General features: G+C 40.6%; 1 protein-coding gene and 2 pseudogenes across 3 annotated transcripts; all 3 read right to left on the bottom strand.

Annotated features, from left to right (window-relative positions):
• Nucleotides 1-7708: 7708 nt before the first annotated feature.
• Nucleotides 7709-9638, bottom strand: LOC118529882 (spindlin-2). 3 transcript variants are annotated; one of them, XM_036082884.2, is made up of 2 exons: nucleotides 9351-9638; nucleotides 7709-8673 (listed from the first exon to the last, which is right to left on the bottom strand). In XM_036082884.2, the coding sequence occupies exon 2, from the start codon at nucleotides 8649-8651 to the stop codon at nucleotides 7875-7877; it is 777 nt and encodes a 258-aa protein (XP_035938777.1). In that variant the 5' UTR covers nucleotides 8652-8673; nucleotides 9351-9638; the 3' UTR covers nucleotides 7709-7874. The 3 variants fall into 3 exon arrangements, with proteins under 3 accessions (XP_035938777.1, XP_035938779.1, XP_035938778.1); XM_036082886.2 differs by having other exon boundaries at nucleotides 7709-8653; XM_036082885.2 differs by having other exon boundaries at nucleotides 9398-9638.
• Nucleotides 9639-19812: 10174 nt separating this feature from the next.
• LOC118549732 (CCR4-NOT transcription complex subunit 7 pseudogene) lies at nucleotides 19813-20493 on the bottom strand (annotated as a pseudogene).
• Nucleotides 20494-34525: 14032 nt separating this feature from the next.
• Nucleotides 34526-37351, bottom strand: LOC118549735 (transcription factor A, mitochondrial-like; annotated as a pseudogene).
• Between the last annotated feature and the right edge of the window lie 27836 nt (nucleotides 37352-65187).

Raw genomic sequence — 65187 nt, 5'->3', positions numbered from 1 at the left:
TGGCTCAGATGGTTAAGCGTCTGCCTTCGGCTCAGGTCATGATCCCAGGGTCCTGGGATCGAGTCCTGCATCGGGCTCCTTGCTCAGCAGGGAGCCTGCTTCTCCCTCTCCCTCTGCTTGTTCTCTCTCTGTCTCTCTCGCAAATGAATAAATAAATAAAAAAAATCTTTAAAAAAAAAATTTAGTAATGTAACTACGCATCCAGACAGAGATTGCTTACCTTTTTTGGAGGGTCCAATGGATAGTCACTCTCAGATACTTATAGCTCAAAGGGTTCATTACTGCTGTGTGGCTCCAAAATTAGAGAGCATGGCACAGCGTGTGTGGCAGTTTTTATAACAGATGTTTTTGGGGGCCCCATTCAAAAGATGGTGATTTGTAGATATTAGATATAAAGCACAAAGCAGAATACCCCAGCAATCATTAACATTTTCAATGTCCAAAATGTTCACTTAGGTGTTCGGCATCATTTTTCATTATAGAGGGGTTGAAGAAACAAGTTTTCTTTGATTGCCTGAAAGACAAATTGTAACAAGGAAATGCTTAGCATGTCTCACTCCTTGTTGCTTCTATTTCCTTGCTGATGTGACATATAAATTAGAAACTTCTACTTAGTCTTACACATAGGCACGTTACAGCTAAATTTGCAAAAATTGCTCTTTACCCAAAACCTACCTTACCAGAGATAAGAAAGTAGCCACAGCAGTCATCGTTCCAATTTCTGAAGACTGGGAATTGATCATAACTCAGGAGGGAATTGAAACTGTGCCCCATATGGTTAATAAGTTTGAAACTAGCAGAAAGCTTACAGCTTGTTTTTCAGAGAACTATTTCTCTCTAATCAGCCATCATGTCTTTTCAGACCCTACTAACAAATCCACCCCCGTCTCTGCAGAAGCCTGGACTCAAGATCAAATGATATGATTCCAGCCTATGAATAAGCAAGGCCCTGAATTTCTTTCCTTAGATAAGGATCCTAAGACCCAGTCCAGTTTATACAGCTCTCTGAGCATACCCATAGCCCCACCTTCTTGTCTTAAGATAACCTCCTGACTTCAAGGGTGAATTTTGCCTCCTTCTGATAGTAAGTCTCCACCCCAAATTGAACATGTTATATATGTTACATATATGTCTGCTCAATGCACATGCTACATCTTTCCTCATGAATAGTCATAAATTTCCCCACACTTTTCATCAATATGTGTGCAATCTCAATGCCTATGATCATGAAAAAACAAACAAACAAACAAACAAACAAACAAAAACTTGTTCTTTCCCCATTCCAGGAGGCAGATTTAAGGCCTTATTCATTTGGTTTGTCTCAATTAAACTCTTTACTTGCTGCCTACCTGATGTTTCAGTGATTGACTTTGCTGTACATCAGGTAGACAGACTCGAGTTTGGTTATATGAGTATTATAAATATTGCCTACATAGTACTAAGAATCATTACTTGGTAAGTAGGCTCTGGAATTTTGTTGGGGTTTCTTGGCTACCCTTTCTAGGGAATGTGTGATACCATAGCCTGAATTGTTGAGATAGAGGCTTCTGATTGCCAATAATCAGGGCATCATGTATGTAGTGAAAATTTTGGAAATCAAAGTGTAGAAGCACTTGCACTAAATTCTGACCTATCCAATTTTGGCAAATGTCAGTGAGTTTAGGCAACCCCAAAGGAGTATAAGGAACATAATTGGAGACATTTTTACTTGCATGCAAAAAGATCTTGGACTTTTACACATCTTTCAACCTCTTACTTATTACCTGTGCTTCTTTTAAGTCTTTGACCTATAATTTTCATTTTTCCTCCTGGGATTGTATTCACTCAGGAGGAGACATGGAGACTGGTGGGAGAGTGATTTATGTGTTCCACTAACACTTCTCTGCATGTGGCTGAATCTCATTTGGGCCTTATGGGGCAGGGAAATACAAGCATCTGTTCCTGCTATATACTCAGATTTAGAGGTAACACCCAGAGTACACAGAATTTGCCCCCAAAATTTCACTGATTCTGCTTTTTTTGTTTGATTATAGAATCATGTTTTGAGCATCCTTATCTAACAGAGCCATAGAAGTTTGATTTTCTCTGTTTGCCAAAATTTTCCGGCATATTTAGATGGGTGCATATAAAGTTTGATCTTCATTGTGGACAGGGAACCACCAGCTCTCATCTTGCAACTTCTCCAATTCCTCCTCATTTAAAGAGGGAAGAGTATTTATTCATAGCTTGTCTGTAATTCACCACCAATTCACATAAATTACCTTCAAATTCCATTAATTATCTGGTGAGGTCTTCATTCTTCCTCTTGCAGAAAGCCATGCTTCTATCAGCATCCTATCCTCATTGCTACAAGTATCAAGAACTGCGAAGATTATAAAATTATTTGTGAGCTAATGATGTAGTCTGCCACTGTTTCTTGGGTGCCCGAAGAAAACATGAGACTTCTGAGTCAGAGACAAAGGGTAGTTCATTATTTGCAGTAATAGCAATTGTCTGAATATCAGCATTTTTATCCTAGAAAACTGAGTCCCACTTTCCATAGGGTGATGCAAATTTGTCACATGACACTACATATAAGGTAGGTTGCATTACAATGGAGGAAACCTCAGTGTGGAAACTTCAGACTTTTATAATGAGCAGGAAGCATCCTTTCTGTTTGTTCTTGAAGGAGACAATATTTTATTGGAAAAAGCATTCCTGTACTTTGCTCCAGAGGGAATCACTCTCTAACTTCCAAACATTCTAAGCAAACTTGCTCTTTACTTCAGAGAGAGATCCTGTCTTTATCTTCCAAAGCAGTTTCCCATTCAAACATCTTCCAAAAGATAGCTTTAAAAAAAAGAACAGTCAGTGTCTTGCTTGCAAAATGTGCAAAAACATATGAGATACATACAAAATTGCCTTCCATCAATATACAAGAGTGAAATTGCTGGAAATATGCCATCTTGAAAATCACTAGATAATAGCAAATTTCTCTCTGATTAAACACTCACCTACAGCGGATGGAATATGCCACTTGTTTAACTGGTCAATACATATTTTCCAACTTCACATATGCTGTTGATCTGATGTGTGTGAAAACATGTTATTTTAATTACCATTTTTGTATTTGATGATGAGATTCATATAGTCAACAGATATATATTAAGCACCTACTATATTCCAGGTACTCTTATAGGAACTTGAAATACATTGGTGAGTACAAAGCAAGGAAAATCATGCACTTTCAAGGATTACATTCTGGTAGGAAAACAATATATATATTAACTAAGTAAATTATATAGTATGTTAGAAGATGACATATGTTATAGAAAAGATACAATAAGGTAATGGGGAGCAGATTAAGATAATATATGTTTTTGTATTTCTTGAAGCAAACAGCTTCAAGTGATCTCTTTGTGAATTGCCTGTTCATATTTTTTGCCAAATTTCCTATGGACTGTTTGTTTTTTTATCACTGAATGTATTTTTGTTATTTCATTCATTTTAACTATCAAAGTTTGTAACTTAATCTCATTTTATTCCACTTTGCATATGATGGTTTTTGAAATTTTGCATATTTTAAAATATGCAATATGAAAATGAATAAAATGTGTAGGAATATGAAAACATGTCTATTTTAAAATAATCAAATTTATTAGATTTTTCCTTTAATACCTGTGGTGTTTTTTGTCTTGAAATGAAATCTTATGCATTTTCATAGGAAAAAATATAAATATCAACTTCTATTTTGTATTTTATTTTTTTAATTTTTTAAATTTCTTTTTTTTTTTTTTTTTTTTTTTTTAAGATTTTTTTAATTTATTTGCGAGAGAGAGAATGAGAGACAGAGCATGAGAGGGAGGAGGGTCAGAGGGAGAAGCAGACTCCCCGCTGAGCAGGGAGCCCGATGTGGGACTCGATCCCGGGACTCCAGGATCATGACCTGAGCCGAAGGCAGTCGCTTAACCAACTGAGCCACCCAGGCGCCCCAATTTTTTAAATTTCTTAAGAATATTTTATTTATTTATTTGACAGAGAGAGAGAGATAGGGAGAGCAGGAACACAAGCAGGGGGAGTGGGAGAGGGAGAAGCAGGCTTTCTGCTGAGCTGGGAGCCCGATGTGGGGCTTGATCCCAGGACCCTGGGATCATGACCTGAGCTGAGGGGAGAAGCTTAATGACTGAGCCACCCAGGCGCCCCTTCTATTTTATATTTTTAAAGTTTTATAAGTGTTACTTTCCAAATTGAAGTATTACCTTTTTTTCCCACTTGGAATGTATTATCTGTGTTAGGGGTTTATTTTTTGGCATATGACAAAAAAATTGTTGCAGCATCATTTATTGAATAAAATGTCTTTTCATCATTCATGTGAAATGTCATATTTATTATGATTCAAGTTTCCTATATGCAAACTTATTTCTAGGGCTTTCCACTGTTTTGTTAGTATATTTGAACTCCCTTTTTCCATCTTTGAACCCCATACACATTACTTTCCAGAGTTGCCAGAGTGATCCTATTCAAATATGAGACAAATTAAGTCGTGCTTATGCTAAAAATACTCAAATGGCTCCCCATCACATTCAGTGTATAAGCCAAATTTCATTCTAGGACCTTAAAGTCTCTAAGCTATCTGCTTCTCCCAGATCCACATCACTTCTCTGAACTCACTTTCTGATATTCTCTACCTTGCTCAATCAGTTTCAGCAATGCTGGTATCCTCAGTATTCCTTGAACATGCCAAGATTACTCCTGGCTGGAGCCTCAACACTTGCTGTTGTTTTATGTGGAATGTTCCTTACCCAGATAGCCACAGGGCCAGTTCTCTAATTGCTTTCAGGTCTTTACTACAAAGTCATGTTCTCAGTGAGACCTTCTCCGGACTCCCTATTGGTATAATTTCAGCTTTTAACCTGAAGTTCCTATTTTCCATTCCTTGCCTTATTTATTTTTTCTTCTTAACACTTACCACTTTGAAAATACTTTGTATTTTACTTATTGTATCTTGGCTACTATCTGTCTCCCACACTAAAATGTAAGTCTCATGAGGTTAAGATTATTTTATTTATTTCTTTTGTTCATTACTGTATCATCAGTACCTGTCCCTAGAAGACTGCCTGGCAGAGAGCCCACCTAAAATAAGTATTGGAGGACAAAGATAAAACAAATGAATTCAAAGGCAAATGGGGAGAAAGTAAGGCAAAAGGGGCTAGGCAGTTTCCCATGGATCTAGCTCCAAAACTGTAAAGGCAAATGCCTCCAGGGGACAACTGGGATTTTTATTGGAGTGAAGCAGGCCAACTAGACATATGGCCAAGCTGAGAGAGCATTCAGAATCTAAAATGGGCTGAGCCCTTCCTCACACCCACCTGCTTGTATCCTTGTTGGAATATGGGCTCTAATCCTCAGTTTATTGCTTTTTTTTTTTCAGGCAGGCCAGAATTATGGATTTTTTAATGTGAAATCTCCCACATGTCTCAGTAGCTAATTTAAAAATAACAAATGAAAACATCAGGATCAAACAAAACATGATAGCTGGCTGAAATTGGCCAATGGGTGGCCAGCAGGTATTTTGCTAGACTGAATTTTGTGATGTATGAAAGAAAACTAATGCCTGCTATGCTGAGGTGGGCTTGCTTTTTGTATTTCTTGAAGCAAACAGCTTCAGGTTATGTTGGGTGGAAAGAATGAAATGGAATTACCACCTTTTGACTTCTGGAAGCTCTCTGCCTCTCCCTCCCCCTCCTATGCATGGAGTTAGGGAAGGTTGGGCAGTGGGGTCACCTTAAATCTTCTTCGAGGGCAGGGGTATATTTTAGTGAAGTGTGAGGTAGGGAAACCAGAGAGAGGCTTTTGAAGGAAACTTCCACAGCAGGACTGGGGAAAGGCAAGGAGGGAGGAGAAAAAGAGAACACAGACCCAATGTGTCAGGACACAGTATTTCTGAGGGACTTTATTGGGATTATTTCACCCTCTCCCCACAATCCACCACCCCTCTATGTGGCATTATACAGTTGAAGGAGTTAGTTATACAAAGTCACAACTCCCAGCCCAACTGCTCCATGCCATTCATCTCACCTGGAAACAGAACTGCGCAAACTTCCGTGGGCAAGACTTGCCAGGATGTACCTGTGAAGGGTCGGTAGCCACCAGCTTTGTCGGGGTATAGCCTGAATGGGGCTTCTGGAGGCAGCAGACCTCTATTCAATGAAGCATTGGGTGGAGCCACCTGTGGTTTCAGGCAGCTGCTGAGAGAAGCATGGACTGTCAAGTACTCCCCATGTGCTGGAGAGAAACATTAGGCTCAATCCTCTGATGCCCCTCCTCTATAGGGAGGCAAGGCACAGTCCAGTAGGAGAAAGAACAGTGAGGGGACTCCTGTACCTGTGTTCAGCAAGGTTCCTTTTTTTTTTTTGATAAAATACTTTCCAATCCCAAGGTGGCACATCTCTTAAGTCCTGAGCACCCCGCTGAACCATTCCCCACAAGAACAGTTTATCCAGCATAAGGGGAATGAACCAAGAACTTCAGGTCCAAGATTTACTGCACCTGGGTCCTCTGGGAAAAGTGAGGAGGTTGTTCACAGCCCCCTGCTCATGGAGTATCAGGTCAGTGTGTTTAGGCTAAGGCTTGGGGTTCTACTCGGCAGGTGTGGCATGAGCTCCCTGAAGTAAGAAAAGCCTTTTAGGTATAAAGTTGGCTCCTGCTTAACTTTTGAGTCATCCTTGTCAAAATGCCATTTAGGGAACTCAACGTGATACAATACATTAACAAAAGAAAGAACAAGAATCATATGATCCTCTCAATAGATGCAGAAAAAGCATTTGACAAAGTACAGCATCCTTTCTTGATCAAAACTCTTCAGAGTATAGGCATAGAGGGTACATACCTCAATATCATAAAAGCCATCTATGAAAAACCTACAGCGAATATCATTCTCAATGAGGAAAAACTGAGAGCTTTTCCCCTAAGGTCAGTAACGCGGCAGGGATGTCCACTATCACCACTGCTATTCAACATAGTATTGGAAGTCCAATCCATTTGGTTCTTTGACAGCTGTCACATCCTTTCTGCACAGAGCCAGGGAGAACAATGTGGATACTGCCAGAAGTCCAACTTTTTCCTGGGCCTCCCCATCTCTCACGAGCCCCACTCCCCATACCTCCTTTTCTATGTTCTCACTTCCTCTATCAGTCTTTCTCTGTGGAATTCTTTCTTCCTCAGTGTTCCTCCCCTTCTGGCTCCTTACTCATGCATAGACCCTCCTTTTGAGTATCCTTTAGCCCCTCTCCAGATTCCTACCAAATTCTTTCTCCCCCTTGCTCTGGACCTCTTCAAAGCTTCTTTGTCTCCCTTTCTTCTCAAGGTATTGTTTTCCTCTAAGCCCCAAGATCTCACTCTCTCTCTGTTAATTCTCCACCCCCTCCCAGTTGGGTGCCTCTCTCTTAGGTCATCTCTCCTCCAGAGAGCCTCTCCATTTCTGGCTCTGCCCCACCTCTTCCTAAGCAGTCACCTCCCCTTCTCCCTCCCCCCAGAGGCCATCTCTAGTTCCTTCTCCTCCTCCCTCTCTAGACCAGACCAGCTAATTCTTATTCCTTTTTTAGATGACTAATTATGATAGTAGCCTAAGTTTATCCATAGCCTGCATTTACAGCTGTCCCTTCCTTTCATGCTCCATCCACCAAACACACCCAATCTTTTCAACAAGACAAATTCCTTACACAGTATGTCATGTCCATATACAATTGTATTTTTCAGAACAAATAACAGTTATGCTGGTTAAGATTTTGGGTTAAAAGGGATCCTTAAGTTTAAATGCACTGAAAAGTAACATTTTTGTGTGTATCCAAAACATATTTTTGCCTCCACAAATGTGGCAAAGTTTACCCTAACAGTTAGGACTTTTTCACCAAATCATAGACATAGATATGGAAATCATCATCAAACTTGATGAAATACACAGAGGGTTTGGCTTTGACTTGGTGAATGACCTTGCCTGTCCTTTTGGAGCCATCTTCTTTGGTATATTCCACATGTTTACCTATGAGGCCATCTATAACTCCTTCTGGCTCCCTCTCTGCTGGAGGAGACTCACTGGACTCTGGCATGATACGGAGGTCTCCTTCTCTGTAATCATCTAGAAGCTGGTACATGTATAAAACAGGATCCTTCTCATAGGTAATATAAAACCAGGCTTTCATGATAGGTGCTTGGGCTAAGACCATTCCCCTCCATTCATCCTTAGAACCATGCTCACCCTCAAACATATGTTCCACAGCTTTACCAATTATGGTATTTGCAAGGTGCACATCTCTGACTCGAGAAAATGGCACCTTATCAGGAAGGATTTTAAGCTTTAAAATCCTTTCATCTCTGTGAAGTTCCAGTCCATAGACACAGTCAATTCCATCATATTTGACCAGATAAAGAGAGGGATTGATAGGCACCTGATCCAGAACGGTTCCTTTCCACTGGGTGATGGGCTCATCACCTTCCTTCCATCCATGTGAAATTCTGCAGCCCACTATGTTCCTTCGAGGCTGGGATGAAGGTCTGCCCCTCTGTTTCTTTTGACAGGTCTTTTTCTTCCTCATATTTGCAGATCTGATGTGATGATCAACAGTTTCCCTGCTTTGCTGCCCTGCAGCTGCCTTTTTGTGAAGGGTCTTCATACCTGCAGGAGGTGGAAAGAGGCTAGGGAGAAATATTTGGTGTATTATAGTGTGAGCTTTTTTCCCTCTGTATTGCAAATTCCCCGGGCACCACGTACATTCTGCCCAAGTTATTCAGATGTGTCCAGCAGGAATACTGGATATCAAGATGCTATTGCATATTTGCCTTCAGTGCCCTCCCTCCAGGCTTCTTTGGCTGTGCTGCAGGATTAGAGAGGAGGTGGTTGTGGTGGTTATAGTGGTTTGAGGCCCCAGATAGAGGGAGTAGACTCTTTTGCATAATGCCTGATCCTCTGTTGCCATCCTAGAGCCCCCATCCCAAACACAAATATTTACCATTTCTTAGCCCCCACTCCATTACTCCATTTCTACTAATGTTGTCACTCCCCTTGTCTCCTTCCTATTGCCATCTATTCTTCATCCCTTTTGCCTCCCATCCCCATGCCTGGTGTTCATCTCTCCTTCATGTTTCTTCCTGGTCATCCCCATATTCCTGTTGAGCGCCTACAACAAATGTATTTTCATGCCTGGCTACCTTTGTACATCATTCAGGTGCTCTTCAGCTCCCCCCAACACACATACCACAGTTCCCAAATTACCCTTCTTAGTCTCCCTCATCACTCATCGGAGCACCGACCCCAATTTTCCCGCCGGGCACCCACCAACCCCCATCCTCCAGTTTTCTAGTCCAGGGCCCACCTCCCCAAGTCCGGGGATCGCGGCCCTCACGTGCCCAAATGGGACACCTTGCAGCGCTGCCTCCGCTGTGAGCCAGTGGTGAAAGAGGATCAGCAGGCGATGAGCTGAGTGCTTGCACGAGCTGAGACGGGAGGATCCGTAGACGGGAAGCGTGTATTGGAAGGCAGTGAGGAAGGTGAAGCGGATTGATGCGGTGTCCCCAGCACTCGGCTCACGGGCCCTCAGCCTCACTGTTGGCGGCAGCTGCTCTGCCACATCTGGCTCCCACCAGCCTCTGCCGCCGCCGCAGTCTCCTCCCTCTTCCCGTAGCGCAGCTTCCTGCCAGGAGAGAGGCCTCCCCTTCCTGCCAAACACCGCACTCCCCCACCCCATCCCCAAGACTCACACCCACCACTGCCTTGGACCTGGGAGGCTCTCCTTGGCTCCCAGCTCCGCCCCTTTCCAAAGTAGGGAGCCTCTGGGCCCACAATCCCCCGCCCCCGGCGCCCCCTCTTCAGTTCAGGGCCCCCAGTCTTCTCACCACAGCCCCCACCTCAGTGCCCTTGCCCCATCTGCTTTCCATCCTCCAAGAATCTGCCCTTTCTTTTCCCCGTGCCCTTCTGGAGTTATTCTTTATATACCGAAACCTGCCTTTCCTGTCATTAAAAAGGATTTGAAGTAGGACGAGAGAAACGCGCCTCTATCTGTCATCCTGACCCAATATTTATATAATTTTTAGTATCTGGTCATTACCAGACTTTACATCTTGAGGATATTTTTCTTTTTTCCTCTCTTTTTAAATTCTTCCACTGATTACAAAAGAATTGCATGCACAGTGTGGAAATCGTGTAAAATTCAGAGAATTCATTTGAATAAAACAATCCACCTTAAATCCACTTCTCATTCTCCAAGTTTTGCAGCAAAATATTAGCACTCTTTATTTCCTTCATCTTTTTTCTAATCTCTTAGAAATCTGGGGGGCGCCTGGGTGGCTCAGTCGTTAAGCGTCTGCCTTCTGCTCAGGTCATGGTCCCCGGGTCCTGGGATCCAGCCCCGTGTAGGGCTCTCTGCTCAGCAGGAAGCCTGCTTCTCCCTCTCCCACCCCCCCGCTTGTGTTCCCTCTCTTGCTGTGTTTTTCTCTGTCAAATAAATAAATTAAATCTTTAAAAAAAAAAAAACTTTTTTAAAAAAGAAAGAAATCTGGGATCAGTTTGCAAAGTGTACCAGCATGTACAAGAGATTGATTTGCTCTGGATCCTCCTCAGCATTTGGTATTGTCACGATTTTATTTTTTATTAGCCACACTCATTGGTGTACACTAACCAGTTGCATTGTGGTCTTAATTTGTATCTCCTTAATGATTAATGATGCTGAACATCTTTTCATAAACATATTTGTCATCTGTATATTTTCTTTGTTAAAGTGTCTTTTCTGAATATTTGCCTTTAAAAAAAACCTGGGTCCATGTTTTCTTATTCTAGAGTTTTGAGGGTTTCATCTATGTGATTTGTAAATATTTTTCTCCCTTTCTGTGGCTTGTACTTTTAGACCTTTAACTGTATTCTTCACAAAGCAGAAGTTTTTAATTGTGATGAAGTGCCATTATTTTTTTTATTTTATGGATTCTGCTGTGGGTTCTATGTCTAAAGCTCTTTGCCAAACCAATGTAGATTTTCTCTAGTGCTTTCTTCTGTAAATTTTAGAATTTTACACTTTACATTTAGGTCTATGGCCCATTTTGAATTAACTTTTGTTTAAGGTATGAGGTTGTATTGAAATTCGTTTCTCTGCAAATAGTTGTCTAGTTTTCTGATACTATTTGCTAAAAAGTCTATCCTTTCTTCTTTGAATTGCCTTTGCCCTTTTGTCCAAAATCAGTTGACTACATTTGTGTACATCTATTTTGGCCCTTTCTATGTTGTTCCACTGAACAAGTGGTCTATCTTTTCACCAAAACCCTCTTTTTTTCCCCAGCTTTATTGATACATGGTTGACAAAAACATGATACATATTTGGGTTGTATAACATGATTTTTAAAAGGCATGCAATGTGGTATTTTAATATATGTATATTTTGTGAAAGAATTACTGCAATCAAGTCAATTAACACATTCATCATCTCACATAAATTCCCCCCCCCTTTTTTTGTAATAACCGACTCTCTCAATTACAGAGCTTTAGAATAAGTCTAGAAATTGATAGTGTGACTTTTCCAATGTTATTCTCTTCTCTGCTCCTTTAATATACTTGTTTGGCTCTTCTATTTTACCCTGACTTTATGTACATATTTTAGAATGAGCTTGTTGATATCTACAAAACTCTTGATGGATTTTGTTCAGTCTCTAGATCAGACTGGGAAGAACTGATGTCCCAACACTATTAGTATTCTAACTAATCATCAAGTTATATCTCTCCATTTACTTAGGCTTTTGATTTCTTTCATCAGTGTTTTATATTTTTCTGCACACAGATCCTGCACATATTTTATTAGATTTATTCTTAAGTACCACATTTTTGGTGCTAATATGAATGTAATTTTTAATAATCTTATATTCAATTGTTTAGTATTAGTATATAGAAATGTCACCAGCTGTTGTATATTGGCTCTATACCCTGCAAAATTGTTGAACTCATTTATTAGCTTTAGGAGGTTTTTTTTGCAGATACTGTGGGATTTTCTACATAGACAATCATATGGTCTGTAAACAGAGAGGGATTTTTTTTTTGAGAGTTTTATTTTTTACTTACAAATATGTAGGCCTTTTTGAGGAGTCTTCTATAATCAATTTCCCTTTTTTCTCTTTTGATTTTATTGCTATTATTTATGTGAGTATAAAACACCTTAAACGGAGACTTAATAAAATTATGAGTTTTAAGATAGCATTTTATGAAACGTACATTATATACATGAGAATCATGGGATTGGACAGAATTTCAGAGGTCAAATTGTCAAGCCGCACTTCTGCCTGTGTTGTTACCTCCATTTTTAGCCACTTTCTAGCTATGTTCAGTTACAGTTGGAGCTGATGACAATGGATAAGTTGGAACTTTTCCTTCCTTCAGGGCAAAACCACCTGACTTAGGAGGTACAAGGTCCCCATTGAGGCCCAACCTACCCCTGTTTACCATAAGAATTTGACCTCTCTTGGGCTATTTCCTCTTACCACTGTCACTTAGCAGAACTGCCATGAGACAAAGTTATAGGATCCAGCTGTCATTCCAGGACCTGCTGCAAGAAGCAAGGCAATAAAGTGGGGAATACAAGAGCTGTCATGCAGCACCTCTTGCCCCAGATTTCTCTCTGCTTTTCTTCACATCATCATCATTTTCCTCATCTCTGCCATCATTAGTGTCTTTATTTCTTATCCCAACTTCTCTCTCTCTTTGCACTTTAGATTTTTCTTTCCTTTTTTCCTCCCTCCCATTAACCTGGCTTGTATTTCCAGTATGATGCTGAAATGTGGTGGTGAGAGAGGTCATTCTTACTATTTTTAAATATTCAGTCTTTCATGATTAAATATGATGTTATAGATTATTTATGGATGTCTTTTATCATGTTAAGGAAGTGCCATTCTATTTGTTGTTTGCTGAAAGGTTTTATTGCAAATATATGTTGAATTTTGTCAAATGCTTTTCCTCCATTAATTGAGATACTAATACACTTTTTATTTCCTTGGTTGTAAGGAGAATTGATTTCATTGATTCTTATAACAGCTTTATTGAGCTATAATACATACACTATAAAATTCACCTTTTAAAATTATGTAATTCAGTGGCTTTAGTATTTAAAGGATTGGGCAACCATAACCACACTTAGTTTAAGAAAATTTCCATTACCCCAGAAAGAAACTTTGCACCCATTTGCAGTCACTGACCATTTCTCAGCAGAACCCAAAGGAATAGGCAACCACAAATTTACTTTCTCTCTCTATAGATTTGTCTATTATAGTCATTTTATATAGATGAATCATAAAATATGTGATATTTTGTGTCTGGCTTCCTTCACTTAGCAAAATGTTTTTCAAGGCTCATCCATTTTGTAGCATGTATCACTAATTTTATTTCCAAAGAAACATCCATTCTACAGATATACCATATTATTTACTTATTCATCAGTTGATGGACTCTTGGGTTGTCTCTACTTTTTGGCTATTGTGAATAGCATTGTTATGAACATTCACATACAAGTATTTATGTAGACACAATGTTTTCATTTCTCTTGAGTATACATCTAGGAAAGTCATATAGTAACCTAGTGTTTAACATTTTATTTTTTTTAATTTTTATTTTTGTAGTTTTTAATTTTATTATGTTATGTTAGTCACCATACAATACATCATTAGTTTTTGATGTAGTGATCCACGATCCATTGTATTCGTATAACACCCAGTGCTCCATGTAGTACGTGCCCTCCTTAATACCCATCACTGGGTTAACCAATCCCCCCTCCCCCCTCCCCTCTAAAACCCTGTTTGTTTCTCAGGTCCATAGTCTCTCATGGTTCATCTCTCCCTCCAATTCCCACCCCCATTTTTCCCTTCCTTCTCCTAATGTCCTCCATGTTATCCCTTATGTTCCACAAATAAGTGTAACCATATGATAATTGACTTTCTCTGCTTAACTTATTTCACTTAGCATAATCTCCTCCAGTCCCAACCATGTTGATGTAAAAGTTGGGTATTCATCTTTTCTGATGGCTGAGTAATATTCCATTTTTTTATGGACCACATCTTCTTTATCCATTCATCTGTTGAAGGGCATCTCAGCTATTTCCACAGTTTGGCTATTGCGGATATTGCTGCTATGAACATTGGGGTGCATATGGCCCTTCTTTTCACTACATCTGTGTCTTTGGGGTCAATACCCAGGAGTGCAATTGCTGGGTCATAGGGTAGCTCTATTTTTAAATTTTTGAGGAACCTCCACACTGTTTTCCAAAGTGGCTCTACCAACTTGCATTCCCACCAACAGTGTAAGAGGGTTCCCCTTTCTCCACAACCTCTCCAACATTTGTTGTTTCTTTCCCTGTCTATTTTTGCCATTCTAACTGGTGTAAGGTGGTATCTCAGTGTGGTTTTGATTTGGATTTCCCTGATGGCTAATGATGATGAACATTTTTTCATGTGTCTGTTAGCCATTTGTATGTCTTCTTCAGAGAAGTGTCTGTTCATCTCTTCTGCCCACTTTTTGACTTGATTATTTGTTTTTTGGGTGTTGAGTTTGAGAAGTTCTTCATAGATCTTGGATACCAGCCCTTTATCTGTAGTGTCATTTGCAAATATCTTCTCCCATTCTGTGGGTTGCCTCTTTGTTTTGTGGACTGTTTCCTTTGCTGTGCAGAAGCTTTTGATCTTGATGAAGTCCCAAAAGTTCATTTTTGCTTTTGTCTCACTAGCTTTTGGAGATGTATCTTGAAAGAAGTTGCTGTGGCCGATGTCAAAGAGGTTACTGCCTATGTTCTCCTCTAGGATTTTGATGGATTCCTGTCTCACATTGAGGTCTTTCATCCACTTTTTCTGATTCCATAAAAATTTTAGGATTGTTTGTTCCAGCACTTTGAAAAATGTCATTGGAATTTTGATCGGGATGGCATTGAAGGTAGAGATTGCTCTGGGTAGCATAGACATTTTAACAATGTTTATTCTTCCGATCCATGAGCATGGAATATTTTTCCATCTTTTTGTGTCTTCTTCCATTTCTTTCATGAGTGTTTTGTAGTTCCTAGAGTATAGATCCTTTACCTCTTCGGTTGGGTTTATTCCGAGGTATCTTATGGTTTTTGGTGCTATTGTAAATGGAATCGTTTCTTTAATTTCTCTTTCTACAGTTGCGTTGTTAGTGTATAAAAAAGCAACTGATTTTTGTGTATTGATTTTGTATCCTGCCACATTACTGAATTGCTGGATGAGTTCTAGTAATTTGGGGGTGGAGTCTTTTGGGTTTTCCACATAAAGTATCATGTCGTCTGTGACAAGACAGAGTTTAACTTCTTTGCCAATGTGAATACCTTTTATTTCTTTTTGTTGTCTGATTGTTGTTGCTAGGACTTCTAGTACTATGTTGAACAACAGTGGTGAGAGTGGGCACCCTTGACGTGTTCCTGATCTTAAGGGAAAGGCTCTCAGCTTTTCCCCATTGAGGATGATATTTGCTGTGGGTTTTTCATAGATGGATTTTATGAGCTTGAGGAATGTTCCCTCTATCCCTAAACTCTGGAGAGTTTTAATCAGGAAAGGATGTTGTATTTTGTCAAATGCTTTTTCTGCATCAACTGAGAGGACCATACGGTTCTTCTCCCTCCTCTTATTAATGTGTTCTATCACGTTGATTGATTTGCCAATGTTGAACCACCCTTGCATCCCGGGGATAAATCCCACTTGGTCGTGGTGGATGATCCTTTTAAAGAACTGTTGGATCCTATTAGCTAGGATTTTGTTGAGGATTTTGGAATTCATATTCATCAGGGATATCGGTCTGAAATTCTCCTTTTTGATGGGGTCTTGCCTGGTTTGGGGATTAAGGTAATGCTGGCCTCATAGAATGAGTTTGGAAGTTTTCCTTCTGTTTCTATTTTTTGAAACAGCTTCAGGAGAATAGGTATTATTTCTTCTTTGAATGTTTGGTAGAATTCCCCAGGGAATCCATCAGGCCCTGGACTCTTGTTTTTTGGGAGGTTTTTGATCACTGCTTCAATCTCGTTACTGGTTATTGGCCTATTCAGGTTGTCAATTTCTTCCTGTTTCAGTCTTGGCAGCTTATAGGTTTCCAGGAAGGCCTCCATTTCATTCAGATTGCTCAGTTTATTGGCATACAGTTGTTGATAATAATTTCTAATAATTGTTTCTATTTCCTTGGTGTTGGTCGTGATCTCTCCCTTTTCATTCATAATTTTATTAATTTGCGTCCTTTCTTTTTTTGGAGAAGTCTGGCCAGTGGTTTATCAATCTTATTAATTCTTTCAAAGAACCAACTTCTAGTTTCGTTGATCTGATCTACTGTGTTTCTGGTTTCTAATTCATTGATTTCTGCTCTAATTTTAATTATTTCTCTTCTAATGCGTGGCTTAGGCGTCGTTTGTTGCTTTTTCTCTAGTTCTTTAAGGTGTAGAGTTAGTTGGTGAATTCGGGATTTTTCTATTTTTTTGAGTGAGGCTTGGATGGCTATGTATTTCCCCCTTAGGACCGCCTTTGCAGTATCCCATAGGTTTTGGACCGATGTGTTTTCATTCTCATTGATTTCCATGAGTTGTTTAAGTTCTTCTTTGATTTCTTGGTTGGCCCAAACATTCTTGAGCAGAGTGGTCTTTAGCTTCCAAGTGTTTGAATTTCTGCCCAATTTTTTCTTGTGATTGAGTTCCAGTTTTAGAGCATTATGGTCTGAGAATATGCAGGGAATAATCTCAATCTTTTGGTATCGGTTGAGACCTGATTTGTGACCCAGTATATGGTCTATTCTGGAGAAAGTTCCATGTGTGCTCGAGAAGAATGAGTATTCTGTTGTTTTAGGGTGGAATGTTCTGTAAATATCTTTGAGGTCCATCTGGTCCAGTGTATCATTCAAAGCTCTTGTTTCCTTGTTGATTTTCTGCTTAGATGATCTGTCCATTGCTGAGAGTGGAGTATTGAGGTCTCCTACAATTAACATATTGTTCTCAATATGACTCTTTGTTTTGGTTAACAGTTGGCTTATGTAGATGGCTGTTCCCATGTTGGGGGCATAGATATTTACAATTGTTAGATCTTCTTGTTGGATAGACCCTTTAAGAATGATATAGTGTCCTTCTGTGTCTCTTATTACAGACTTTAGTTTAAATTCTAATTTGTCTGATATAAGAATTGCCACCCCAGCTTTCTTTTGAGGTCCGCTAGCATGGAAGATAGATCTCAATCCCTTCACTTTCAGTCTGGATGGATCTTTATGTTCAAAATGAGTCTCTTGTAGACAGCATATGGATGGGTCCTATCTTTTTATCCAATCTGCAACCCTGTGCCATTTTATGGGAGCGTTTAGGCCATTCATGTTGAGAGTGATTATTGGAAGATATGAATTAATTGTCATCATGTTGCCTGTGAAGACTTTGTTTTTATAGATTGCCCCTGTAAATTTCTGTTGTAGATCACTCATGGGGTCTTTCTCCTTTTATAGAACCCTCCTTAATATTTCTTGCAGGGCCGGCTTAGTGGTCACATATTCTTTTACAGTCTGCTGGTCGTGGAAGCTCTGCATCTCTCCATCCATTCTAAATGAAAGCCTTGCCGGATAAAGTATTCTTGGCTGCATGTTCTTCTCATTTAGTACCCTGAATATGTCTTGCCAGGCCTTTCTGGCTTGCCAGGTCTCTGTGGATAGCTCTGACGTTATTCTGATGTTCCTCCCTCTGTACGTAAGGACTCTCTTCCTCCTAACTGCCCTTAAGATGGTTTCCTTCGTTCTAAGATTTGCAAGTTTTACTATTACATGCCGGGGTGTTGGCCTGTTTTTCTTGATCTTAGGGGGGTCCTCTCTGCCTCTAGGACTTGAATGTGTGTTTCATTCTCCAGATTAGGGAATTTCTCAGCTACGATTTGTTCAAATACATCTCTAGCCCTCTCTCTCTCTTCATTCCCTCTGGGATTCCAATGATTCTGACATTGGAACGCCTCATGGTGTCACTTATTTCTCTGATTCTATTTTCATGGATTCTGAGTTGTTTTTCCCTGGCCTCCTCTTTTCCCTTTTTATCTATTATACTGTCTTCCAGATCGCTTATTCTCTGTTCTGTCTCAGTTACCCTAGCTGTTAGATTATCTAGATTGGATTGGATCTCATCGATAGCATTTTTCAGTTCTGCCAATTCCCCTTTTATTTCTGCCCTTAGGGACTCTATGTTGCCATTAATTGATTTCTCCATTCTAGCCATTGTCTTCACAATTGCTAGCCTGAATTCCATCTCTGACATCTTGGTTATATCTGCATCCATTTGTAAATCTGTAGCATAAGTCGTAATCTCTGAGTCTTTTCTGTTTTGGGGGCTCCTCCCTCTAGTCATTCTGTTGATGGGTGTTTGAGGGAATGTTTAGAGTCCAAATTATTGACCAGAACCCAAGCAAGATGCACCTGTTTTCTTGGGACCTTAGGGTTGCTGGCCTCTTGTTTTCCCAGCCTGTCTTCTGCGGGAGGGTCCTGCCGCGCTGTTACTCAGGCAACCCTGTTTGGGCGGAGTTGTCCTGCGCCCCTGTGGCGGGGGTTGGGCTCAGTGGGAATCAGTCTTTGCGGCTTTTGTTCTCTGGCGCCTTTCCCTGGTGGCTGTCCGTGTCTCTTCTGCGAGGCAGAGAAGAAGATACCGTTTCCAACCCTCTGCCTTAGAGCAGAGAGACTGCAGTCTGTTCTTCAGTGAGCTCTCCAGGCCACACTGTCTCCATTTCTGTCTGTGCTGCTATAAACTGCAGTGTCCTCGTTTGTGCGCCCCTCCGCAGTGCCCCCCAGTCCTGCCTCCAGGTCAGGGCACCTCTCTGCCCTTTGTGCTTCTAAAACCACCAGCCGCTCCCAGTTCGCACGCAGGCGCGAGACTCCGCCACTTGGGGTCCTGTCCCGGGGACTGCAGCTCACGTGGGCGCGACTCCGCCCCTCGGGGTTTCCACCCCGGAGGTTGCAGTTCACTGGCGGGACCCTGGCGCACCGGGTTTCCATCTGGGAGGCTGCAGTTCGCGTGCACGCGACCGTCGCTCTGGTTTCTGTCCAGGGGGCCTGCGGTTCCCGTGCGCGTGACCCTGTCGGTCTGGTTTTCCACCCCGGGGGCTGCCCTAAAGTCCTTTCCCGATGCTTCCAGTCTGCGAGTCTGTGCCCGTCCGCAGCGCGCGAGGCTGTCACTCACCGGCGGTGTAGGATCCCCCCAGCCAGGCACCCTACCGCTGCCGTTTATCCTCCGATATCTGCCCACAGGATCACGGCTCTCCACTTTGTACCTCAAAACCAACCGCCTGCGATATTCTGTTTGTAGAGATCCAGATCTTCTTACATCTCAGGCTGGTTTCGTCTGTGCTCAGAGTGGTCTGGTAGTTATCCAGCTCAATTCCAGGGACCAGTTGAAATAGGGTCCCCTACTCCTCTGCCATCTTTCCCCCCTCCCCTAGTGTTTTACATTTTAAGGAACTGCCAGACTGTTTTCTAAAGAGGCTGAACTATTTTTCGTTCCCATCAGGAGTGTGTGAGGGTTCCAATTTCTCTACATCTTCACTAAAACTTGTCATTATTTAGCCTTTTTATTATAGCCATCCTCATAGATATAAAGTAGCATCTTATTGTGGTTTTGATTTGCATTTCCTTAATGACTAATGATGTTGAGTATCTTTTCCTGCACTTAATGACTATTTGTATATCATCTTTGGAGAAATGTCTATTCAGATAATATGGTCATTTTTAGTTATGTTTTCCTTTCTTTTTTTGCCATAAGATTTTTAATGTTCTCAACCTGAGAACCAATTGAGAAAAAGGCACTGATGTTGTCATACTTCTCTCATGTTGAAAAAGGTCATTCTTGTGAGCAATGAATTAGATCCTGCTTGATGTTGTGGTTTTACTGGTTTTAGCTCTAACTGTTCACCAACTTCTTGTAAACCACCTTTGAGATTTTTGCAGCTCTTCCTGAAGTAATTCACTTTTAAATGACAGGAAAAAATAATCAAAGGATCTCAAAGAAGTCATGTTCTTCTTCAGGCAAGTTAGAATTTGTCAGGATTTTGATTAAATAGCCAAAGTCATAATCACTGTGAAATGATAACCATTTGACTCCTTTGCACAGGACCACTCCCAATGTCATAAGAAGTTCTGCAAAGTACTGGGTCTCAATTCCTTCCTCCTCATGTTTTTTTAAACTGGATGCCAGATATTGTTAGTAGCTCTATAGAGTTCTGGGCATACATGTCCTCTGTCAAATTAAATTTAAAATGAAACTGCCAAGTTGAAGTTCTTGGAGGATATTCTTTTTGCTCATTCATAAATGTCAGTCCCAGTTGAATTATCTTTAACAAGTCTACATTGCATCACAATATTTGGTATTGATAGCTGGTATTGCTCCTGAATTCTCCAATAGGTCTTGCAACCACACCTGGAAACTCTGTGTCCATAGCAACGTAATTATATTTTCAAATAATTGGATGAATTTTCTTCATCTCTTCATCCAGTTGGCAAGCCCAAACTACACAAATTCTTTGGCTATGATCTACAGGTGCTGCTGGCACAGTGAGGGCACAAGGAATCTAGATGCCAAGCATCAAAATGTTATACTCGATTGAAGATTTGTTTCATAAAATACTTTGTCCTTTATTTTTGTAGTTGTGTCGCTGAACTAGTACTCCTCCTCCTTGCTATAGAGATAGCAACCAGTTGTGGTGGTGGTGGCAGTAGCAGCAGCAGCAGCGGGTGCCCCATAAACACCTCATGCCCAGCAAGGGGGAAAGGGGAGCCAAAACTGTGCCCCACCCTGATGCGCTGTCATTTCTTGCACCTATATTTTTCTTTTTCTTATTGGGTTGCAAGTATTCTATAAATTCTCTATAAATCCCTTATCAGATACATGATTTACAAATGTTCCCTCTTTTTTTTTTTCTTTCTTGATAGGATATTTTGAAGCACAAAATTTTTAAATTCTGAGGAATTTTTTTTAAAGATTTTATTTATTTGAGAGGGAGAGAGCATGAGCAGGGTGGGGGGTGGGCAGAGAGAGAAGGAGAAGCAGACTCCCTACTGAGCATGGAGCCCACCATGGGACTAAATCCCAGGACCCTGGTATCATGACCTGAGCAGAAGGCAGACACTTTAACCAACTGAGACACGCAGGCACCCAAATTCTGAGGAATTCTAATCTTTTTTCTTTTGGTGCTTGTGCTTTTTTGAAATGAGTTTTCTCTAACTTAATTCACTAGAGCAAAATGGAAGCCCTAAAACAAAATCCCCCTCCCTCTGGTGAAACTCAGTTATGTCTCTTGACCCTGAAAGTAAAGGCCTTATGAACAAGAGGTCATGTAGTGCCTAGGTTCTGGCACTTCAGGGAGTGTCTGTGGTGTGTGCTGTGAACTCTGCTGTTGTGTTTTGGCTTGTATCCATCAGGCCAATAGTTTGTATACATATTCTTGCTTACTGTGGGTAGTATTTGGTCCCTGGCCTGAATGTGGAAACTTTTATCCAGGTGGGTTCTGGTTTTCCTGTGTAATGAAACTTGACACCAGCTCCACTGGAACTGAGGTCTGGAGAACTCTGGTTGGTTGACGTGGTGTGGGCAGGGTTTTGTCCTGGTCTTCTGGAGCAGGAGCCCTTTGCTTTGGGACTGAGGTAAGCTAGACTGAAAAGGGTAGGCCCACCAGAGTGCAAGGGGCTGTGACTTAGTGTATGCAATTTAGGCAGTCATTGTAGGTACTGTTGGGCTTCGTGCTTCCCACGAGTGGCTCTGTGTTTATCCTGGGGGGTGAGGGAAGACATTGGTGTCAGCCAGCTCCTTTTCTTTTTTCACACTATATGGACCTTTTTTATTATACTGCAACATAATTTGAAACTAAAGATAATTTTCCTTGCTAACACTGGAGCAAGTTTGTTTAGCTTTTACAGAGATCTGAGTTCTTTTCTCTTAAGATTCTAAAACAAGAGCCTCTGAAAGAGTTTTAAATAAATACCCCAACACATTTATACATTAGAACACTAGTCACACTAATCTGTACTATAGACCATAGGCTGACAAACTTACTTTGTAAGGGGTTGGATGGTAAATATTTTAGGCATTGCAGGGTACAGTCTCTGAAACAACTACTCAACTGTCACTGTTGCACAAAAGCAACCATAAACCATGAATAAAAAAGTAAGTATAACTGTGTTCCAATAAAACTTCATTTATTTATGGACACAGAATCTCATATTAATTTTCATGTGTCTTGAAATTTTCTTTTTAATGACCTAAAATTGTAAACACAATTCTTAGCACATAGGCCATGAAAAGCAGGCATTGGGAAAAAAGGGGAGGAAAAGATGGTGGGGGAGTAGGGGACCCTATTCCAACCGGTCCCCTGAATTGAGCTGGATATCTACCAGACCACTCGGAACACCCACAAAATCAGCCAAGTAAGAATCAGTAAGAAGATATATCTGGATCTCTACAACCAGAATATCCCAGGTGGTTGATTTTGAGGTATGAAGCAGGGAGCCATGATTCCACAGGCAGATATCTGAAGATAAACAGAAGGGGAAGAGAGCCTTCAGGATCCTGCACCTCCCAAGCTCAATAGCTTCCCACGTTGGGGACCGGGCACAGATGTGCAGACCAGTAACAGTGGGGAAAGAACTTTAGGGCAGCCACCCAGACTGAAACATGGAGCAGTAGGGACTCTTGCGACCTGGGGGTGTCTGGTGGTTTTATAAGCACAAAGGGCAGAGACATGCCTAGATGTGGAAGTGAGGGCTGGGAGTGCTGCTGTGGGGCACACAACCCAAGAAACCGCGGTTTTAGCAACACAGACAGAAATGGAGACATTGTGGCCTGGAGAGCTCACTGAAGAACAGGCTGCGATCTCTCTGCTCTGAGGCAGAGGGTTGGAACGGTCTCTTCTGCTCCAACTCTCGGAAGAAACACAGAAAGCTGCCAGGGAAATTTGCCAGGGAAAGCCGCCAGAGACTAAAAGCCCCCCAAAACCAGTTTTCACTGAGCCTATCCCCCACACACAGGGGGTAGGGCAACTCTGCTCAAAGCAGGGTTGCCTCAGTAACAACATGGCAGGTCCCTCCCCCAGAAGACAGGCTGGGAGAACAAGAGGCCAACAACCCTAAGGTCCCAAGAAAACAGGTGCATCTTGCTTGAGCTGTGGTCAATAATTTGGACTCTGTACATTCCCTCAACCACCACTCAACAGAATGACTAGGAGGAGGAACCCCCAAAATAGGAAAGACTCAGAGAATATGACGTCTGCCACAGATTTACAAATGGATACAGATATAATCAAGATGTTGGAAATGGATTTCAAGGTAGGAGTTATGAAGACGATAGATAGAATGGAGAAATCAATTAATGGCAACATAGAGTCTCTAAGGGCAGAAAGGAAATCTGAACAGGCGGAACTTAAAAATGCTATCAGTGAGATCCAATCTGATCTAGATAATCTAACAGCTAGGGTAAGTGAGGCAGAAGAACAAATTAGTGATCTAAAAGACAAACTGATAGGAAAAAGGAAAAAGAGGAAGCCAGGGAGGAAAAAGTCAAAATCCGTGAAAATAGAACTAGAGGAATAAGTGACACCATGAAACGTTCCAATGTCAGAATTATTGGGATCCCTGAGGGGGTGGAGAGAGAGAGGACTAGAAGATATATTTGAGCAAATCATAGCTGAGAACTTCCCTAATCTGGGGAATGAAACACACATTCGAGTCCTAGAGGCAGAGAGGACCCCTCCCAAGATCAAGGAGAACAGGCCAATGCCCCGGCATGTAATATTAAAACTCCCAAATCTTAGAACCAAGGAAACCATCTTAAGGGCAGTTAGGAGGAAGAGAGTCCTTACGTACAGAGGGAGGAACATCAGAATAACGTCAGAGCTATCCACAGAGACCTGGCAAGCCAGAAAGGCCTGGCAAGACATATTCAGGGTACTAAATGAGAAGAACATGCAGCCAAGAATACTGTCTCTGGCAAGGCTTTCATTTAGAATGGATGGGAAGATGCAGAGCTTCCACGACTGGCAGAAACTGAAAGAATATGTGACGACTAAGCTGGCCCTGCAAGAAATATTAAGGTGGGATCTATAAAAGAGGAAAAAACCCAAGAGTGATATAGAACAGAAATTTACAGAAACTATCTATAGAAACAAGGAATTCACAGGCAACATGATGACAATAAATTCATTTCTTACAATACTCACTCACAAAGTGAATGGCCTAAATGTTCCCATAAAAGAGCACAAGGTTGCAGATTGGATAAAAAGACCTCTCAATTGATGCAGAAAAAGCGTTTGACAAAATACAGCATTTTTCCTCATTAAAACTCCTCAGAATATAGGGATAGAGGGAACATTCCTCAAGTTCATAAAATCCATCTATGAAAAACCCACAGCGAATATCATCCTCAATGGGGGAATGATGAGAGCATTTCCCTTAAAATCAGGAACATGTCAAGGATGCCCACTCTCGCAACTATTGTTCAACATAATACTAGATGTCCTAGCAACAGCAATGATACAACAAAAAGAAATACAATGCATTCAAACTGGCAAAGAAGAAGTCAAACTCACTCTCTTCACAGATGACATGATCCTTTATGTGGAAAATTCAAAAGACTACACCCCCAAATTATTAGAACCTGTACAGCAATTCAGTAATGTGGCAGGATACAAAATCAATGCACAGAAATCAGTTGCTTTCTTATACACTAACAATGCAACTGTAGAAAGGGAAATTAGAGAAACGATTCCATTTACAATAGCACCAAAAACTGTAAGACACCCTGTAATAACCCTAACTAAAGTGGTAAAAGATCTATACTCTAGGAACTACAGAACACTCATGAAAGAAATGGAAGAAGACACAATAAGCTGAAAAAGTATTCCATGCTCATGGATTGGAAGAATAAACATTGTTAAAATGTCTATGCTACCCAGAGCAATCTACACTTTCAACATCATCTCGATCAAAGTTCCAATGACATTTTTCAAAGTGCTGGAACAAACAATGGTAAAATTTGTATGGAATCAGAAAAGACTCCGAATTGCCAAGGAAATTTTGAAAAAGAAAAACAAAGCTGGGGGCAACACGTTGCCATATTTAAAGCTATATTACAAAGCCATGATCACCAAGACAGCATGGTACTGGCACAAAAACAGACATATAGACCAATGGAACAGAATAGAGAACCCAGATATGGACCCTCAACTCTATGGTCAAATAATCTTTGACAAAGCAGGAAAAAACATGCAATGGAAAAAAAGACAGTCTCTTCAATAAATGGTGCTGGGAAAATTGGACAGCCATATGGAGAACAATGAAACTTGGCCAATCTCTAACACCATACAGAAAGATAAACTCAAAGTGGATGAAAGACCTCAATGTGAGACAGGAATCCATCAAAATCTTAGAGGAGAACATAGGCAGTATCCTCTTGGACATCGGCCACAGCAACTTCTTTCAAGACACGTCACCAAAGGCAAGGGAAACAAAAGTGAAAATGAACTTTTGGGACTTCATCAAGATCAAAAGCTTCTTCACAGCAAAGGAAACAGTCAACAAAACAAAGAGGTAACCCACAGAATGGGAGAAGATATTTGCAAATGATTCTACAGACAAAGGTCTGAAATCCAAGATCTAGAAAGAGCTTCTTAATCTCAACATCCAAAGAAGAAATAATCAAGTCAAAAAATGGGCAGAAGATATGAACAGACACTTCTCAAAGTAAGACATAGAAATGGTTAAGAGACACATGAAAAAATGTTCATCATCATTAGCCATCAGGGAAATTGAAATCAAAACCACATTGAGATACCACCTTACACCAGTTAGAATGGGAAAAACTGACAAGGGAAGAAACAACAAATGTTGGAGAGGTTGCGGGGAAAGGGGAACCCTCTTACACGGTTGGTGGGAATGCAAGTTGGTACAGCCACTTTGGAAAACAGTGTGGCGTTTCCTCAAAATATTAAAAATAGAGCTACCCTATGACCCAGCAATTGCACTACTGGGTATTTACCCCAACGGCACAGATGTAGTGAAAAGAAGGGCCATATGTACCCAGTGTTCATAGCAGCAGTGTCCGTAATAACCAAACTGTGGACAGAGCCGAGATGCCCTTCAACAGATGAATGGATAAAGAAGATGTGGTCCATATATACAATAGAATATTACTCATCCATCAGAAAGGATGAATACCCAACTTTTACATGAACATGAATGGGACTGGAGGAGATTATGCTAAGTGAAATAAGTCAAGCAGAGAAAGTCAATTATCATATGGTTTCACTTTTTTGTGGAACATAGGGAATAGCATGGAGGACATTAGGAGAAGGAAAGGAAAAAGGAAGGGGGTAATTGGGGAGGGACAGAACTATGAGGGACTATCGACTTTGAGAAACAAACTGACGGTTTTAGAGGGTAGGGGGTTAGGGGCATGAGTTTTCCTGGTGATAGGTATTAAGGAGAGCATGTACTGCATGGAGCACTGGTATATATGAAAAAAATTAATCATGGCACACTACATCAAAATCTAATGATGTACTGTATGGTGACTAATATCATATAATAAAATAAAATAAAATTTTAAAAAAAAGCAAGCATTGGGCTGGATTTGGCTCACAGGCCCGAGCTGGCTATGCATTATATATGGAGTTATATATCTTATGCAAAATGTTTAAAATCCAAGGCTAAAGACTTTGATGACTTGTTTTTTAGATCTCTCATTTTAAAACTTATACCAGACAAGTTACCTCCTCCCTGGTTAAATATACTCAGTTAAGAAAGAAAAAATAATTCAGAATATATATCTCTATGAAAAAAAGTAAACAGGGGAGAAGCAAGATGGCGGAAGAGTAGGAGACCTAAATTTCATTTGGTCCCAGGAATTCAGCTAGAGAGGGATCAAACCATTCTGAACACCAACATACTCAACAGGAGATCAAAGAAAAGAATAGCAACAACTCTCTGAACTGAAAACGACCACTTTCTGGAAGGTAGGACGTGCAGAGAAGTGAATCCGAGGTGATATTCGGGAAGATAGATGGTGGGGGAGGGGGTCTCCGTCAGCTGCTACTGACAAGTGATAGAGCAACAGAGCACAAAATCGGAAATTTTAGAAGTCGATTCTGCTGAGGGACATCGCTCCAGTGGCTAAGCAAGGGGTGGAACCCTTGCTGGGACAGTGTAGTCTCAGGACCCTCAGGGTCACAGAAAGACCAAGGGTGCCTGAGTGTGTCAGAGCTCCCAGGTACAGGAGCAGGGAGTCTGGCTACAAAGACGGAGCCGTGGAATGGGCTCTCAGCTCGGGGTTGCGATAAACCATGATCCGCAGCTTAGTTGGGCCATTGCTCCTCCAGCAGGGACCTAACAAGCAGCAGATCGGGGCAGACTCCCCTTCCTCCCCCAGGAGGAGTGGTGCGGGAGTGCACCACAGGAATCTGCTGGGTTTGGAGACTCCAAACGGGGTCGTGTGCCAGAGATAGAAATGCTTGGTCACAGGCCGGGTGAGCACGGAGTGAGGCCAGAGGCCGGGGAGACGGGAGTGATTGACTGCTTTTCTCTGGGGACTCACTGAGGAGTAGGGCCCTGAGTTCTCGGCTCCTCTGGGGCAGAGATTGGGAGACTGCCATTTTCACTCTCGTCCTCCAAAGCTGTACGGAAAGCATGCAGGGAACAAAAGCTCCCGAGAGCAAACCCGCGCAGATTACTTAGCCCGGCCCCAGCAAGGGTGGGACAATTCTGCCTCCAGAAAAGACATTTGAGAACCACTGCAACAGGCCCGTCCCCCAGAAGATCAGCAAGAACAGCCAGCCAAGACCAAGTTTACCCATCAATGAGAATGGCAGAATGCCAGCACTAGGGGAATACTGCACATAGAATTCACGGCTTTTTTCCCATGATCCTTTAGTCTTTCAAAGTTAATTTTTTTAATTTCCTTTTTTCTTTTTCTTTTTTTTGAATTTTTCTTTTTCCCTTTTTCAACCAACATCTTATCAATCCCTTTTTAAAAAAATCTTCTTTTTCATTTTTAGAGTCATATTCTATCCCTTCATAGTAGTTAACCTTATTTTTGGCATATATATATAAGTTGTTCTCTCTTTAAAATTTTGGGATACAGTTTCTTCTAACAGACCAAAATATACCCTAAATCTCTAGTATATGGCTTTGTTCTTAGTCTCCTGCTGATCACATTCTCTCTCTCTCTTTTAAATCATTTTCTCTTTTTTCAACCAGCTTCTTATCTTACCAATTCCTTTTATAAAATCTTTTTTAATTTTCTACTTTACAGTCATATTCCATCCCTTCACCATATTTACCCTTATTTTTGTACATGTATAAGCTTTTCTTTCTTTAAAATTTTGAAGGACACTTTCTTCTAACAGACCAAAATACCCAAAATCTAGTGTGTGGCATGGATCTATGCACCAGCCTGATCATATTTGGTCATATTCTGGTTTTTTGTTTGTTTTTTATTGTTTTCTTTTTCTTTCTTTTTTCTTTTTTCTTTCTTTCCCTTTCTTTCCCCCCGGTTTCAGTTCTCTTCTGATTTGTTTAGTGTATATTTTTCTGGCGTCATTTTTACCCTGTTAGCATTTTGTTCTGTCATTCATCTATTTTCCTCTGGACAAAATGACAAGATGGAAAAAATCACCTCAAAAAAAAGAACAAGAGGCAGTACCGACTGCCAGGGACCTAATGAATACGGACATTAGTAAGATGTCGGAACTAGGGTTCAGAATGATGATTTTAAAGATACTAGCTGGGCTTGAAAAAACCATGGAAGATATTAGAGAAACCCTTTCTGGAGAAATAAAAGAACTATAATCTAACCATGTCGAAATCAAAAAGGCTATTAATGAGGTGCAATCAAAAATGGACGCTCTAACTACTAGGATAAATGAGGCAGAAAAGAGAATTAGTGCTATAGAAGACCAAATGATGAAAAATAAAGAAGTTGAGAAAAAGAGAGATAAACAACTACTGGATCACGAGGGCAGAATTCGAGCGATAAGCGATACCATAAGATGAAACAATATTAGAATAATTGGGATCCCAGAAGAAGAAAGAGAGAGAGGGTCAGAAGGTATATTGGAGCAAATTATGGCAGAGAACGCCCCTAATTTGGGGAAGGAAACAGGCATCAAAATCCAGGAGGCACAGAGAACCCCCCTCAAAATCAATAAAAATAGGTCAACACTCCAACATCTATTAGTAAAACTTACGCGTCTCAGAGACAAAAAGAAAATCCTGAAAGCAGCTCGGGACAAGAGATCTGTAACCTACAATGGTAGAAATATTAGATTGGCAACAGACATATCCACAGAGACATAGCAGGCCAGAAAGGACTGGCATGATATATTCAGAGCACTAAACAAGAAAAATATGCAGGCAAGAATACTATATCCAGCTACCTGTCATTGAAAATAGAAGGAGAGATAAAAAGATTCCAGGACAAACAACAATATTGAAAGAGGTCCCCTAAGCAAAGAGAGAGCCTAAAAGTAACATACACCAGAAAGGAAACTGACATACAGTAACAGTCACCTTACAGGCAATATAATGGCACTAAATTCATATCTTTCAATAGTTACCCTGAATGTAAATGGGCTAACTGCCCCAATAAAAACACACAGGGTATCAGATTGGATAAAAAAACAAGACCCATCGATATGCTCTCTGCAAGAGACTCATTTTAGAACCAAAGACACCCCCAGATTGAAAGTGAGGAGGTAGAAAACTATTTGCCATGCTATTGGACACCAAAAGAAAGCTGGGGTGGCAATCCTTATATCAGACAAATTAGATTTTAAACCACAGACTATAATAAGAGATGAGGAAGGACACCACATCCTCCTTAAAGGGTTTATCCAACAAGAAGATCTAACAGTTGTAAATATCTATGCCCCTAATTTGGGAGCAGCCAATCATATAAGCCAATTAACAAAAGCAAAGAAACACATCAACAACAATACAATAATAGTGGGGGACTTTAACACCCCCCCCTCACTGAAATGGACAGATCATCTAAGCAAAAGATCAACAAGGAAATAAAGACTTTAAATGACACACTGGATCAAATGGACTTCACAGATATATTCAGAACATTCCATCCCAAAGCAACAGAATACACATTCTTCTCTAGTGCCCATGGAACATTCTCCAGAATAGATCACATCCTAGGTCACAAATCAGGTCTCAAACGGTACCAAAAGATGGGATCATTCCCTGCATTTTTTCAGATGACAACGCTTTGAACCTCGAACTCAATCACAAGGGGAAAGTCACAAAGAACTCAAACACATGGAGGCCAAAGAGCATCCTACTAAAGAATGAATGGGTCCACCAGGAAATTAAAGAAGAATTTCAAAAATTCATGGAAATAAACGAAAATGAAAACACAACTGTTCAAAATCTTTCAGGTGCAGCAAAGGCAGTCCTAAAATGAAAGTATATAGCAATACAAGCCTTTCTGAAGAAACAAGAAACCTAACCCTACACCTAAAGGAGCTGGAGAAAGAACAGCAAATAAAGCCTAAACCCAGCAGGAGAAGAGAAATAATAAAGATCGGAGCAGAAATCAATGAAATAGTAACCAAAAGAACAGTAGAACAGATCAACAAAACTAGGAGCTGCTTCTTTGAAAGAATTAACAAGATTGATAAACCCCTGGCCAGACTTATCAAAAAGAAAAGAGAAAGGAGCCAAATAAATAAAACCATGAATGAAAGAGGAGAGATCACAACCAACACCAAAGAAATACAAACAATTATAAGAACATATTATGAGCAACTCTATGCCATCAAATTAGATAATCTGGAAGAAATGGATGCATTCCTAGAGATGTATCAACTACCAAAAGTGAACCAGGAAGAAATAGAAAACCTGAACAGACCTATAACCACTAAGGAAATTGAAGCAGTCATCCAAAATCTCCCAACAAACAAAAGCTCAGGGCCAAATGGCTTCCCAGGGGAAATTCTACCAAACATTTAAGGAAGAATTAATACCTATTCTTCTGAAACTGTTCCAAAAAATAGAAATGGACTATGAGGCCACCATTACCTTGATCCCCAAACCAGACAAAGACCCCATCAAAAAGGAGATTTACAGACTAATATCCTTGATGCACATGGATGCAAAAATTCTCACCAAAATACTTGCCAATAGGATCCAACAGTACATTAAAAGGATTATTCACCAAGATCAGTGGGATTTATTCCTGGGCTGCAAGGTTGGTTCAACATCTGCAAATCAATCAATGCAATACAATACATCAATAAAAGAAAGAACAAGAACCATATGATCCTCTCAATAGATGCAGAAAAAAGCATTTGACAAAGTACAGCATCCTTTCATGATCAAAACTCTTCAGAGTGTAGGGATAGAGTGTACATACCTCAATATTATAACAGCCATCTATGAAAAACCCACAGCGAATATTATTCTCAATGGGGAAAAACTGAGAGCTTTCCCCCTAAGGTCAGGAACATGGCAGGGATGTCCAATATCACCACTGCTATTCAACATAGTATTAGAAGTCCTAGCCACAATAATCAGACAACAAAAAGAAATAAAAGGCATCCGAATTGGCAAAGAAGTCAAACTCTCATTCTTTGCAGATGATATGATACTTTATGTGGATACCCAAAAGACTCCACCCCAAAACTGCTAGAACTCATACAGGAATTCAGTAAAATGGCAGGATATAAAATCAATGCACAGAAATTAGTCGCATTCCTATATACCAACAACAAGACAGAAGAAAGAAAAAATTAAGGAGTCGATCCCATTTACAATTGCACCCAGAACCAGAAGATACCTGGGAATAAATCTAACCAAGGAGGCAAAGAATCTGTACTCAGAAAACTATAAAATACTCATGAAAGAAATTGAGGAAGAGACAAAGAAATGGAAAAACGTTCCATGCTCATGGATTGGAAGAACAAATACTGTGAAGATGTCAATGCTACCTAGAGCAATCTACACATTTAACGCAATCCCTATAAAAATACCATCAACTTTTTTCAAAGAAATGGAACAAATAATCCTAAAATTTGTATGGAACCAGAAAAGATCCCAAATAGCCAGAGGAATGTTGAAAAAGAAAAGCAAAGCTGGTGGCATCACAATTCTGGACTGCAAGCTCTATTACAAAGCTGTCATCATGAAGACAGTATGGTAGTGGCACAAAAACAGACACATAGATCAATGGAATAGAATAGAGAGCCCAGAAATGGACCCTCAACTCTATGGTCAACTCATCTTCGACAAAGCAGGAAAGAATGTCCAATGGAAAAAAGACATTCTCTTCAACAAATGGTGTTGGGGAAATTGGACTGCCACATGCAGAAGAATGAAACTGAACCATTTCCTTACACCACACACAAAAATAGACTCCAAATGGTTGAAAGACCTGAATGTGAGACAGGAGTCCATCAACATCCTAAAGGAGAACACAGCCAGCAACCTCTTCGACCTCAGCTGCAGCAACTTCTTCCTAGAAACATCGCCAAAGGCAAGGGAAGCAAGGGCAAAAATGAACTATTGGGACTTCATCAAGATAAAAAGCTTTTGCACAGCAGAAGAGACAGTCAACAAAACCAAAAGACAACCAACAGAATGGGGGAAAACATTTGCAAATGACGTATCAGATAAAGGGCTAGTATCCAAAATTTATAAAGAGCTTATTAAACTCAACACCCAAAGAACATATGATCCAATCAGGAAATGGGCAGAAGACATGAACAGACATTTTTCCGAAGAAGACATCCAAACGGCCAACAGACACATGAAAAAGTGCTCAACATTGCTCGGCATCAGGGTAATCCAAATCAAAACTTCAATGAGATACCACCTCACACCAGTCAGAATGGCTAAAATTAACAAGTCAGGAAATGACAGATGTTGGTAGGGATGCAGAGAAAGGGGAGCCTTCCTACACTGTTGGTAGGAATGCAAGCTGGTGCAGCCACTCCGGAAAAGAGTATGGAGGTTCCTCAAAAAGTTGAAACTAGAGGTACCATATGATCCAGCAGTTACACTACTGGATATTTACCCCAAATTTACAAGTGTAGGGATCTGAAGCAGTACGTGTATCCCGATGTTTATAGCAGCAATATCCACAATAGCCAAACTATGGAAAGAACCAAGATGTCCATCAACAGATGAATGGATAAAGAAGAAGTGGTATATATATACAATGGAATATTATGCTGCCATCAAAAGGAATGAAACCTTGCCATTTGCAAAGATGCGGATGGAACTGGAGGGTATTATGCTGAGCGAAATAAGTCAATCAAAGAAAGACATGTATCATATGATCTCACTGATATGAGGAATTCTTATTTTCAGGAAACAAACTGAGTGTTGCTGGAGTCGTGGGGGTTGGGAGGGATGGGGTGGCTGGGTGATAGACATTGGGGAGGGTATGTGCTATGGTGAGTGCTGTGAATTGTGTAAGACTATTGAATCATAAACCTGTAACTCTGAAACTAGTACGACATTATATGTTAAAAAAAAAAGAATCAGATAGCAGGAAGTGAAAAATGAAGCAGGGGAAATGGGAGGGGGAGATGAACCATGACAGACTATGGACTCTGAGAAACAAGCGGAGGGTTCTAGAGGGGAGCGGGGTAGGGGGATGGGTTAGCCTGGTGATGGGTATTAAAGAGGGCATGTACTGAATGGAGCACTGGCTGTTATATGCAAACAGTGAATCATGGAACACTACATCAAAAACTAATGATGTAATGTATGGTGATTAACATAACATGATAAAGAAAGAAAACAAAGTCTGCAAAATGAATGTTTCACCTTAAGATATATAATTAGGAAACATTTAAAATTTTTATTCTATGTAGTATAAAACAATGTGCATAGATTTGGTACATAATTTCTTTGTTTTTACTTTGGGAAAAAAGCAATGAAGAAATGTTTTATAAATATCTCCATCCCTTTTATAAAAAACTGCTACTGAAATCAGCAATTCCTTGCATGTACAATCATCAACTCTGAACATATGAATTATACCTAGGAATTGGAATTTACCTAGATTAGTTATGGGTGCTCTTCTAAAATGTACAATTATATCATAGAAGACTATGACTTCTCCAGTTTGGGACAGTTTTGAATTAAACTCCTGCCTCCATATATATATATAAGGAAACAAGAATACTCTTTCCAGTCATCAAGTTTAAAAAAAACTTCACAGTCTGATTTATCTTTATCAAAGTTAAAATGATTCACCACTGCATTTCATGGATTATTTTGATCCTCAGTAGTTCCTCAATACAAAATAAATTTCGCATGAACTTTTTATCTGTTTGGGTTTTGCAAAGCAAGATACTAATACAAAATGTATTGAAATGGCAGAAGTCCATGGACTAAAGAAAAAGGACTTAAAAATAAAATGTTCACCAACTTTATCCTTTCTAATTTTCAATGGCTTCAGATATTGAAACCTAATTGGTTTCTTGTGCCTATCCATTATGAACATAACTCAGTCTTCTATTTTAATACTCCTCAGTGTGCATCTTTTCCTTGGTGCTTTACTGTGCGACATAGAAAATCATTTCATCCAACTTTCACCATTTGTTCTTCCCATGATTTCATTTCATTATAATAACGAATTTTATCATCATTAGCAAGTTGAATATATAGTTGCTTTTGAGAACTAGAGAGATTTTTCCAGTTTTCATTTATAGTCTTCAGCTTTACCTGTGATGTACCATCCTTAGTTTCCAGGAAACTTTATGGTATAAAAATGTTATAAGCTGAGTGAGGTCTTTTCAGTTTTCCAAGCATTGTTAACTCTCTCTCTCTCTTTTTTTTTAATTAATGCTTTTTTTTTTTTTAACGTTTTTGCAGGATTTCTTTTTCCAAAGATACGATCTGACTTGGAGTTAACTGTTCTTGAATCCTGTTTATCTCTTCTTTGTATGCCTGCCAGTGTGCCCTGTAAGCATCTTCATATATTTTTTTTCTCTGGATCAGGAAATTCCCTCCATAGTTGGGTGATTTTTCTAATTCTGAATTTTTCGCATTTGGGTTTTGAGCTTTAAATATGGGTAGCTGTTCTTTAGAAAATCAATTGTATGAAGTCAGAGGCTTCTTTGGGTTACTATTCACAGTGGATGAAAAACATCTCAGTACATACGCAAAACGGAAAGGAGAGAGCAGTTGACTTCCACAGCCCGCTCAGAGGTCCACTCCAGACTTTCCCAGGGCACTCAGCAAGCTCCACAGGCTGCGGAAAAGCGCCACTGCACCAGCCTACAAGGCAGCAATGGTCGCCAATCTTGTAGAGCCCTTGGGCACAACAGAACAACTCCGACAATGACGACTGGAACCAGCTGGCGACCCTCTGCAGTTTATTCTCATGCCCGCCACTCTCAGCCAGCTCCTTTGTTGCTAGTGAGGCATCTCCATTAAAACTGTTCTCAAGGTCATACTCCAAGAAGAGTGACTTATCTCCCTACTATATGCCCAGGCATTCTTCAGATCTCCGTTTCCATGCTCTCTGCTTCCAGGTTGTTTACCTGCCTTCTCCTCAGGAGCAGTGCAGTGCCTCCAGGCTCTAACACATCTAAGTCTGCTGACTCTTAAAAGTCTAGGCTTTAAGCCCTGCTGTTTGCAAGAACCCATGAAATTCAGCCCCCCTTGTTTTCCAAGCCAATGACTTTGAGGAAATGTTTTCTTTGTGTGTTCCCCTGTATACTCCTCTCTCTTTCTTGCCCTTCTCCCTGACAATGGCTCCCTCCACTCTGCAATACTTGCAATGTTTCTTCCCTAAACCATCTCTCCATACTTCTTACTTTCCTTGATGTGGCCTCTTCTCTACCTTTAGTTGTTGTGTTTGGCCAGCAAACCCCAAGGTGGTGAATAAAAAGATTACTCCAGACTTTAGTAGGAGAAAGGAGAAGGTGTGGGGACCACACCCTCTAGTGGCAGAAGGTCCAGAGCCAAGCTCTGCCTCCACTTTTATTGTGAACGTTATCAATACATCAAGGGAATAAGAAAAACAAAAAGGAGTGTGAAGTTTTAATAATCAGGACAGTGACATAGGGAGTATCCTCTGATTATAACAAGCTATGCTTGTGACATGCATGCAGGCAGGGAGTACGTGACCACCAAAGATAAATGTTTCTCCTAAGCACCTACTCCCCACATGAGTGCACGGAGCTGCAACAAGGATCCAGCTGTTTTCAAGCCAGAAACTGCAAAAAAGGCCCAGTTTTCTGCACACTCCTTCTTTGCTTTTCAATTTATCTCACCCACGGAGGCATATATTTATTAAATCTTACCTAGCTGGCATTACAAATTCTCACATTTCCCCCCTTTTTATTCTTTGTAAATAGGAGGTCTCACTGTACTTGTGCCAGGTACAGGTCTCAGGTGTCTCCTGCTTGGGAAAGTGTTGTCACTCCAATTTTGCAGACTATGAACAGAAGTAACAAACAAATAAGTAAAACAATAGACAGTCTGATGAGTCCTCATTTAGTATAGGAAAACCAGTTTTTTGGATTAAACCATTGTAGATTGTCAGAATACCCAAGGTTTTTTGTTTGTACTCATGCTCATTAATGGTGGTGAGAGAAGCTAAAATTTCTTCCTTTAAGTTGTGAATATCTAAGATTATGTTGCCATAAAAGGAGCCTTGAAGATGCTTTGTAATTATTTCCCAATCATATTGAGTGCTATTCCAGTGTAAAGGGGTTATACAAATGACTTTATGAGCTCAATCACAATTAAGATGCTGGCCAAAAGCCAAGGCCTCTTGTTTTTCTCCCAGGTATTCTATTGCTCCTTCCACCAGTTGGAGTCTCCCCAACAATTTTTGATCAATTGTCTGTTGTAGTTGAAATTCTTGAGTTACATTATATAAAACTTGATCAACATATTGAGCAGTTTGGATGGTATGGGTGAAGGCAGCTCTGGCAATGCTAATGGCCATCAAAATGGAGACAGCTGCTACAATACCTGTTATGAGTAGGCCTAGAAACCTGTGTGGCCTTTTTAATTCACTAAGTGCCTGATTAAGAATATTAAATAATTTAAATTCCTCCCAAGGCCTGGTAAGGTTGACAGGGATAAAGGTAAAAGGCTGTCTTTTTGAAAGAATGATGTGAGTAGCTTTGTGGTAAGTAATGTAATTACTTAGGCAGGCTGCACAATATGTTTTTCACCTGTTGGAGGTCTTGATAATGTAGAGTCCATCCTCCTTAGATAGAGATATATTGGCTCCCAATAAGGAAACATAAGGATGTGGTATACAGAATTGAATATGATCAGTAAAGTTCTTATGAAAAATCATGGAGTAATTACCTGAGGAATTGTAGTACTCTCCATGCCACACAAAGAGGGGGGGAATTATATGTCCTAGCCTCCAGAGGGACAATTGAATTGGAAGGGACTCTAGCTGAGGAAGTGGAGAGCTAAGGCCTCCTTCACACCAGATCATAGGGGAAGCTGCTCTGCTGATCCACCTTCCTTTGCCAGCTGGATGGACTTTATTTTCTGTCTTATTAGCTGTTAAATGTCCTCTTGGACTCCAGTCTGTAATAGTATGATTATCTAGATTTAGAATATGGGGATTAAGGGGAAAGATGGTGGCAGAGTAGGGGACCTCGTTTCATCTGGTCCCTCAAATTTAGCTGGATATCTATCAAACCCTTTTGAACACACATGAATTCAACCTGAGATGTAAGAAGATTTATCTGGATCTCCACAAGCAGAAAAAATGACTACTTTTGCAAGGTAAGAGGTGTGAAACCTTGAATCTTCAGGGATAAGCGGAGTGGGGAGGGAGCCTCCATAAGCTGGCCACCAGAAAGTGATATAACACTGGAGCAAAACAAAATTGGGATCCTTGGAAATCTGCTCTAGTGAGAGGCACTCCCTTCTGAAAAGGGCAGAGGGGGTGAATAGAGCAGAATTCTAGGTCGATCATTGTGGTCTCAGATTCCAGGAGACTCAGAAAGAATGGGGGATCCCAAACCAATAGAGTGCCCAAGCAGTGGAGTGGGGAGACTGGTGATGGTCAGTGAGCCCAGAGGGGACTTTCAGCTCTAGTCACCATAAACCATGAGCCAACCTGGTAGGGAGACCGCCCTCTGCCTGAAAAGGACTAGGAGGTGGGGGCTGTCTAACAGGGGAAATATAAAATGGCTTGCACTCATGACAGGGACAGCTCTCAGTGGCCCACGTAGGGATGCTGGGGCAGCACCCAACATGACCTGGGAGCTGTGGAAGAGGGTGCACGCGAGAGCCCAGGGCCACTGGCAGTTGCTCTTGGGTCCCTGTAACTCCCCCAGGAGAAGTGCAGCTGGTGGGAGCTGTGGGATTTGGCAGTTTGGCACACAAAGAGCCTGCACCCACGGGTGGTCAAAAACTTTGAGGGTGTTGTGGCCCTTGAGGGGACATTGGAACAGCACCCAGTGTGACCAGGGAGCAGCAGAAGAGGGTGCACGTGAGAGCATATGGCCACTAGCAATTGCAAAGTCACAAAGCACAGAGACGCTTGCAGGTCCCAGTGACTCTCCCAGTAGAGGTGTGGTGGGAATGAATTGTGCGAGTCTGTGGAGTCTGTTACACACAGAGGTAGAGACAGATTGATCTGGAGGATTTGTTGTGGGGGAGGGGGAGACCACAACATTGCGGCTCTGGGCCGGAGATTCTTGAATGGCCATATTTGCTCTGACCCTCTAAAGAGAAGCAGAAAGATGCCAGGGAACAAAAGCCAAGCAGCCAACCAGCTCACATTAAGCCCATCCCCCTGACAAGGGGTGGGGCAACTCCACCCAGGCAAAGATGCCTTAGAAGCCTAGCAGAAGGCCCCTCCCCCAGAAGACAGACTGGAAGAACTGGTGAATGATAAGCTTATTTCCCGCAGGACTGTAAAACTCCAGTGCCGGGGGGGAAAATAATATAATGAGCACCAGGTGTTCCCTCATGACCTGTTTATACTTCAGGCTAAAATTTTACATTTCTTTTTTAGTTTCTTTTCTTATTCTTTCTTTTTTTTTAAACCTGTTCCCATTTCAAATAGATTCTTATTTCCCAAACTATGTTTTTAAGTCCTTTCTTAACTTTCATGTTTTTCACATATACGTTTTATAGATTTATGCTCCGTACTAGCCCGTTTTTCACTCTATTCAATTTTATCTTGATATCTATCTCTATCTCTATATCTCTATCATCTATCTATCATCTACCTATCTATCTATCTATCTATCTATCTATCTATCTATCTATCTATCTAATCTATCAAGTTCTGATTTCCTTGCAAATTTGGGATATAGTTTCTTCTAACACACAGACCAAAAATCAAGCAGGAACATGCAGATCACCCGGCTTTGTCCACCCTGAGAGATTATAATCTCTCTCCCCGCCCCCTTCTTGTTTTTTTTTCTTTCTTTTCTTTTTTCATTCTATTTAATGTTTTGGATCATCTTGGCTTTTGTGGCATATCTGTGGTAGCTTTTGACCACTTTGGATTTTTTCTAAGGTGCATTTTGCTTGGGTAGTCATTGATATTTTGGACTCTGTCCATTCCCTAAACTATCCCTCAACAGAATGACTAGGAGGAGGAACTCCCAACAAAGAAAAGAACCAGAGACAATATCCTCTGCCACAGAAATAATGGATATGGATATAAGCAAGATGTCAGAGACAGACTTCAGGATAGCAATCATGAAGTCAATAGCTAGGCTTGAAAAAAGCATTAGTGACAATATACAATCTCTAAGGGCAGAAATGAGATCTAATCAGGCCGAAATTAAAAATGCTATGAGAGGCAGTCTAAACTGGATACTCTAACAGCCAGGGTAAATGGCTGTTAGATCACTAATTTATTAGTGATCTAGAAGATAAGACGATAGAAAGGAAGGAAGCTGAGGAAGATAGGGATAGGTAGTTAGTAGCCCATGAAAATAGACTTAGAGAGATCAATGATGCCATGAAACGCTCCAATGTCAGAATTATTGGGATCCTGGAGGGGTGGAGAGAGAGAGAGAGAGTACTAGAAGGTATATTTGAACAAATCATAGCTGAGAACTTCCCAAATTCATGTCCAAGAGGCAGATAGGGCCCCTCCCAAAATCAATAAAAATAGATCAACACCCCGACATATAATAGTGAAGCTTGCAAATCTTAGAGCCAAGGAAGCTATCCTGAGAGCAGCTAGGGGGAAGAGATTTATTTTTTTTTTTTTAAGATTTTATTTATTTGACAGAGAGAGATACAGCGAGAGAGGGAACACAAGCAGAGGGAGGGGAGAGGGAGAAGCAGGCTTCCTGCAGAGCAGGGAGCCCGATGCGGGGCTCGATCCCAGGATCCTGGGATCATGACCCGAGCCGAAGGCAGACGCCCAACGACTGAGCCACCCAGGCACCCCGGGAAGAGATTTCTTACGTATGGAGGGAGGAACATCAGAATAATATCAGACCTATCCAATGAGACCTGGCAAGCCAGAATGGGCTGGCAAGACATATTCAAGGTACTAAATGAGAAGAACATGCAGCCAAGAATACTTTATCCATCTAAGCTGTCATTCAGCACAGACAGAGAGATAAAGAGCTTCCAGGACAGGCAGAAACTGAAAGGATATGGGACCTGCAACAAATATTAAGGGGGATTCTATAAACAAAGAAAGATCCCAGGAGTAATATAGACCAGAATTTAACAGAGGCAATCTGTAGAAACAGGAACTTTATAGGTAATATGATGGCACTAAATTAATATCTTCCAATAATTCAGTGTAAATGGGCTGAATGCTCCCATTAAAAGACACAGGGTTTCAGATTGGATAAAAAATCAGAACCCATCCATATTCTGTCTATAAGAGACTCATTTTGAACCTAAAGACATCTCCAGATTGAAAGTGAGGGGATGGAGAATCATTTACCATGCCAACGGACCTCAAAAGAAAGCTGAGGTAGCAATTCTCATATCAGACAAATTAGATTTTAAACCAAAGACTGTAGTAAGAGACGTAGAGGGACACTATATCATACTTAAAGAGTCTATCCAACAAGAAAATCTAACAACTGTAAATATCTATGCCCCCAACATGGGAGCAGAAATCTACACAAACCAAATAATAATGAAAATAAAGAATCATACTGATAATATACATTAATAGTAGGAGACTTCAACACTCCACTCACAGCAATACATAGATCATCTCAGCAGAAGATCAACAAAGAAACAAGAGCTTTGAATGAGATATTGGACCAGAGGGACTTTGTAGATATATACAGAATATTCCATCCTAAAACAATAGAGTACTCATTCTTCTCAAGTGCACACGGAACTTTCTCCAGAATAGATCACATACTGTGTCACAAATCATGTCTCAGCTGATATCAAAAGATTGAGAATATTCCCTGCATATTTTCAGACTACAGTGCTTTGAAACTGGAACTCAACCACAAGGAAAAATTTGGAAGGAACTCAAATACTTGGAGGTTAAAAAGCAACCTGCTAAAAAAATGAATGGGTCAACCAGGAAATTAAAGAAGAACTTAACCAAATCATGGAAACCAGTGAGAACGAAAACACATCGGTTCAGAACTTATGGGATACTGCAAAGACAGTCCTTAGATGGAAGTACATAGCCATCCAGCCTCTCTGAAAAAATTAGAAAAATCCCCAAAGCACAAACTAACTTCACATCTAAAGGAGCTGGAGAAAGAACAGCAAATAAAGCTTAAGCCAAGCAGGAGAAGAGAAATAATAAAGATTAGAGCAGAAATCAAAGAAATAGAAACTAGAAGAACAGTAAAACAAATCAATGAAAGCAGAATCTGGTTCTTTGAACGAATTAACAAGATCAATATACCTCTGGCCAGAGTTATCCAAAAGAAAAGAGAAAGGATACAAATCAATAAAATCATGAATGTAAGGGGAGAGATCATGGCCAATACCAAGGAAATAGAGACAATTATTAGAAATTATTATGAGCAGCTATATGCCAACAAACTAGGCAATCTGGAAGATATGGATGCATTCCTGGACACTTATCAACTACCAAGCCTGAAACAGGAAGAAATAGACAATCTGAACAGACCAATAGCCAAGAAGGAAATTGAAACAGTAATCAAAAACCTCCCAAAAAACAAGAGTCCAGGGCCAGATGTCTTCCCAGGATATTCTACCAAACATTTCAAGAAGAAATCATATCTATTCTACTGAAGCTGTTTCAAAAAAATAGAAATGGAAGGAAAACTTCCAAACTCGTTCTATGAGGCCAGCATTACCCTGATCTCAAAACCAGATAAAGACCCCATCAAGAAGGAGAATTATGGACCAATATCCCTGATGAACGTGGATGCCAAAATACTCAACAAGAACCTAGCCAATAGGATCCAACAGTACATTAAAAGGATTATTCACCACAACCAGGTGGGGTTTATTCCTGGGATGCAAGGGTGGTTCAACATTCACAAATCAATCAACGTGATAGAGCACATTGACAAAAGAAGAGACAAGAACCATATTATCCTCTCAATGGATGGAGAAAAGGCATTTCACAAAATAAAGCATCATTTCCTGATTGAAACTCTTCAAAATATAGGGATAGAGGAAACATACCTCAATATCATAAAAGCCATCTATGAAAAGCCCACAGCGAATATCATTCTCAATGGCGAAAAACTGTGAGATTTTCCCTTAAGATTATGAACATGACAGGGATGCCCACTCTCACCATTATTGTTCAACATAGTACTATAAGTCCTAGCCTCAGCAATCAGACAACAAAAAGAAATAAAAGGCATTCAAATTGTCAAAGAAGAAGTCAAACTCTCTCTCTTTGTAGATGAAAACACAAAAGACTCCACCCCCAAATTTCTAGAACTCATACAGAAATTAAGCAATGTGGCAGGAAACAAAATCAATGCACAGAAATCAGTTGAATTTCTATACGCTAACAATGTGACTGAAGCATGTGGTAATAAGGAATTGATTCCATTTACAATAACACCAAAACTATAAGATACCTAGGAATAAACCTAATCAAAGAGGTCAAGGATCTATACTCTAGAAACTACAGAACACTTATGAAAGAAATGGAGGAAGACACAAACTGTTGGAAAAATGTTCCATGCTCATGGATTGAAAGAATAAATATTGTGAAAATGTCTATGCTGCACAATCTACACTTTCAATGCGATCCCTATCAAAATACCATTGACATTTTTTTTCACAGAGCTGGAACAAACAATCCTAAAATTTGTATGGAACTAGAAAAGACCCCGAATCACCCAGGGGATTGTTGAAAATGAAAACCACAGCTGAGAGCATCATGCTGCCTGACTTCAAGCTATATTACAAAGCTGTCATCGTCAAGACAGCATGGTATTGGTGCAAAAACAGACACATAGATCAACGGAACAGAATAGAGACACCAGAAATGGACCCTTTACTCTATGATCAACTAATCTTTGACAAAGCCAGAAAGAATATCGAATGGAAAAAGGACAGTCTCTTTAATAAATGGTGTGGGAAAATTGGATAGCCACATGCAGAAAAATGAAACTGGACCATTCTCTCACACCATACACAAAGATAATGTCAAAATGGTTGAAAAATCTCAATGTGAGACCGGAATCCATCAAAATCCTAGAGGGGAACATAGGCAGTAACCTTTTCCACATTGGCCACAGCAACTTCTTTCAAGACACGTCTCTAAAGGCAAGAGAAACAAAAGCAAAATGAACTTTTGAGACCTCATTAAGATAAAAAGCTTCTGCACAACAAAGGAAACAGTCAACAAACCTAAGTGTAGATATTTACAAATGACATTACGGATAAAGGACTGGTATCTAAGATTTATAAAGAACTTATCAAACTCAACACCCAAAAAACAATCCAGTCAAGAAGTTGGCAGAAGACATGAACAGACACTTCTCTGAAGAAGACATACAAATGGCTTACAGATACACGAAAAAATGTTCAATATCACTAGTCATCAGGGAAATACAAATCAAAACCACAATGAGATACCACCTTACATCAGTTAGAATGGCAAAAATTAACAAGACAGGAAACAACATATGTTGGTGAAGATGTGGAGAAAGGGGAACTCTCTTATACTGTTGGTGGGAATGCAAGCTGGTACAGCCACTCTGGAAAACAGTATGGAGGTTCCTCAAGCTGTTAAAAATAGAGCTACCCTATGACCCAGCAATTGCACTGCTAGGTATTTACCCCGAAGATACAGATCTAGTGAAAAGAAGGGGCACATGCACCCCAATGTTCATAGTAGTAATATCCACAATAGCCAAACTGTGGAAGGACACAGGATGTCCTTCAACAGGTGAGTGAATAAAGAAGAGGTGGTACATATATATAATGGAATATTACTCAGCCATCACAAAGCATGGATACTTGTCATTTTCATCAACATGTATGGAACTGGAGGGGATTATGCTACGTGAAGTAAGTCAATCAGAGAAAGACAATTATCATATGGTTTCACTCATATGTGGAAGATAAGGAATAGCACAGGACCACAGAGGAAGGGAGGGAAACCTGAATGGGAAGAAATCAAAGTGGGAGACAAACCATGAGAGACTCTGGACTCTGGGAACCAAACAGAGTTACAGAAAGGAAGGTGGTGGGGGGGATGGGGTAACCGGTGATAGGTATTAATGAGGGCACGTGTGGTTATCAGCACAGTTATATGCAACTAATGAATCTTTGAACGCTACATCAAAAACTAATGACATCCTAAAGGTGGCTAATTGAACATAATGAAAAAAAAAAAGAATATGGGGATTAGGAGCTCTCTACATGTTGCCCATGTTACCCATATTGATGATGCAGTCCATATAATACTTTTCTCTCAGAAGGGAAGGAGGAGTCGCTTTTATTATGGGTCTGACTACCACGACAGATACTACCGACAGAGATAAATGTTAGTTGAACTTATTTATTGTGTCTTTGGGCACAAAATGCAACCAAAGTTGTGGTGAGACAGTTATGCAAAGAGGATCATACAGGGAGGCGCATATGGGAAGAATTGTGGCATACAAGTTTTCATTATATGGCACAGGAGCCCAGAAGGAGCCATTAAGCTGGGGTTGGGAAAAAGGGAAGGAGGTTCCTCCTACCCAGTTAGAGTTATTTTTCAACACCGACAAGAGCAAGTCAGCCCATGTTAGGGGCTTCCAGAGGGGAGGGTTCAGCATGTTTGCCCAGCAGTTAGTAGCCATAGCTCCTGGAATGAGATAGTAAAATATACCCACCATGATAGAAGTTGTACTTATCACTGAGGATCATACATATGTATATATGTGTGTATATAAAGAATATATATATATTCTTTATTCATTCATCAATTGATGGACACTTGATGGACACTTAGGCTGTTCTATATATTGGCTATTTTAATAATACTGCTATAAACATTGGGGTGCTTTTATATGTTGACTTTTGTCCTGCAACCTTGATGATTTATATCACTAATTAATTATAATAAGTTTTGAGTGCTACTATGGCAGTGGAATAGGAGGCCCTAGGTTCATCTCTTCCCTGGAACACAACTAGATAACTATCAAAGCATTCTATATACCTCAGAAATCAACCTGAAGACTGGCAGATCAAACTCAACAGCTAAAGGGAGAGAAGAAGCCACATTGAAGAAGGTAGGAAGTATGCAGACATGGTTTAGAGGAGAAATGAACCATGGGTATTGCAGAAGGGATGGAGCTGTGGTCATAGAGAAATGTGTGTGAGAGAGAAGCATACAGGGGAATGTACAAGGAGAAGCCATTGGCTGGAAAAATGAGAGGGGATAACTTTTATGAGTTCTTGCAACCAGCGGGGCTTAAAGACTGGAGTTTTAAAGGTCAGCGGGCTTGGCTGGGATAGGGCCCTGAGAGTACTGCCCTACTCCTGGAGAGAAGGCAGCAAACAACTGGGGGATAGATGGCATGATACAGTGATCTGAAGAACACCTGGGGCACACAGGAGAGAGATTATTCTGTCTTCTTGGAGTGAGTCCCTGAGTGTTCATGGAGATGTTTCGAGGGGGGCAAAGGGACCAGTTGGTGCCATTTCCCTCCCCAGCCCTTTAGCATGAACAGAGCTACCTGTGGTAAGCAGTGCAGCATGGACACTGGCTGTCTAACTTACTTATACCAAGTCCCCCCCGCCCCATGTTTCGCATGACTGCCCTTGTCTGCCAAGCTTGCCTCAGTTCCAGCATGGTGGGCCTCTCCCTCAGAAGACCAGCACAGACCCCTGCCCACACCACATCCCTAAAGCCTGGAATTTTAGTAGACGTAGCTAGGATAGAGCCTTGAGGGCACTGGACTTCTGGGGAGAAGGCAGGTTAACAACCCAGAGGCACACAGTGTGGAAACAAGGATCTGAAAAACTCCTGGGTCACGCAGGAGGAGATTATTCACTTTTAGAGTGCTTCCCTGAGAGGCAGCATCCAGGGTCATGCCTCTCCATGGACAAATGGGCCAGATGGTGCCATTTCCCTCCTCTGCCCCTCAGTCTAAACACAGAGCCACCTATGGTAAGTTGTGTAGAGCCTACACAGTCTGTGTAACCTGCTTAGACCTAGTTCCACACCCCTGCACTCTGATGAGACTACCCCTCTTGGTCAAGCTTACCTTAGTCATAGCATGTGGGCCCCTTCCCCAAAAGATCAGCAGAAACCCCTGCCCACACCATGTCTCCTGATCAGGCAGGACTTTAGTTCTAGTGGAAGTAGTATCAGACAGATAGCATTTAAGAAGCAGACCAGAGCACACCTCATTAAAACTAGCCACAGTCTGCGTAAGGACCAAACACTGTCCAAGGCAGGCAAGGAGATCCTCTGCAGTCGACTGGACTGAATGATAGAACAGCCAAAACAAAACAGCAGAGGGCAGGCAGCACACAGAAGAGACACACCCTGAAGTGCCAGGCCCTGGATACTATAGGACCTCTTCTTCATAAACCTATTACTCTCAGGAGCAGGAAATATAACAGGCTTTTTTAGTTATAGTAACTTTTGTATAGATTCTTTTTTTTAAAAATTTTATTATGTTATGTTAGTCACCATACAATACATCATTAGTTTTTGATGTAGTGATCCACGATCCATTGTTTTCGTATAACACCCAGTGCTCCATGCAGTATGTGCCCTCCTTAATACCCATCACCGGGCTAACCAATCCCCCCTCCCCCATCCCCTCTAAAACCCTGTTTGTTTCTCAGGTCCATAGTCTCTCATGGTTCATCTCTCCCTCCAATTCCCCCCACCCATTTTTCCCTTCCTTCTCCTAATGTCCTCCATGTTATTCCTTATGTTCCACAAATAAGTGAAACCATATGATAATTGACTTTCTCTGCTTGACTTATTTCACTAAGCATAATCTCCTCCAGTCCCATCCATGTTGATGTAAAAGTTGGGTATTCATCTTTTCTGATGGCTGAGTAATATTCCATTGTATATATGGACCACATCTTCTATATCCATTCATCTGTTGAAGGGCATCGCAGCTCTTTCCACAGTTTGGCTATTGCGGACATTGCTGCTATGAACATTGGGGTGCATAAGGCCCTTCTTGTCACTACATCTGTGTCTTTGGGGTCAATACCCAGGAGTGCAATTGCTGGGTCATAGGGTAGCTCTATTTTTAAATTTTTGAGGAACCTCCACACTGTTTTCCAAAGTGGCTCTACCAACTTGCATTCCCACCAACAGTGTAAGAGGGTTCCCCTTTCTCCACAACCTCTCCAACATTTGTTGTTTCTTTCCCTGTCCATTTTTGCCTTTCTAACTGGTGTAAGGTGGTATCTCAGTGGGGTTTTGATTTGGATTTCCCTGATGGCTAATGATGATGAACCTTTTTTCATGTGTCTATTAGCCATTTGTATGTCTTCTTCAGAGAAGTGTCTGTTCATCTCTTCTGCCCACTTTTTGACTTGATTATTTGTTTTTTGGGTGTTGAGTTTGAGAAGTTCTTTATAGATTTTGGATACCAGCCCTTTATCTGTAGTGTCATTTGCAAATATCTTCTCCCATTCTGTAGGTTGCCTCTTTGTTTTGTTGACTGTTTCCTTTGCTGTGCAGAAGATTTGGATCTTGATGAAGTCCCAGAAGTTCATTTTTGCTTTTGTTTCACTAGCTTTTGGAGATGTATCTTGAAAGAAGTTGCTGTGGTCGATGTCAAAGAGGTTACTGCCTATGTTCTCCTCTAGGATTTGGATGGATTCCTGTCTCACACTGAGGTCTTTCACCCACTTTGAGTTTATCTTTGTGAATGGTGTTAGAGAATGGTCGAGTTTCATTCTTCTGCATGTGGCTTTCCAATTTTCCCAGCACCATTTATGGAAGAGACTGTCTTTTTTCCATTGCATGTTTTTTCCTGCTTTGTCAAAGATTATTTGACCATAGAGTTGAGGGTCCATATCTGGGTTCTCTATTCTGTTCCATTGGTCTGTACGTCTGTTTTTGTGCCAGTACCATGCTGTCTTGGTGATCACAGATTTGTAATATAGCTTGAAATCGGGCAACATGATGCCCCAGGCTTTGTTTTTCTTTTTCAAAATTCCCTTGGTGATTCGGGGTCTTTTCTGATGCCATACAAATTTTAGGATTGTTTGTTCCAGCACTTTGAAAAATGTCATTGGAATTTTGATGGGGATGGCATTGAAGGTATAGATTGCTCTGACTAGCATAGACATTTTAACAATGTTTATTCTTCCAATCCATGAGAATGGAATATTTTTCCATCTTTTTGTGTCTTCTTCCATTTCTTTCATGAGTGTTTTGTAGTTCCTAGAGTATCGATCCTTTACCTCTTTGGTGGGTTTATTCCCAGTTATCTTATGGTTTTTGGTGCTATTGTAAATGGAATCGTTTCTCTAATTTCCCTTTCTACAGTTGCGTTGTTAGTGTATAAGAAAGCAACTGATTTCTGTGCACTGATTTTGTATCCTGCCACATTACTGAATTGCTGGATGAGTTCTAGTAATTTGGGGGTGCAGTCTTTTGGGTTTTCCACATAAAGTATCATGTCGTCTGCGAAAAGAGAGAGTTTGACTTCTTCTTTGCCAATTTGAATACCTTTTATTACTTTTTGTTGTCTGATTGCTGTTACTAGGACTTCTAGTACTATGTTGAACAACAGTGGTGAGAGTGGGCACCCTTGACGTGTTCCTGATCTTAAGGGAAAGGCTCTCAGCTTTTCCCCATTGAGGACGATAGTCGCTGTGAGTTTTTCATAGATGGATTTTATGAGCTTGAGGAATGTTCCCTCCATCCCTATACTCTGGAGAGTTTTAATCAGGAAAGGATGTTGTATTTTGTCAAATGCTTTTTCTGCATCAGTTGAGAGGATCGTATGGTTCTTCTCCCTCCTCTTATTAATGTGTTCTATCACACTGATTGATTTGCGAATGTTGAACCACCCTTGCATCCCGGGGATAAATCCCACTTGGTCGTGGTGGATGATCCTTTGAATGTATTGTTGGATCCTATTAGCTAGGATTTTGTTGAGGATTTTGGCATCCATATTCATCAGGGATATCAGTCTGAAATTCTCCCTTTGGATGGGGTCTTTGCCTGGTTTGGGGATTAAGGTAATACTGGCCTCATAGAATGAGTTTGGAAGTTTTCCTTCTGTTTTTATTTTTTGAAACAGCTTCAGGAGAATAGGTATTATTTCTTCTTTGAATGTTTGGTAGAATTCCCCAGGGAATCCATCAGGCCCTGGACTCTTGTTTTTTGGGAGGTTTTTGATCACTGCTTCAATCTCGTTACTGGTTATTGGCCTATTCAGGTTGTCAATTTCTTCCTGTTTCAGTCTTGGCAGCTTATAGGTTTCCAGGAAGGCCTCCATTTCATCCAGATTGCTCAGTTTATTGGCATACAGTTGTTGATAATAATTTCTAATAATTGTTTCTATTTCCTTCGTGTTAGTCGTGATCTCTCCCCTTTCATTCATCATTTTATTAATTTGGGTCCTTTCTCTTTTCTTTTAGATAAGTCTGGCCAGTGGTTTATCAATCTTATTAATTCTTTCAAAGAACCAACTTCTAGTTTCATTGATCTGATCTACTGTGTTTCTGGTTTCTAATTCATTGATTTTTGTTCTAATTTTAATTATTTCTCTTCTAATGCGTGGCTTAGGCGTCGTTTGTTGCTTTTTCTCTAGTTCTTTAAGGTGTAGAGTTAGTTGGTGAATTCGGGATTTTTCTATTTTTTTGAGTGAGGCTTGGATGGCTATGTATTTCCCCCTTAGGACCGCCTTTGCAGTATCCCATAGGTTTTGGACCAATGTGTTTTCGTTCTCATTGATTTCCATGAATTGTTTAAGTTCTTCTTTGATTTCTTGGTTGACCCAAACATTCTTGAGCAGAGTGGTCTTTAGCTTCCAAGTGTTTGAATTTCTGCCCAATTTTTTCTTGTGATTGAGTTCCAGTTTTAGAGCATTGTGGTCTGAGAATATGCAGGGAATAATCTCAATCTTTTCGTATCGGTTGAGACCTGATTTGTGAGCCAGTATGTGGTCTATTCTGGAGAAAGTTCCATGTGCGCTCGAGAAGAATGAGTATTCTGTTGTTTTAGGGTGGAATGTTCTGTAAATATCTATGAGGTCCATGTGGTCCAATGTATCATTCAAAGCTCTTGTTGCCTTGCTGATTTTCTCCTTAGATGATCTGTCCATTGCTGAGAGTGGAGTATTGAGGTCTCCTACAATTAACGTATTGTTCTCAATATGACTCTTTGTTTTGGTTAACAGTTGGCTTATATAGATGGCTGCTCCCATGTTGGGGGCATAGATATTTACAATTATTAGATCCTCTTGTTGGATAGACCCTTTAAGAATGATATAGTGTCCTTCTGTGTCTCTTATTACAGAGTTTAGTTTAAAATCTAATTTGTCTGATATAAGAATTGCTACCCCAGCTTTCTTTTGAGGTCTGCTGGCATGGAACATGGATCTCCATCCCTTCCCTTTCAGTCTGGATGTATGTTTAGGTTCAAAATGAGTCTCTTGTAGACAGCATATGGATGGGTCCTGTCTTTTTATCCAATCTGCAACCCTGTGCCGTTTTATGGGAGCGTTTAGGCCATTCACGTTGAGAGTGATTATTGAAAGATATGAATTAATTGTCATCATGTTGCCTGTGAAGACGTTGTTTTTATAGATTGTCCCTGTAAATTTCTGTTGTAGATCACTCTTGGGGTCTTTCTCCTTTTATAGAACCCTCCTTAATATTTCTTGCAGGGCCGGCTTAGTGGTCACATATTCTTTCATCTTCTGCCGGTCGTGGAAGTACTGCATCTCTCCATGCATTCTAAATGAAAGCCTTGCCGGAAAAAGTATTCTTGGCTGCATGTTCTTCTCATCTAGTACCCTGAATATGTCTTGCCAGGCCTTTCTTGCTTGCCAGGTCTCTGTGGATAGGTCTGACGTTATTCTGATGTTCCTCCCTCTGTACGTAAGGACTCTCTTCCCCCTAACTGCCCTTAAGATGGTTTCCTTCGTTCTAAGATTTGCAAGTTTTACTATTACATGCCGGGGTGTTGGCCTGTTTTCCTTGATCTTAGGAGGGGTCCTCTCTGCCTCTAGGACTCGAATGTTTGTTTCATTCCCCAGATTAGGGAAGTTCTCAGCTACGATTTGCTCAAATACATCTTCTAGTCCTCTCTCTCTCCACTCCCTCCGGGATTCCAATGATTCTGACATTGGAATGCTTCATGGTGTCACTCATTTCTCTGATTCTATTTTCATGGATTCTGAGTTGTTTTTCCTTGGCCTCTTCTTTTCCCTTTTTATCTATTATATTGTCTTCCAGGTCCATTATTCCCTCTTCTGTCTCATTTACCCTAGCTGTTAGATTATGTAGATTGGATTGGATCTCATTGATAGCATTTTTAAGTTCTGCCAATTCCCCTTTTATTTCTGCCCTTAGAGACTCTATGTTGCTATTAATTGATTTCTCCATTCTAGCCATTGTCTTCACAATTGCTAGCCTGAATTCCATCTCTGACATCTTGGTTATATCTGCATCCATTTGTAAATCTGCAGCAGAAGTCATAATCTCTGAGTCTTTTCTGTTTTGGGGGTTCCTCCTTCTAGTCATTCTGTTGATGGGTGTTTGAGGGAATGTATAGAGTCCAAATTAATGACCAGAGCCCAAGCAAGATGCACCTGTTTTCTTGGGACCTTAGGGTTGCTGGCCTCTTGTTTTCCCAGCCTGTCTTCTGCGGGAGGGGCCTGCCGCACTGTTACTCAGGTAACCCTGTTTGGGCAGAGTTGCGCTGCTCCCCTGTGGTGGGGAATGGGCTCAGTGGGAATCAGTCTTTGGGGCTTTTGTTCTCTGGTGGCTTTCCCTGGTGGCTTTCCACATCTCTTCCGCGAGTCAGAGCAGAAGAGACCGTTTCCAACCCTCTGCCTCAGAGCAGAGAGACTACAGTCTGTTCTTCAGTGAGCCCTCCAGGCCACACCATATCCGTTTCTGTCGGTGCTGTTTTAAACTGCAGCGTCCTGGGTTGTGCGCCCCTCCACAGTGCTCACAGTCCTGCCTCCAGGTCGGGGCGCATCTCTGCCCTTTGTGCTTCTAAAACCGGAGCCGCTCCCAGTTCGCGCGGGACTCCACCGCTTCGGTTTCCGACTCGGGAGCCGCAGTTCGCGTGCGCGCGACCCCGGCTCTCCGAGTTTCCACCCCGGGACCTGCAGTTCACCGGCGAGACCCTGGCGCTCTGGGTTTCCGCCCCGGCGGGTGCAGTACGCGTGTGCGCGACTCCACCTGTCCGGGTTTCCGTCTGGGGGCTGCAGTTCGTGTGCGCGCAACCCCACCGCTCTGGGTTTCAGTTCTGGGGGCTGCCCTAAAGTCCTTTCTCTGACGCTGCTGGTCTTCCAGTCTGTGCCCGTCCACAGCACGTGAGGCTGTTACTCACCGGCGGTGTAGGATCCCCACGGTCAGGCACCCTCCCGCTGCCGTTTATCTTCCAATATCTGCCCACAGAATCACGGCTCTCCAATTCGTACCTCAAAACCAACCACCTGCGATATTCTGTTTGTAGAGATCCAGATCTTCTTACATCTCAGGCTAGTTTCGTGGGTGCTCAGAGTGGTCTGGTAGATATCCAGCTCAATTCCGGGGACCAGTGAAATAGGGTCCCCTACTCCTCCGCCATCTTTCCCCCCTCTCACTTTTGTATAGATTCTTTGGGATTTTCCATGTAAACAGCCATGTTATCTCTGAATAAATTTAATTTTACTTATTTCCTTCAAATGTTTATGTCTTTTATTTATTTTTCTTGCCTAATTGCATTATATAAGAAATCCAGTACAATGCTGAATGGAAATAGTGATGGGGACATGCTTACTCTATTTCTGATCTGGGGGGAAATTTTTCACTCCTTCCCCATTATGGACATATTTATTTTAGTAGGGTTTTTTAGATTTACTTTATCAAGTTGAGAATGTTATCTTCTATTTTTAGTTTGTCAACAATTTGTAGTATTTATATTTATTGAGATTAAAACTGTATTCTACTATGGTAAATTAAATTATTTGACTTTTGAATGTTAACTCACTCTTGGTATTTTGGGGATAAACTATCTTCATTTTAAGTGTTGGTGAGTTCAATTTGTTAATATTTTTAAATAGCTGAATCTATGTTAATGAAAAATTTTTGTAGTTTTCTTTTAATGTTTTTGTTTGCTTATGGTATCATGGTAACGCTGGCCTCAAGTGGGTTTTTCAATCAATTTTTTAGACCATTGTATAGGACTGGTACCTTATAAATGTGGTAAACATGGGGCTCCTGGGTGGCTCAGTTGGTTAGGTGTCTGCCTTCCACTTGGGTTATGATCCCAGGGTTCTGGGATAGAGTCACACCTTGGGGTCCCTGCTCGATGGGGAGTCTGCTTATCCCTCTGCTCCTTCCCCTTGCCTGTGCTCTCTGTCTCTCTCACTGGCTCACACTCTCTTAAATAAATAAAATAAAAAATTTTTAAATCTTAAAGTAAAAAAAAAATTAAAAATGTGGTAAGCTTGCCAGGGAAACCATTTGTTGCTATTTTCTTTGTGGGAAAGTTGTTGATTATAAATTAAATTACTTCAGTAGGAACAGATCTATTTGTTTTCTATTTATTCTTGAGTCAGTTTTGGTAGTTGTATTAGTTTTGTATTGCTGCATAACACATTATCACAAATTAACGGCTTACAATAAGACACATGTAATATCTCATAAAATCCACGGTGTTAGGCTCTTTTCTCTTTTGTCACCTTAGTGCTTGGCTGAGGAAGAATGTTCTTGCAAATTCATTCAGGATTTGGCAGAACTAATATTCTTTAGGCTCTATGACTAAGAGTTTTTGTTTTTACTGGGTGTCAGCTGGAAGTAACCCTAGATCCTAAAGCCTTCTTGTAGTTCTCTGCTGTAGTGTCTTGTCTTTTGGTAATAGCCATTCAAAGATCTGTGAGAGATCTCATTGTGGTCTTGATTTGCATTTCCCAGATGATTAGAAATGTTGAGCACCCTTTCATATATCTGTTGGCCATTCATATATCTTCTTTAGGGAAATGTCTGTCCGGATAATTTGCCTATTTTTTTTTTTAATCCAGATATTTACATTTTATGCTAAGGAGTTGAGTTCCTTAAATACTTTTAATATAAGCCACTTACCAGATGTATTGTTTGCGAATGTTTTCTCTCATTCTTTAGGTTGTCTCTTAACTCTGCTGATTGTTTTCTTTATTTTGTAGAAGCATTTTAGTTTTATAAAATCACAGTTACCTACTTTTGCTTCTGTTGTCTGTGCTTTTGATGGCATATCCAAAAAATCATTGCTTAAACCAATGTCAATAAGCTTTTCCTTATTTATTTATTTTTTTGCTGAAGTTTTATGGGTTGAATAATTATGCTTTAGGCTTGAAATTGGTTGATTTTTTAATATAATTTGAGATTAGTGTCAAGTTTTATTATTCTGTAGGTGGATATCTGCTTTTCCTAACAGCATTTATTCAAGAGACTACCATTTCCTCATTGTGTGCTCTTAGAACTGTTGTTAAATATCACTTTTCATAAATAACTTTTTTTTAAAATTCTGGGCTTTATATTCAGTTCAATTGGTTTATATGTCTGTTGTTATGTCAGGGGCATACTGATATGTTTACTGTAGCTTTGTAATATATTTTGAAATCAATAAGTTTGATGCCTCCAGCTCTGTTCTTCTTCCATCACATAGCTATAGCTATACAGGGTATTTTGTTGTTCCAAATAAATTTTAGGATTTTTAAAAAATTTCTGTGAAAAATCAACATCAGAATTTTGGTAAACATTGCATCAAGTCTGTAGATAGCCTTGTGTAGTATGGACTTTCTAACAATATTAAATCTTCTGATGCATGAACACATTAAATCTTTACATTTATTTGTATCATCTTCACTTTCTTTTTTTAAATTTTATTTAAATTCAATTAGCCAATTTACAGTACATCATTAGTTTCTACATTAGATGTAGTATTCAGAAATTTCTCAGTTTCTTATAACATCCAGTGCTCATCACATGACATGCCCTCCTTAATGCCCATCACCCAAATACCCCCTCCTCCCAACCACCTCCCCTCTAGCAACCCTCATTTTGTTTCCTATAGTTAAGAATCTCCCATGGTTTTTTGCCAACTTTGATGACTTCCCATTCTGTTTTCCATTCATTCCCCTATGATCCTCTGCCCTGTTTCTTATGTTCCACATATGAGTGAAACCATATGATAATTGTCTTTCTCTGCTTGGCTTATTTTGCTCAGCATAATAACCTCCAGTTCCATCCACATCAATGTAAATGCAGTGTATTCATCCTTTCTGGGGGCTGAGTAATATCCCATTGTATATATATATACCACATCTTCCTTATCCATTCATCTATTGATGGACACCTTGGCTCTTTCCACAGTTTGGCTATTGTGGACATTGCTGCTATGAACATTGGGGTGCAGGTGCTCTTCAGATCTCAACATTTGTAACATTTGTATCGTTGGGGTAAATACCTAGTAGTACAATTGCTGGGTCATAGGGTAGCTCTATTTTTAACTTCTTGAGGAACCTACATACCATTTTCCAGAGTGGCTGTACCAGCCTGCATTCCTAAAACAGTGTAAGACTGTTCCCCTTTCTCTGCATTCTCGCCAACATTTCTTGTTTCCTGTCTTGTTAATTTTAGCCATTCTGACTGGTGTAATGTGGTGTCTCTATGTGGTTTTCATTTGTATTTCCCTGATGCCAAGTGATATGGAGCATTTTATCATGTGTCTGTTTGCCTTTTGTATGCCTTCTTTGGAGAAATGTCTGTTCATGTCTTCTGCCCATTTGTTGACTGGATGTTTTTGGGGTGTTGAGTTTAATAAGTTTTTTATAGATTGTGGATACTAGCCCTTTATCTGCTATGTCATTTGAAAATATCTCCCATTCTGTAGGTTGCCTTTTAGTTTTCTTTACTGTTTTCCTTTGCTGTACAGAAGCTTTTTTATCTTAATGCAGTCCCAATAGTTCATTTTTGCTTTTGTTTCCCTTGCCTTTAGAGACGTGTCTTGCAAGAAGTTGCAGTGGCCGAGGTCGAACAGATTGCTGCCTGTTTTCTCCTCTAGGATTTTGATGGATTCCTCTCTCACATTTAGGTCTTTCATCCATTTTGAGTTTATCTTTGTGTATGGTGTAAGGAAATGGTCCAGATTCATTCTTCTACATGCTGTCCAATTTTCCAGCACTATTTATTGAAGAGACTGTCCTTTTTCCATTGGATATTCTTTCCTGCTTTGTCAAAGAATAGTTGACCATAGAGTTTAAGGTCCATTTCTGGGTTTTCCATTCTGTTCCATTGATCTATGTGTCTGTTTTTGTGCCAATACCATACTTTCTTGATGATTACAACTTTGTAATATAGCTTGAAATCTGGAATTGTGATTTCAACAGCTCTGGTTTTCTCTTTCAACATTCTACTGGGTATTCGGGGTCTTTTCTGGTTCTATACAAATTTTAAGATTATTTGTTCCAGTTCTGTGAAAAATGTTGATGGTATTTTGCTAGGTATTGCGTTGAATGTGGAGATTGCTCTGGGTAGCATAGACATTTTAACAATATTTATTCTTCCCATCAATGAGCATGGAATGTTACTCAATTTCTTTGTGTCTTTCTCCACTTCTTTCATAAGTGTTCTGTAGTGTTCAGAGTACAGATCCTTTATCTCTTTGGTTAAGTTTATTCCTAGGTATCTTATGGTTTTTGGTGCAATTGTAAATAGGATCAATTCCTTAATTTCTCTTTCTTCTGTTTCATTGCTAGTGTATAGAAATGCAACTCATTTCTCTTCATTGATTTTATATTCTGCCACGTTGCTGAATTACTGTTGCTGAATTTTGGAGGTGGGGTCTATTGGGTTTTCACATAAAGTATCATGTCAGCTGCGAAGAGTGAGAGTTTGACTTCTTCTTTGCCAATTTGAATGCTTTTTACTTTTGGTTTTCTGATTACTGAGGCTAGGACTTCTAGTACTCTGCTGAACAACAGTGGTGAGAGTGGGTATCCCTGTCATGGTCTTGGCCTTAGGGGAAAAAATCTGCTTTTCCCCATTGAGAATGATATTCACTGTGGGCATTTTTTAGATGGCTTTTATGATACTGAAGTATGTTCCTTTTGTCCCTACATTGTGGAGAGTTTTAATCAAGAAAGGATGGTGTATTTTGTCAAATGCTTTTTCTGCATCAGTTGAGAAGATCCTATGGTTCTTATCCTTTCTTTTATTCATGTATTGTATCACATTGATTGATTTGTGAATGTTGAACCACCCTTGCCTGCCAGGAATAAATCCCAGTTGGTCATGGAGAACAATCCCTTTAATGTACTCTTGGATCCTCTTGGCTAGTATCTTTGTTAGAATTTTGGCATCCATATTCATCAGGGATATAGGTCTGTTATTGTTTTTGATTGGGGTCTTTGTCTGTTTTTGGTATCAAGGTAATTCTGGCCTCATAGAACAAGCTTGGAAGTTTTCCTTCCATTTCTATTTTCTGAAACAGCTTCAGAAGAATAGATATTAGTTCTTATTTAAATGTTTGGTACAATTCCCCTGGGAAGCTATCGGACCCTGGACTCTTGTGTGTTGGGGGATTTTTGATTAATACTTCAATTTCCTTGCAGGTTATGGGTCAACTCAGGTTTTTTATTTCTTCCTGTTTCAGTTTTGGTAGTTTATAAATTTCCAGGAATGCATCAATTTCTTCCAGATTGAATAATTTGTTGGCATGTAGTTGCTCATAATATCTTTTTAAGATTGTTTTTATTTCCTTGGTGTTGGTCGTGATGTCTCCACTTTTATTGATGATTTTATTAATTTGGGTCCTTTCTCTTTTCTTTTTGATAATTCTGACTACAGATTTATTGGTCTTATTAAATTTTTTCAAAGAACCAACTTCTAGTTTCGTTGATCTGTTCTACTGTTCTACTGGTTTTTATTTCATTGATTACTGCTCTAGTATTTGTAATTTCTTTTCTATTCAGATTAGGCTTTATTTGCTCTTCTTTCTCCAGCTCCTTTAGGTATATGTTTACCTGTGTATTTGAGACTTCTCTAATTTTTTGAGAAAGGGTTGTATTGCTATGTACTTCCCTCTTAAGATGCCTTTGCTGTATCCCAAAGGCTTTGAACAGCTGTGTTTTCATTTTCATTCTTTTCTATGAATTGTTTTAATTCTTTAATTTCCTGGTTCACCCATTCTTTCTTTAGTAGGATGCTCTTTAGCCTCCAAGTGTTTGACTTCCTTCCAAAAGTCCTCCTGTGAATGGGTTCAGATTTCAAAGCATTGTCGTCCAAAAATATGCAGGGAATAATCTCAGTCTTTTGCTATTGGTCAAGACCTCATTTGTGACCCAGTATGTGATCTATTTTGGAGAATGTTCCATGTGCCCTTGAGGAGAATGTGTATTCTGTTGCTTTAGGATGGAATGCTCTGGGAAGGGGGAAAGGTGGTGGAGGAGTAGGGGACCCTATTTCAACTGGTCCCTGGAATTGAGCTGGATAGCCACCAGACCACTCTGAGCACCCATGAAACCAGCCTGAGATGTAAGAAGATCTGGATCTCTACAAATAGAATATTGCAGGTGGTTAGGTTTCAGGTACGAAGTGGGGAGCCATGATTCTGCGGGCAGATATCGGAGGATAAACAGCAGCAGGAGGGTGCCTGGCCATGGGGATCCAACACTGCTGATGAGCGACAGCCTCGCGTACTGTGGACAGACACAGACTCACAGACCGGTAGTGGTGGGAAAGGAATCTAGGGCACCCCTGGGGCAGAAACCTGGAGCGGCGGGGTCGCACTGGCGAATTGCAGCCCCCGGGACACAAACCCGGAGCAGCGGGATCGCGCCTGCGAACTGCAGCCCCGGGGGCGGAAACCCGGAGCGGCGGGGTAGAGCAGGCGAACGGCAGCCCACAGAGGGAAACCCGGAGCGGCGGGGTGGCACCTGTGAACTGCAACCCCCGGGTCAGAATCCTGGAGTGGCGGTGTCACTCACGCGTGAACTGGGAGCGGCTGGCGGTTTTAGAAGCACAAAGGGCAGAGAGATGCCCTGACCTGGAGGCAGGACTGGGAGCGCTGGGGAGGGGCCCACAACCCAGGACGCTGCAGTTTATAGCAGCGTGGACAGAAACGGAGATGGTGTGGCCTGGAGAGCTAACTAAAGAACAGACTGCGATCTCTCTGCTCTGAGGCAGAGGGTTGGAAATGGTCTCTTCTGCTCTGACTCGTGGAAGAGACGCGGAAAGCCACCAGGGAAAGCCACCAGACAACAAAAGCCCCCAAAACTGATACTGATTGAGTCCATCCGCCACCCCATGCCCCCGCAGGGCAATTCCACCCAAACAGGGTTACCTGAGTAACAGCATGGCAGGTCCCTCCCCCAGAAGACAGGCTGGGAAAACAAGAGGTCAGCAACCCTAAGGTCCCAAGAAAACAGGTGCATCTTGCTTGGGTTCTGGTCAATAATTTGGACTCTATACATTCCCTCAAACACCCATCCACAGAATGACTAGGAGGAGCCCCCAAAATAGAAAAGACTCAGAGATTATGACTTATGCTGCAGATTTACAAATGGATGCAGATATAAACAAGATGTCGGAGACGGAATTCAAGCTAACAATTGTGAAGACAATGGCTAGAATGGAGAAATCAATTAATGGCAACATAGAGTCTCTAAGGGGAGAAATGAAAGCTGAACTGGCAGAACTTAAAAATGCTCTCAATGAGATCCAATCCAATCTAGATAATCTAACAGCTAGGGTAACTGAGGCAGAAGAACAAATAAGCGACCTGGAAGGCAATATAATAGATAAAAAGGGCAAAGAGGAGGCCAGGGAAAAACAACTCAGAATCCATGAAAATAGAATCAGAGAAATAAGTGACACCATGAAGCATTCCAATGTCAGAATATTTGGAATTCCGGAGGGAGTGGAGAGAGAGAGAGGATTAGAAGATGTATTTGAGCAAATCGTAGCTGAGAACTTCCCTAATCTGGGGAATGAAACAAACATTCGAGTCCTAGAGGCAAAGAGGACCCCTCCCAAGATCAAGGAAAACAGGCCAACACCCTGGCATGTAATAGTAAAACTTGCAAATCTTAGAACGAAGGAAACCATCTTAAGGGCAGTTAGGGGGAAGAGAGTCCTTACGTACAGAGGGAGGAACATCAGAATAACGTCAGACCTATCCACAGAGACCTGGCAAGCCAGAAAGGCCTGGCAAGACATATTCAGGGTACTAGATGAGAAGAACATGCAGCCAAGAATACTTTATCTGGCAAGGCTTTCATTGAGAATGGATGGAGAGATGCAGTACTTCCACAACCAGCAGAAGATGAAAGAATATGTGACCACTAAGCTGGCCCTGCAAGAAATATTAAGGAGGGTTCTATAAAAGGAGAAAGACCCCAAGAGTGATCTACAACAGAAATTTACAGGGACAATCTATAAAAACAACGTCTTCACAGGCAACATGATGACAATTAATTCATATCTTCCAAAATCACTCTCAACGTGAATGGCCTAAACACTCCCATAAAACGGCACAGGGTTACAGATTGGATAAAAAGACAGGACCCATCCATATGCTGTCTACAAGAGACTCATTTTGAACCTAAAGATACATCCAGACTGAAAGGGAAGGGATGGAGATCCATCTTCCATGCCAGCAGACCTCAAAAGAAAGCTGGGGTAGCAATTCTTATATCAGACAAATTAGATTTTAAACTAAACTCTGTAATAAGAGACACAGACGGACACTATATCATTCTTAAAGGGTCTATCCAACAAGAGGATCTAATAATTGTAAATATCTATGCCCCCAACATGGGAGCAGCCATCTATATAAGCCAACTGTTAACCAAAACAAAGAGTCATATTGAGAACAATACGTTAATTGTAGGAGACCTCAATACTCCACTCTCAGCAATGGACAGATCATCTAAGGAGAAAATCAGCAAGGCAACAAGAGCTTTGAATGATACATTGGACCACATGGACCTCATAGATATTTACAGAACATTCCACCCTAAAACAACAGAATACTCATTCTTCTCGAGTGCACATGGAACTTTCTCCAGAGCAGACCACATACTGGGTCACAAATCAGGTCTCAACCGATACCAAAAGATTGAGATTATTCCCTGCATATTCTCAGACCACAATGCTCTAAAACTGGAACTCAATCACAAGAAAAAATTGGGCAGAAATTCAAACACTTGGAAGCTAAAGACCACTCTGCTCAGGAATTTTTGGGTCAACCAGGAAACCAAAGAAGAACTTAAAGAATTCATGGAAATCAATGAGAATGAAAACACATTGGTCCAAAACCTATGGGATACTGCAAAGGCGGTCCTAAGGGGGAAATCCATAGCCATCCAAGCCTCACTCAAAAAAATAAAAAATCCCAAATTCACCAACTAACTCTACACCTTAAAGAACTGGAGAAAAAGGAACAAACAACGCCTAAGCCACGCACTAGAAGAGATATAATTAAAATTAGAGCAGAAATCAATGAATTAGAAACCAGAAACACAGTAGATCAGATCAACGAAACTAGAAGTTGGTTCTTTGAAAGAATTAATAAGATCGATAAACCACTGGCCAGACTTATCCGAAAGAAAAGAAAAGGACCCAAATTAATAAAATTATGAATGAAAGGGGAGAGATCATGACTAACACCAAGGAAATAGAAACAATTATTAGAAATTATTATCAACAACTGTATGCCAATAAACTGAGCAATCTGGATGAAATGGAGGCCTTCCTGGAAACTTATAAGCTGCCAAGACTGAAACAGGAAGAAATTGACAACCTGAATAGGCCAATAACCAGTAACGAGGTTGAAGCAGTGATCAAAAACCTCCCAAAAAACAAGAGTCCAGGTCCTGATGGATTCCCTGGAGAATTCTACCAAACATTCAAAGAAGAAATAATACCTATTCTACTGAAGCTGTTTCAAAAAATAGAAAAAGAAGGAAAACTTCTAAAATCATTTTATGAGGCCAACATTACCTTAATCCTCATACCAGGCAAAGACCCCATCCAAAAGGAGAATTTCAGACCGATATCCCTGATGAATATGGATTCCAAAATCCTCAACAAAATCCTAGCTAATAGGATCCAACAATACATTCAAAGGATCATCCACCATGACCAAGTGGGATTTATCCCCGGATGCAAGGGTGGTTCAACATTTGAAAATCAATCAAAGTGACAGAACACATTAATAAGAGGAGGGAGAAGATCCATATGGTCCTCTCAACTGATGCAGAAAAAGCATTTGACAAAATACAATGTCCTTTCCTGATTAAAACTCTCCAGAGTATAGGGATAGAGGGAACATTCGTCAAGTTCATAAAATCCATCTATGAAAAACCCACAGTGAATATCATCCTCAATGGGGAAAAGCTGAGAGCCTTTCCCTTAAGAACAGGATCACGTCAAGGATGCTCACTCTTACCACTATTGTTCAACATAGTTTGAGAATTCCTAACAACAGCAATCAGCAACAAAAAGAAATAAAGTGTATTCAATTTGGGAAAGAAGATGTCAAACTCTCTCTTTTCGCAGACGACAAGATGCTTTATGTGGAAAACCCAAAAGACTCCACCCCCAAATTACTAGAACTCATCCAGCAATACAGTAATGTGGCAGGATACAAAATCAATGCACAGAAATCAGTTGCTTTCTTATTCACTAACAATGCAACTGTAGAAAGCGAAATTAGAGAAATGATTCCATTTAAAATGGCACCAAAAACCATAAGATACCTCAGAATAAACCTAACCAAAGATGTAAAGGATCTATACTCTAGGAACTACAGAACACTCATGAAAGAAATGGAAGAAGACACAAAAAGATGGAAAAATATTCCATGCTCATGGATTGGAAGAAGAAACATTGTTAAAATGTCTATGCTACCCAGAGCAATCTATAACTTCAATGCCATCCTGATCAAAATTCCAATGACATTTTTCAAAGTGCTGGACCAAACAATCGTAAAATTTGTATGGAATCAGTAAGGACCCCAAATCACCAAGGAAATGTTGAAAAAGAAAAAGAAAGCTGGGGGCATGACGTTGCCCGATTTCAAGCTATATTACAAAGCTGTGATCACCAAGACAGCATGGTACTGGCACAAAAACAGACATACAGACCAATGGAACAGAATAAAGAACCCAGGTATGGACCCTCAACTCTATGGTCAAATAATCTTTGACAAAGCAGGAAAAAACATGCAACGGGAAAAAGAGTCTCTTCAATAAATGGTGCTGGGAAAACTGGACAGACACATACAGAAGAATGAAACTCGACCATTCTCTAACACCATTCACAAAGATAAACTCAAAGTGGGTGAAAGACCTCAGTGTGAGACAGGAATCCATCCAAATCCTAGAGGAGAACATAGGCAGTAACCTCTTTGACATTGGCCACAGCAACTTCTTTCAAGATACATCTCCAAAAGCTTGTGAAACAAAAGCAAAAATGAACTTCTGGGACTTCATCAAGATCCAAATCTTCTGCACAGCAAAGGAAACAGTCAAGAAAACAAAGAGGCAACCCACAGAATGGGAGAAGATATTTGCAATGATACTACAGATAAAGGGCTGGTATCCAAGATCTATAAAGAACTTCTCAAACTCAACACCCAAAAAACAAATAATCAAGTCAAAAAGTGGGCAGAAGAGATGAACAGACACTTCTCTGAAGAAGACATACAAATGGCTAATAGACACATGAAAAAAGGTTCATCATCATTAGCCATCAGGGAAATCCAAATTACAACCACATTGATATACCATCTTACACCAGTTAGAATGGCAAAAATGGACAGGGAAAGAAACAACAAATGTTGGAGAGGTTGTGGAGAAAGGGGAACCCTCTTACACTGTTGGTGGGAATGCAAGTTGGTAGAGCCACTTTGGAAAACAGTGTGGAGGTTCCTCAAAAATTTAAAAATAGAGCTACCCTATGACCCAGCAATTGCACTCCTGGGTATTTACTCCAAAGATACAGATGTAGTGAAAAGAAGGGCCATATGCACCCCAATGTTCATAGCAGCAATGTCCGCAATAGCCAAACTGTGGAAAGAGCCGAGATGCCCTTCAACAGATGAATGGATAAAGAAGAGGTGGTCTGTATATACAATGGAATATTACTCAGCCATCAAAAAAGATGAATACCCAACTTTTACATCAACATGGTTGGGACTGGAGGAGATTATGCTAAGTGAAATAAGTCAAGCAGAGAAAGTCAATTATCATATGGTTTCACTTATTTGTGGAACGTAAGGAATAACATGGAGGACATTAGGAGATGGAAGGGAAAAATGGGGAGCGGGAATTGGAGGGAGAGATGAACCATGAGAAAAACTCTGGACTCTGAGAAACAAACAGGGTTTTAGAGGGGAGGGAGGAGGGGGTATTGGTTAGCCCGGTGATGGGTATTAAGGTGGGCACGTACTGCATGGAACACTGGGTGTTATACGAAAACAATAGATCATGGATCACCACATCAAAAACCAATAATGTATTGTATGGTGACTAACATAGCATAATGAATTAAAAAAAAAAAAAAAAAGGATGGAATGCTTTGTATGTATCTGTGAAGTCCATCTGGTCCAGTGTGTCATTCAAGGCCTTTGTTTC

The sequence above is a fragment of the Halichoerus grypus genome, chromosome X, assembly GCF_964656455.1.
Source record: "Halichoerus grypus chromosome X, mHalGry1.hap1.1, whole genome shotgun sequence".
Taxonomy (NCBI): Eukaryota; Metazoa; Chordata; class Mammalia; order Carnivora; family Phocidae; genus Halichoerus; species Halichoerus grypus.
This window is presented reverse-complemented; position numbering and strand designations above follow the sequence as displayed.

Bases quoted from the DNA above. Each gene is read 5' to 3' on its own strand.
- LOC118529882 (XM_036082884.2), bottom strand. From the start codon at position 8,651: ATGAAGACCCTTCACAAAAAGGCAGCTGCAGGGCAGCAAAGCAGGGAA.